The sequence below is a fragment of the Bufo bufo genome, chromosome 1 (genome assembly GCF_905171765.1).
Source record: "Bufo bufo chromosome 1, aBufBuf1.1, whole genome shotgun sequence".
NCBI lineage: Eukaryota > Metazoa > Chordata > Amphibia > Anura > Bufonidae > Bufo > Bufo bufo.
Genome location: NC_053389.1, coordinates 526,588,208 through 526,660,296, shown reverse-complemented (window position 1 = coordinate 526,660,296; position 72,089 = coordinate 526,588,208). Strand labels below are relative to the sequence as shown.

Here is a 72,089-nt window from a genome sequence, read left to right as displayed (position 1 = left end):
GGATGTCCCACATTATAGTCAATGGTAAAAAGTGGACCCAGGGAGGAGGATGGGGGAAGAGAGAATGACCATCCACCCTGTCCTCCTGGACACAGCTCCACAGACAAGAGTCTTAAGGCTGATAAGTAATCATACCCTACACTGTCCTATAGACCCCCTCTCTTTATCTTGTCTTATCATTCTCTCCTAATCTACCTTATCCTTGATTCCCCTTTAGGAAGAAGGACAGTTAAGAGTGCTTGGTGGGAAGCAATAGCTGTGTATATGAGTGTGTATTGTATTGTGCGTAGGTAGGTAAAAGGATTTTACTAGACACATATATCTTTTGGGTGTAAAGAATATTGTGTAAAATAAGTGTATATTGTACATATGTATATATATATACAGTACAGACCAAAAGTTTGGACACACCTTCTCATTCGAAGAGTTTTCTTTATTTTCATGACTATGAAAATATTAGATTCACACTGAAGGCATCAAAACTATGAATTAACACATGTGGAATTATATACATAACAAACAAGTGTGAAACAACTGAAAATATGTCATATTCTAGGTTCTTCAAAGTAGCCACCTTTTGCTTTGATTACTGCTTTGCACACTCTTGGCATTCTCTTGATGAGCTTCAAGAGGTAGTCCCCTGAAATAGTTTTCACTTCACCGGTGTGCCCTGTCAGGTTTAATAGTGGGATTTCTTGCCTTATAAATGGGGTTGGGACCATCAGTGGCGTTGAGGAGAAGTCAGGTGGATACACAGCTGATAGTCCTACTGAATAGACTGTTAGAATTTGTATTATGGCAAGAAAAAAGCAGCTAAGTAAAGAAAAACAAGTGGCCATCATTACTTTAAGAAATGAGGTCAGTCAGTCAGCCGAGAAATTTGGAAAACTTTGAAAGTAAGGGCTATTTGACCATGAATGAGAGTGATGGGGTGCTGCGCCAGATGACCTGGCCTCCACAGTCACCGGACCTGAACCCAATCGAGATGGTTTGGGGTGAGCTGGACCGCAGAGTGAAGGCAAAAGGGCCAACAAGTGCTAAGCATCTCTGGGAACTCCTTCAAGACTGTTGGAAGACCATTTCAGGGGACTACCTCTTGAAGCTCATCAAGAGAATGCCAAGAGTGTGCAAAGCAGTAATCAAAGCAAAAGGTGGCTACTTTGAAGAACCTAGAATATGACATATTTTCAGTTGTTTCACACTTGTTTGTTATGTATATAATTCCACATGTGTTAATTCATAGTTTTGATGCCTTCATAGTCATGAAAATAAAGAAAACTCTTTGAATGAGAAGGTGTGTCCAAACTTTTGGTCTCTACTGCATATATATATATATATATATATACCTCAAGAGTATACAGGTCATCACTGCTGAAATCAGTGCTTGGCTGCAGCGGTAATGTGGTGTGTACAGGAGTTCATCACTGCAGCTGGCGGGGAGGACCTGAGCGGATGCTGGAAGCTAAATGAATGCCAAGGACCATACTTATCCTAGTCAGTCTACATGGTCTGTCTGGCTCTGGTGTATATGTATCTGCAGATGCTCTGGCACTCCTGTTGTCTTCTGTGTTTAAATGCTCTGTCATCTGAACCTGCTCTGATAGGACAAATAAGTAGAGATCGCCCTAAAAAGCAGCCGCTATAGGGCTGGAATCACAATTTCTGTTTTCAGTGTGGTTTTTAAGCCAAAGCCAGGAGTGGATCCAAAATAAAGCAAAATTATATAGGAAAGACTGATACCTCTCCCCTGTTTTGTGTGCACTCCCGTCTGTGAGTGATTCCACCCTAAGTGGATCACATATACTTTTCTTTCTGAATTGATTGTGGATTGGACATGAGAAAGTACGATGGGTTTGTGTGAACATGGGAGTATGGCTACAGGAATAGCATTTCTTCTGTAGTTGTGTTACATTCTTGTAATTTCTTCTTTCCTGTCTTCTGATGACTTATAAATTATGCAACACATTTTATTGCACATTCATGTTGTTGGTTTTATGTTGTTTTTCTTTTGTTGATGACCATAAGGTTAGACTGGAATTGATGGCCTTACGTCATGCCTTACTACACCCACTTCTCTCATACTGCAGCTATGTTATGGTCCTAGTATTGCTGGGCACCTCCCCCATGCAAACATTTGGAGTCTTCATCATCTATTCCATCAAATCTGATGTAAAATATTGCTGCATACATCACTATTTTTCCCAGTGGGATCTGTGGATACTACCATATGATGTATCCTGCAGTATGATGGATACAACCAACAGACCATACTGACTTATAATAGGGTCAGTTTTATGGTATCCATTGTATAACGTATCTGGCAGTATGATGGATACCACCAAATGGACCACTTTGAATTATAATGGGACCATTTGATGGTGTCTTATATGATGTATCAGGCAGTATGATGGATACCATTTAATAGATCACACTCACTTATAATGGGTTCTGTTTTGTAATATCCATTGTAAGATCTGGCAGTACGATGGATAGACCGCATTGACTTATAGTGGGTCCAGTTGGTGGTATCCATTATATGACATATGTTATGCAAGCGGGTGTGGACCCACTGCACCACTGACTAGCTATACCCTGGAGGGGCGTGATTTAGTAACTACCTGGTCTTCACTAGAGCCTCTGATGGTAAGGATAGGCTTGGGCCGTTAGGGTAGTTGCCAGGTGCCTCTCCAGAGCAGTCCCCGAGTCAGTGGCAGCTGACCAGGGGGTTAGAGATACCAGTGCAAGCACCGAGGGGAAGGACGTGGTCAGGAAGTCCGAAGTCAGGGCAGGCAGCTATCAAGCAAAGTCCGTAAACGAAGTCCAAGTTCAGAGGCAGGCAGCAAACAAGCAAAATCCATTAAATCTAAAAGCAGGGTCCGGTACACAGAAAAGCAGAAACTTCAAAAAACACCTTCACACTAGGAACTAGACAAGCTAGTGACCAAGATTGCTCAGGCGCCTTCCTGGGGCAGGAAGCACCTTTAAATACTTCCTGCAATCCAGTCATAGGCTGGGGAGATAGAGGGTGTGTACGTGCTGCCTCACAAGGGAGGAGAGACACATCCATGCAAGCCCTAACAAACAGTACAGGTCTCCAGCAGGAAGTAAACTCTGGCATGGAGCAGAGATATAACAGTTAAAGGGAACCTGTCATGTGGATATTTGATTATAATCTAACTAATTATATACAATCATTAACTACTAAAAAGTACCTTAGATGTATTCACTTACTGGTGTGACAGATGGTTATCTCATAATATACACACAAAGATGCCACATGCCGCATGCTAATGAGCTGATTTGAGTCCAGCGTGATGTCATTGAGTCCAGCGTTTATTTAATTAACAGCTATAGCCACTCCCCTGCCCACCTGCTGCTGATTCATATGGAAAATAACTGTCATTCAGCAGCAGGTGGGCGGGGAGAGTCAGGAGCTCATAAATATTCATGACTCATCATTATCAGCTGGAGCTTTTCAATACAAGATGTTGGCAGATTGACTGGGTCAATTAAAGAAAGTGACCCAGCATTTTGCTAAGAGAATCAGTCACTTATGTATGTTGCCCTTAGTTAGGACACCATAAAACTGGTGACAGGTTCCCTTTAAGCTACCTGCTGCCCGTGCTTGTCAACACAGTGAATAGCAGCAGGAGGGAAAGAAGAATCCTGGCGCCCGTGCCCGCGGGTATGGGCAGCAGCGTTGGCACGGACCACGGGGCTAACAACGTATCCAGCAGTATGATCAACTGTACACACTTATATAATGTGGTCTATTTTGTGGTATCCATCCTATAATGTATCAGGCAGTATGACTGATATTACCCAACAGACTGCACTCTTATAATGGTGTCCGTTTTGTGGTATCCATCATATTATGTATTCAGAAGTATGATGGATACCACCCAATGAATCACACTGACTTACAATTGGGTCTGTTTTGTGGTATCCCTTGTATTAGGTATCCGGAGGTATGATGGATACCACCCAATGGACCACACTGACTTATAATGGGGTCCATTTGGTGGTATCTATCATATGATGTTTCCAGCAGTACGATGGATACCACCCAATGAATCACACTGACTTACAATGGAGTCTCTTTTGTGGTATCTATTGTATTAGGTATCTGGCAGTATGATAGATATCACCCAATGGATCACACTAAGTGACAATGGGGTCCGTTTTGTGGTATCCATCATATGATATATCTGGCAGTATGATAGATATCACCCAATGGATCACACTATAAGTGACAATGGGGTCCGTTTTGTGGTATCCATCATATGATATATCTGGCAGTATGATAGATATCACCCAATGGATCACACACTAAGTGACAATGGGGTCCTTTTGTGGTATCCATCATATGATATATCTGGCAGTATGATAGATATCACCCAATAGATCACACACTAAGTGACAATGGGTCCTTTTGTGGTATCCATCATATGATATATCTGGCAGTATGATAGATATCACCCAATAGATCACACACTAAGTGACAATGGGGTCCTTTTGTGGTATCCATCATATGATATATCTGGCAGTATGATAGATATCACCCAATGGATCACACTATAAGTGACAATGGGGTCCTTTTGTGGTATCCATCATATGATATATCTGGCAGTATGATAGATATCACCCAATGGATCACACACTAAGTGACAATGGGGTCCTTTTGTGGTATCCATCATATGATATATCTGGCAGTATGATAGATATCACCCAATAGATCACACACTAAGTGACAATGGGTCCTTTTGTGGTATCCATCATATGATATATCTGGCAGTATGATAGATATCACCCAATAGATCACACACTAAGTGACAATGGGGTCCTTTTGTGGTATCCATCATATGATATATCTGGCAGTATGATAGATATCACCCAATGGATCACACTATAAGTGACAATGGGGTCCTTTTGTGGTATCCATCATATGATATATCTGGCAGTATGATAGATATCACCCAATGGATCACACTATAAGTGACAATGGGTCCTTTTGTGGTATCCATCATATGATATATCTGGCAGTATGATAGATATCACCCAATAGATCACACACTAAGTGACAATGGGGTCCTTTTGTGGTATCCATCATATGATATCTGGCAGTATGATAGATATCACCCAATAGATCACACACTAAGTGACAATGGGGTCCTTTTGTGGTATCCATCATATGATATATCTGGCAGTATGATAGATATCACCCAATAGATCACACACTAAGTGACAATGGGGTCCTTTTGTGGTATCCATCATATGATATATCTGGCAGTGCACTTTGTTTCCTATTCTAAACAAAAAAACACCATTGTAAACAGAGCCTAACACATCACATGTATAACTTGTTCTTTATTACCTCTTCTCCTCCAGACTTTACCAGTCTGTTTTCTGTTCGTGATCCTCTCCTTTGGTACAACCACTGAAAGGTGCTAGGATAATAGAAAGAAAAATAGCTTTGCAGTTGTGAATTTCTCCGGGTTAGAAAACACAACAACTTTACAAAATTAGCGACAACCAACCCTGGTTGCAGCAGCTTTCACATACAGTGCCTTGAAAAAGTATTCATACCCCTTGAACTTTTCCACATTTTTTCACGTTATGCCCACAAAAGTATTTTATTGGGATTTTATGTGATAGACCAACACAAAGTAGTAAATATGTGTGAAGTGAACATTTTTAGTAAATAAAAATCTGGAAAGTGTGGCATGTATTTGTATTAAGACCCCTCTGTCAATACTTTGTAGGACCACCTTTCTCTGCAATTACAGCTGCAAGTCTTTTGGGGTATGTCTCTACCAGCTTTGCACATTTAGAGGCTGACATTTTTGCCAATTCTTCTTAGAAAAATAGTTCACGCTTAATCAGATTGGATTGAAATCGTCTGTGAACAGCAGTTCTCAAGTCTTGCCACAGATTCTCTGGGATTTGAGTCTGAACTTTGACTGGGCCATTCTAACACATGACTATGCTTTGATCTAATCCATTCCATTGTAGCTCTGGCTGTATGTTTAGAATCATTGTCCTACTGGAAGATGAACCTCCGCCCAGTATCGAGTCTTTTGCAGCCTCTACCAGGTTTTCCTCCAGGTTTGCCCTGTATTTAGGGTACTTTCACACTAGCGTTAGAAGAATCCGGCAGGCAGTTCCGGTAATCCGTATGCAAACGGATACTATTTGTTTCCGGATGCGGATCTGTCTGACAAATGCATTGAAATACCGGATCTGTCTCTCCGGTGTCATCCGGAAAAATGGATCTGGTATTTATATTTTTCACATTTTTAAAGGTCTGCGCAGACTGGGAAAACGAATCCTTCAATGCGGCAATTTTCTGAACACTTGCTGCGGTATTTTCTCCGGTCAAATACCGTAAAAGGGACCAAAGGGAAGACATCCTGATGCATACTGAATGGAATGCTTTCCATTCAGAATGCGTTAGGATAAAACTGATGCGTTTTTTTTCAGTATTGAGCCCCTAGGACAGAACTCAATACCGGAAAACTTTAATGCTAGTGTGTGGGTATGATTTGTTCATGGTGATGTGCAGTGTTAGCTTTTTTCCACACATAGTTCACCTCTGGTCTGATCTGAGCATAGCACTTTCTTCCACAGGTTTGCTGGGTCCCTTACTTGGCTTGTGGCAAACTGCAAACAGGACTTCTTATGGCTTGCTTTCAAAATGGTTTTCTTCTTGCCACTTTTCCATAAAGACCAGATTTGTTGAGTACAGAACTAATAGTTGTCCTGTGGACAGATTTTCCCACCTGAGCCATGAATCTCTTTTCAGGTCCTCTAGAGTGACCATGGGCCTCCTGGCTGCTTAGTTGCCTGGGCTGTCAGTTTAGGTGGACGGCCATGTCTTCGTAAGTTTGGAGTTGTGCCATACTCCTTCCATTTTTGGATGATGGATTTACCATGAGATGTTCAGAGCTTGGGATATTTTTTTAGAACCTAACCCTGCTTTACACTTCTCAACAACTATCCCATGTGTAAAAGTTCAAGGGGTATGAATACTTTTTCAAGACACTTTATTAGGGTGTTTGTAGACATAGCATTAGGCCTCTTTCAGACGGGCGTTGCGGGAAAAGGTGCGGGTGCGTTGCGGGAACATGCGCGATTTTTCCGCGCGAGTGCAAAACATTGTAATGCATTTTGCACTCGCGTGAGAAAAATCGCGCATGTTTGGTACCCAAACCCGAACTTCTTCACAGAAGTTCGGGCTTGGGATCGGTGTTCTGTAGATTGTATTATTTACCCTTATAACATGGTTATAAGGGAAAATAATAGCATTCTGAATACAGAATGCATAGTAAAATAGGGCTGGAGGGGTTAAAAAAATAAATAAATAATTTAACACACCTTAATCTACTTCATCGCGGAGCCGGCATCTCTTCTGACTTCTTTCTTTGCTGTGTGCAGCAACAGGACCTGTGGTGACGTCACTCCGGTCATCACATGACCCATCACCATGGTAAAAGATCATCTGATGGATCATGTGATGACCGGAGTGACGTCACCACAGGTCCTGTTGCTGCACACAGCAAAGAAATAAGTCAGAAGAGATGCCGGCTCCGCGAAGTGGATTAAGGTGAGTTAAATTTATTTTATTTTATTTTATTTTTAACCCCTCCAGCGCTATTTTACTATGCATTCTGTATTCAGAATGCTATTATTTTCCCTTATAATCATGTTATAAGGTAAATAATAATGATCGGGTCTCCATCCCGATCGTCTCCTAGCAACCGTGCGTGAAAATCGCACCGCATCCGCACTTGCTTGCGTATGCTTGTGATTTTCACTCAACCCCTTTCATTTCTATGGGGGCTGCGTTACGTGAAAAACGCACAAAATAGAACATGCTGCGATTTTCACGCAGCGCACAAGTGATGCGTGAAAATCACCGCTCGTGTGCACAGCCCCATAGAAATGAATGGGTCGGGACTCAGTGCGGGTGCAATGCGTTCACCTCACACATTGCATCCGCGCGGAATACTCGCCCGTGTGAAAGGGGCCTTAGTGTGCCATATGGAAATCTGACTGCAATGCTGCCAGTAGGGCCTAGACACTGAAACACCAGTTTTTTGCTAAGGTTGGGTTCCCATATATATCAAGCCAGCCATTGTAGTTTCCCTTTTGCACGGTACAAAAATGCAGGAGGGAAGCTGATGTCAGAACTGATACCATGGTTTTCTGTGGTTTCATTTCTGACATCAGGCGCATCACTTGTGTTATGCTGGATGTCTCCGTAAGCTGGACAGAAACACACAGCATGCATTGCAACTGATGTATGTGAAGCTGCAGCAAGCCACAGGTGCGGTGGAGAGGTTGGATGTAGTTGTGCTCACGGTGGTAGCTCTGGATCCGTTGCTTTCAGGGCCATACAGTGATGGGACGCATGTTTTCTTCCTTTTGGGGCACACCCTGGTGTTGGGGTCCTCCTGCCTGGTGGTGGTACGGGTTGCTCTTGGTGTTGATGGGTGCTGCAAGGTGCAAAAGCAGGGTCTCTTAGCATCTAATAATGATATGGCAGTGCAGTGTAGTGGTACAGGCAATAACAGCACCAGGTTAACAGCAGAATGGTTCTTTACTGAACAATTAAGTTAAGGTACATTAGTCACAGTTCTCAGCATGCATGGACTAGCAGTTCTTACACAGTTCTCACAGTTTTCATGGCTGCAGTAGTAGTTAACAGGCCACGTAGTTGTCTGTGATTTTAATATTGATATTGATATCCTTAGAAAGGAACATCACAATGCATGATTTCTAATGATTTTCCAGAATTGTTATTTCATTTGGAATAAAATAATTTACTAAAACAGGCTTGTCAGGAGAGCAAACAGGTTCTTTTTTAAATGCAATAGACAAAAGTGATACTCTAAGGCTACTTTCATCTGCATCTTCCCTTTCCACTATTGAGATCTGTCATAGGACCTCAATAGCAGAGGAAAACGCTTCCTTTTTGTCCCTATTTATTGTCAATAGGGAATGGAGTGGACCAGAATGCATTCCGTTCCATTTCATTGCATTCCCATGACGCACACAAAAGCTCTGCAAGCAGCATTTTTTAGTGTGTCCTGAAATGCGGAGCAAGACTGATCTGTCATAACTCGCAATGTAAGTCAATGGAGACGGATCCGTTTTCTCTGACACACAAGAAAACTGACCTGTCCCCCATTGACCTAGGCTACTTTCACATCTGAGCGGTCAGGAGTTCAGAGATAAGGGCTACACATAGAGCCATCAGAGCAATCTGCCAGTCTGATTCACTGTAAAACAGGAAGTATGATACACTGAAATTGAAGGCTGTAAAACAAAAACTGTTGAATGAATAAAATGCAATGATATGAAAAAACAATTGCCCCCATAGGTGTCCATGGCCTTTAAACCTTCACAAATATGTAGGAACTGGAACTTCAACTTCACTAAGGCTACTTTCACATCTGCGTTTTTGATGGATCCATCATGGATCAGCAAAAACACTTCCGTCACCATAATACAACCGTCTGCATCCATGGATCGATCTGGTTGTATTATCTCTAAAATAGCCATGACGGATCCGTCTCTAAAACCATTGTAAGTCAATGGGGGATGGATCCGTTTTCTTGTGTGTCAGAGAAAACGTATCCGTCTCCATTGACTTACATTGTGAGTCATGACCGATCCATCTTGCTCCGCATGCCAGGACGCACTAGAAAACGCTGCTTGCAGCGCTTTTGTGTGCGTCATGGGAATGCAATGAAACGGAAAGGAATGCATTCTGGTGCATTCCCTTCAGTTCAGTTTTGTTCCCATTCACAATGAATGGGGACAAAACTGAAGCGTTTTCCTCTGCTATTGAGGATTTCAATTGCGGAAAGGGAAAGCGCAGATGTGAAAGTAGCCCAATGGTTTTGGAGACCGATCTGTCATGGCTATTTTAGAGATAATACAACTGGATCCGTTCATAAAGGGTGCAGATGGTTGTATTATCATGATGGAAATGTTTTTGCTGATCCATGACGGATCCAGCAAATACGCAGATGTGAAAGTAGCCTTAGACATGTTTTGTCCAATTTCATGAAGTTCCAGTTCCTATATATTTGTGAAGGTTTAAAGGCTATGGACACCTATGGGGGCAATTGTTTTTCATACCATTGCATTTTATTCATTCAACAGTTTTTGTTTTACAGCCTTCAATTTCAGTGTATCATGCATCCTGTTTTACAGTGAATCAGACTGTCAGTTTGATCTGATGGCTCTTATCTCTGAACTCCTGACAGCTCATAAACACTTGATATTCTTATCAAACTGATAAGGGTTTAGCTATAATGATTATGAGCTGTCAGGAGTTCAGAGATAAGGGCTACAGTCTGAGCCATCACAGCAGTTCTCTGAAGGGATTCACTGTGAATGCACAGAAACTGAAAGCTGTACAGGAAAAGCTGTTGTAAATTTTTAATTTAAAGTGAACCTGTCACCAGGATTTTGTGTATAGAGCTGAGGACATGGGTTGCTAGATGGCCGCTAGCACGTCCGCAATATTCAGTTCCCATAGCTGTGTGTGCTTTTATTGTGTAAAAAACACGATTTGATACATATGCAAATTAACCTGAGATGAGTCCTGTCCCTGACTCATCTCACATACAGGACTCATCTCAGGTTAATTTGCATATGTATCAAATCGTTTTTTTTTACACAATAAAAGCACACAGAGCTATGGGGACTGGGTATTGCGGAAGTGCTAGCGGCCATCTAGCAACCCATGTCCTCAGCTCTATACACAAAATCCCAATGACAGGTTCCCTTTAAACGAATGTAAAAATTATTTTGGCTGAAAATGAGTCGATGCAATAATAAAAAAAAAATTGCCTCAAAGGTGTTCATAGCCTTTAACTAAACATTAGACAAATGTACTATAAAGTCCCATTCAGGAATATGTTAGATCCATCAATATTTCAGAGTTAAAGGGGTTCTGCAGTTTGTTTAAAAACCCGGGACCCCCGCCATTCAGCTGTTTGAGAAGGCAGCGGCGCCCCAAGAGCGCTGCGGCCTTCTCACTGATTACTGCTGGCCCATGGACGTCACGACTAGTATTAACTTGCCTGGACGGGGCTAAGCTCCGTTCACTTGAGGAGAATATATCATCCGTTTAAACAAACTGCAGAACCCCTTTAAGTAATGGTTGCATTCTTTCACAAGCAGTACAACATCTGTCCATGGGTTGTGTCTATACGGCAGCTTCCTCTACTCGGCTGGGCTGCAATGCAGCATGCAACCTGTGTTCAGGAATGGTGCTGTTCTTGAAGGAAGCAAACCATGTCACCTAATACAGGACAGCCCCGTTTATTAATAACAGGGGGTCACATACTGTATCTATTTATTGTATACTCCAGTATTGGTTATGGCTGGGTGAATGCAGTACTGCCTATCCACAGTGACCAGCAAATGCACAAACTTGTGGGCTAAGTGAGATATTACCTCCAAATAATTGAGGCCATGGGCCGCAATGGTTGGGTGGGGTTGCGGCCGCCCCATGAAACCCAACCTAAATGCATTCCTTAATTTTATTTCGTTTTTGTTTCTTCTGCTCTTTTATAGATTCATTTTATGCTGATGGATGTGTAACATATGAATAAGCATCCTAACCTACAGTATCATGAAAACATGGAATAGTAGCTTCATGTACGTTGTAGAAACACGACAGTTACACACTGAATTCCCAACTGGGCGGTACTATAATAGTGACATTTTACTGCATAAGACTTTTAACAAGACAATTACAAATTCTGTGCGCACTTAAAATGGTTATACACAAGGGTGTGCCAAAGATTCGTACGTCTAAACTGCTTAAATGACCTGTCACTTCCTAGAATAATCCTAATGAACTAGTTTATGCCTTTACTCAGTCCATTATCATACTGTGACTCATAGACGAGAATCAGGAGCAAAATAAAAATGACGATGTTTGCTATATTTGTAACATTGTGTAAGATATAAAAAAAGCTCACATGCTCAAATCAGCATTCTGCAGCAACATCCCATTTCCATTAATTCTTGTGGAACACCTAAAGGGTTAACAAAGTTTGTGAAATCAGTTTTGAATACCTTGAGGGGTGTAGTTTCTAAAATTGGGTCATTTCTGGGTGGTTTCTATTATGTAAGCCCCACAAAGTGACTTCAGACCTGAACTGGTCCTTAGTTGAAAATTAAATACATATTAGGTATCGCCACATCAGTAACAACCAGCTCTATAAAAATATCACATGACCTAACCCCTCAGTTGAACACCGTAAAAAAACAAACAAAAAAAAACTGTGTAAAAAAAAAGCCATTTTTGTCACCTTACATCACAAAAATTGCAAAAACAAGCGATCAAAAAGGCGTATGCCCCCCAAAATAGTACCAATCAAACCATCACCTCATCCCACAAAAAATGATACCCTACCTAAGACAATCGGTCAAAATATTAAAATTTTCACATTTTCAAATTTCTCTTTCTCTACTTTTATAATAGATAGTGATACCTCATATAATAGTTATTACTTTACATTCCCCATATGTCTACTTCATGTTTGGATCATTTTGAAAATGACATGACATTTTTTGGGGACGTTAGAAGGCTTAGAAGTTTAGAAGCAAATCTTGAAATTTTTCAGAACATTTCCAAAACCCACTTTTTAAGGACCAGTTCAGGTCTGAAGTCACTTTGTGGGGCTTACATAATAGAAACCACCCAGAAATGACCCAATTTTAGAAACTACACCCCTCAAGGTATTTAAAACTGATTTTTACAAACTTTGTTAACCCTTTAGGTGTTCCACAAGAATTAATGGAAAATGGAGATGAAATTTCAGAATTTCACTTTTTTTAGCAGATTTTACATTTTAATAAATTTTTCCAGTAGCAAAGCAAGGGTTAACAGCCAAACAAAACTCAATATTTATTACCCTGACAATATTTATTACCCTTTACAGAAACACCCCACATGTGGTCGTAAACTGCTGTATGGCCACACGGCAGGGCGCAGAAGGAAAGAATCGCCATATGGTTTTTGGGAGGCAGATTTAGCTGAACTTGGTTTTTAGATTCCATGTCCCATTTGAAGCCCCCCTGATGCACCCTACAGTAAAAACTCAAAAAAGTTACCACATTTTGGAAACTATGGGATAAGGTGCCAGTTTTATTGGTACTATTTTGGGGTACATATGATTTTTAATTGCTCTATATTACGTTTTTTGTGAGGCAAGGTAACCAAAAAATGGATGTTTTGGCACAGTTTTTATTTTTTATTTTTTAACAACATTCATCTGACAGGTTAGATCATGTGCTATTGTTATAGAGCAGGTTGTTACGGATGCAATGATATCAAATATGTCTACTTTCTATGTTTGTTTGTTTCAGTTTACATAATAAAGCATTTTTGAAAAAAAATATTATGTTTTTGTGTCTCCATTTTCTGAACGCCCTATTTTTTTTTTATTTTTCTGCCGATCGTCTAGTGCAGGGGCTTGTTTTTTGCAGGAAGAGTTGACGTTTTTATTGGTACCATTTTTGGGTACATATGATTTTTTGATCATTCATTATTACACTTTATGGGCCACAAAATTGGTTGTTTTGGTGCAGTTTTTATTTATTTTTACAGCGTTTACCTGAGGGATTAGGTCATGTGACTTTTTTAGAGAGTAGATTGTTACAGACGTAGCAATACCTAATATGTCTACTTTTTCTTATTTATTTAAGTTTTACGCAATAATAGCATTTTTAAAACAGAAATAATGATGTTTTAGTGTAGCCATAGTCTGAGAGCCATAGCTTTTTTATTTTTTGACCGATTGTCTTAGGTAAGGTCTCATTTTTTGCGGGATGAGGTGGCGGTTTTATTGGTACTATTTTGCGGGGTATATGCCATTTTGATCGCTTGGTGTTGCAATTTTTGTGATGTAAGGTGACAAAAATTGCTGTTTTTTATACAGTTTTTATTTTTATTTGTTTACAATGTTCACCTGAGGGGTTAGGCTACTTTCACACTTGCGGCAGAGAGATCCGGCAAGCAGTTCCGTCGCCGGAACTGCCTGCCGGATCAGGCAAAATGTAAGCTAACTGATGGCATTAGTAAGACTGATCAGGATCCTGATCAGTCTTAAAAATGCGTGATCAGTCGAAAAAATGCATTGAAATGCCGGATCCGTCTTTCCGGTGTCATCCGGCAAAAACGGATCCGGCATTTATTTTTTCACCTTTTTTTCAGTCTGCGCATGCGCATACCGGAAGGACGGATCCGGCATTCCGGTATTCTGAATGCCGGATCCGGCACTAATACATTCCTATGGGAAAAAATGCCGGATCCGGCATTCAGGCAAGTCTTCAGTTTTTTTAGCCGGAGATAAAACCGTAGCATGCTACGGTTTTCTCTTTTGCCTGATCAGTCAAAACGACTGAACTGAAGACATCCTGATGCAAACTGAACGGATTACTCTCCATTCAGAATGCATGGGGATAAAACTGATCAGTTATTTTCCGGTATAGAGCCCCTGTGACGGAACTCTATGCCGGAAAAGAAAAACACAAGTGTGAAAGTAGCCTAAGGTCATGTGATATTTTTATAGAGCTGGTTGTTACTGACGTGGCGATACCTAATATATCAACTTTTTATTTTATTTCACTTTAACACAATAATAGCAGTTTTGAAGAAGAAAAATATCATATTTTAGTGTCTGAGAGTGATACCTTTTTTTTATTTTTCGACCGATTGTCTCAGGTAGGGTATCATTTTTTTGTGGGATGAGGTGATGGTTTGATTGGTACTATTTTGCGGGGTATATGCCTTTTTGATCGCTTGGTGTTGCAATTTTTGTGATGTAAGGTGACAAAAATTGCTGTTTTTTATACAGTTTTTATTTTTATTTTTTTACAATGTTCACCTGAGGGGTTAGGTCATGTGATATTTTTATAGAGCTGGTTGTTACTGATGTGGCGATACCTAATATATCAACTTTTTTTTTAATTTCACTTTAACACAATAATAGCAGTTTTGAAGAAAAAAAAAATCATATTTTAGTGTCTGAGAGTGATACCTTTTATTAATTTTTTGACCGATTGTCTCAGGTAGGGTATCATTTTTTTGTGGGATGAGGTGATGGTTTGATTGGTACTATTTTGGGGGGCATACGCCTTTTTGATCGCTTGTTTTTGCAATTTTTGTGATGTAAGGTGACAAAAATGGCTTTTTTTTACACAGTTTTTTTTTGTTTGTTTTTTAACGGTGTTCATCTGAGGGGTTAGGTCATGTGATATTTTTATAGAGCTGGTTGTTACTGATGTGGCGATACCAAATATGTATTTAATTTTTTTGTACTTCGTTTTAGCACAATAATAGCAGTTTTGAAACAAAAAAAAATATGTTTTAGTGTCTCCATGTTCTGAGAGCTATAGTTTTTCTATTTTTTGGGCGATTGTCTTAGGTAGGGGCTAATTTTTGGCGGGATGAGGTGACGGTTTTATTGATACCATTTTGTGGGACATACGCCATTTTAATCGTTTGGTGTTGCACTTTTTGTGATGTAAGGTGACAAAAATGGCTTTTTTTTTACACTTTTTTTTATTTTTATGGTGTTTATCGGACAGGGTGGATCATGTGATATATTCATAGAGCCGGTCATTATGGATGCGGCGATACCTAATATGTGTTTTTTTATTTATTATAAAATAAGGGGAAAGTGGCGTTTTTTTCTTTTTTTTACTTAAAAACGTTATTAATTTTATTAAAAACACTTTTTTTTACTTATTTTTCTTTACTTTATTTCTGACGTTCACTTTTGGGGGTCTGATCCCCTCTGCAATGAATTACAATACATCTGAGGCTGGATCTGAGGCTGGATCTCCTGGGCTCCTGTAGAAGGCAGTTCCCGATGCCGTGCAAGGCATTGGGCAGCCTCTGCACGGCATCGGGCAGCCTCTGCACTGCATCGGGCAGCCTCTGCACGACATCGGGCTGCCTGCTGACACATCGAGTCCCCGCCACAGCACCGCGGGGACTCAATGCACTCTCTCACCCGACACAAACCCCTTCTATGTCGCGGTGAGCGCGGACCGCGACATAGAATGGATTAATCCGCCGGCATCGGCTTATACATTGATCCTGTCGGATACAGCAGGGGCCTGGCTACCAGGGACTGCCGGACCCCTGCAGTGATCGGGCGCGCACCGCTCCAGTGCTCGCCCCCAATCACCATGACGCACTATTACGTCAAATTGCGGGAACGCAGTGGCTTCCATGACGTAATAGTACGTCATGTGTCGGTAAGGGGTTAATAACTATTAGCCCCCTTAGGGGGCTAGAAGCTAGGATCTTTTGATCTCTTGTCCCCATTCAACATAATAGAGATCTTTTATGGTAAATGGCATTCTGACATGCTCCCTGCTGAGCTGTGCCTCTTGCAAAGCTTAGCAAGCAGATTACTATGGCAGGCCTGGGAACCTTCAGCAGGGCCCAGGCTGACATGGTAACCGATCAGAGCCCCACAATTCCACTGTGGTGGCGCCAGTCGGAGCCACATCCTTCTGCCTAACCTCACAGATTCTGCGATTGCTTTTGAACATGGCATCTGAGGGGTTAAATGACCGTTTTTGAGCCCAGTCATTGCGACCAAGTGTTGGCAGTATTATATAGCGTATGCAGCAGTTTCAACACAGCAGACTGCTCCATACAATTTCCAGTGCATAATGCCATACATGTACGGCATTATGCGTTAAGAAGTGATATACATCACAATAGGGGTGTATTAAAGTTGTTGATTTTGTAGCATGCCATTTTTGCAGCAAAATCTGTGACTTTATTTATTTATTTTCCGAAGTGGCGAAAAAGGGGCATGGCATGGGCGCTGGCTTAAATCTACGCCAACAAGGGGCTGGTGTACAGTTAAGTCCGTCACATGGCCTGCTGGAGGAAGCACCAAACTTATGTAGAGGCTCTCTACATAACTTTGGTGCTTCCTCCAGCAGTGCACAGGGATTTAAGACCGGTGTGGAAAATGCGGGTCTTAATAAATGTCCCCCCAAATTTCTCACTGTATTTACACCAGACAACTGGCAAAAAATACACTGATAAGTCTCGGCCATACAGATCTACAGTATGCCTCCTGCTTCCCTTCATACAGTACACAGCACAGTAAAACTGCCTGCATCCACCCAACACTAGTGGAGCTCACTATATGGGAAATTATACGGTTACCAATACCAATGAAATTAATAAAAGCTGTCAAAAATCTTTTTGCACTGAGCTACCCCTAGTGGTGGCTGCTGGAAATTGCCATAGATCCACAGGTGAAACTCGAAAAAATTTGAATATTGTGCAAAAGTTCGTTTATTTCAGTAATGCAACTTAGAAGGTGAAACTAATATATGAGATAGACTCAATACATGCAAAGCGAGATATTTCAAGCCTTTATTTGGTATAATTTGGATGATTATGGCTTACAGCTTATGAAAACCCCAAAGTCACAATTTTGAGGTACCCTTTGCTCAGGGGGTATGGAATAATTATCTGACTAGAGTGTGACACTTTGAGCCTAGAATATTGAACTTTTTCACAAAATTCAAATTTTAAGCTGCATTAATGCAATTCCTTTTAATTTGCATTACTGAAATAAATGGACTTTTGCACTATATTCAAATTTTTGCGAGTTTCACCCGTATATCAGGAACAGAATGAGTACAGCACCAACCCCCCTCCCTTCAGGCCTTATAGCAGTTGCGTGGTCTGCCTCCATGGTGAGTACACCACTGGCAGACTGGCAGTCCTCAAGGCAAAGGGTGGCTACTATAAATAATCTAAAATATGCAATACTTTTGAATTGCATTATCTTTATTTTGGTGATTGTATAGCTCCATTTTTTTATTACTTCTTCATTCTAATGAGTTTACTTTCTTCTTTGCTATCAGAGAAGTATGTCTGTGCAGCAAGATAAGGCTATCGTTGCTTGTACTGTGCTGTTTCAGCAGTATATCTACAGATGTAGCAATGGTTAACGTGACAGATATGTCCTACACCAGGCATGCTCAACCTGCGGCCCTCCAGCTGTTGCAAAACCACAACTCCCAGCTTGCCGGAACAGCCTACAGCTATCAGCTTACAGCAGGGCATTGTGGGAGTTGTAGTTTTACAACAGCTGGAGGGCCGCAGGTTGAGCATGCCTGTCCTACACTATTAACATAGTGTGCCATGGGTCACTGCACTAATAACATGGTGCACTGCTCTAATACACTCTGTATTGGAATGGCATGCCACTTTAATAGTGTAGTGAGCTGTTTGTGAGTCAAGTTAATGCCTGTACAGAGTCAAATTAACACTTTGCTGTGCTCTGTGCAAACATTTCGGACCTTCCTGATCATTATTAGAGCTTCGAACAGTTGAAATCAGAATGGTGCGCAATGGGTGAACGCACATAAGATCCGCATGAATTTCCATGTGCGTTTTTGCCGCATATCTGCACCAAAATCCGCAATTTCTAATTGCAGAGTTTGGTGAGAATTAGATGCAGTTTTGCATGAACGTGAACTCCGTTATGGACATGCTGCAAATTTAGAAATCCGCACAGCAGGTCAATGTCCGCACAGAAATAATCCGTAAAGCAGGGCCGGCGCTACCATAGAGGCAAGGGGGGCAATTGCCCCCGGGCCCCTGACTCCTTAGGGGCCCCCAGCGCCGGCCCGGCCGCAACTACTACTATATCTATAATTCTATTGTGTGCCTGTGTGGCGCCGGGTGGCCCCGGCGGTCCTGTCTGGAGACGGCGCCGCGCCGCAGTAATGTAATTAAAATTGGGCTGGAGTCTGGAGTGGAGGGGCGGCCCGCCGGGCGCCGGCGGCCGCTGTGCCTGCGCTGTGCTGCTTGTCTCTTTAAGAGATTCGAGACTGGAGCAGCGGCATGCACGGCACAGGCAAGGCAGCACGTCTAGCGTCTGGCTGACGTACGTTGCCACAGGCTCCGCGCCCAGAGCAGAGAACTTGGATTGAAGGAGCAAGCAAAGCAAGCGCCATTGGCAGCCAGCCACAGCCCAGTCTGACTCTGCCAGCAGCGCCAGGGAAGGCCCACAGTCAGAAGGCAGCCAGCCCCCAGCCAAGTTCCAAACTTCCACTGAAGTTCCAACTTCTTCCAAGAATTCAAGTCCAGTCTACAGAAGTCAGTCATCACACAGACCAGTTACAGTTACTGTCTCAGTCTGGTAGGTTTATTGGTTATATTGTTTTGTTGTTAATTAAACTGGATTGGATCCATGATCCATCCATCCATTCCCAGTTTCCCACTGACTGACTTAGTCCCATGCACCATCTCACCCGTCCGGGCCGTCCCAGTGCACTACTAGCCCGCCCTGCGGCCCTGGTTCTGTTTGTCAGTAACTGCCCCCCCCCCCAATGCACATTTCTCCAGTCCAACTGTCCAAACAGAACCAGGGCGGGCTAGTATACTGGCACTGGGACGGGTAAGATGGTGCCTGGGATGAATATGATCCAGTTTAATCAACCAACCTACCAGTAACTGGTTGGTTTATTAAACTGGATCGGGATCCATCCCAGTCTGGTAGGTTGGTTGATTAAACTGGATCGGATCCATCCCAGGCACCATCTCACCCGTGCCAGTGTACTAGCCCGCCCTGGTTCTGTTTGGAGTCAGTTGGACTGGAGAAATGTGCATTTGTTTACAATACGGGACGTTAAAGTCAGCAAGTGTCATGTGGGGGGGGGGGGGCCTTATTGTTTTCCGCCCCAGGGCCCCATTTCACCTAGAACCGGCCCTGCCGCAAAGTATACGTGAGATTTGTGTAATCTTGTACACTTTGCTGGTACTGTTCTACTTTGCAGTTTTTCCGAATGGGAATCCACGCGAAAAAAACGCATCTATTTCGCAACGTGTGCAGATGGCCTTAGGGTGCACACTGTGCTGTTTATAAACCCAGAAAAGCACGTAACTTTTTTTTTTTCTCCTGTGACGTGGATTTCAAATCTGTGCAGAAAAAAACACACCAAAAGTGCCCTAATAACAGAGTCGGCTACAGAGCCACCCACAGGGTGCTAACTGTACATAAAGACTGCAATGTCTGAAACCCACCAGCCAAGCCATCTTCTCTTTTTTTTGTATGTGCCATTGTGTTGCCTTTATGTTGAAATATTAAAAGTGAAAACACTTGTGTAATACATATTCTAAGGAATAACAGTCAAAATAATTTCCTTAATAATAATTAATTTTGAAATATTTATTAGTAATATTGTTGTCTACATCAACTGTGATGGAATGTTTTTCAAATCTGACACTAGGTGGGGCTAAAGAGTTTATTATACTGCACGTCATTTATTCTGCCTAATAAATTGTGCTTACATCATACATCGTTTTTAGGGGAACTTCAGATTTGCTGCATATATATTCCTATAGTTCCTGCAAAATGTTCATTTATCGGGTGTAGTGATTTTCATGCAGCACATTAAATCATCATTTCTGGGAAGTACTGTGTGACCAATGATCTGCTGTCCAAAAACAATGAATATGTATGAGGACAAGCGATGGCAGTAGCGATTGTTCACCCCCATACAATGGAGGAGATCGCTGCATGTAAATACAGCTGTTCCCCTCCACTGACAAGAAGGCAGTTATCAGGAAGGAACAGTTTTTCGGGAAACATGGCCGCTCTGCCTGGATTGCCCCCTTTAGGGTCCATTCACACGTCCGTGGTGTGTTGCGGACCTGCAAATTGCGGATCCGCTATACACCCGGCCGACACCCCCTATAGAAATGCCTATTCTTGTCCGCAGCTGCGGACAAGAATAGGACATGTTCTATCTTTTGCAGAGCTGCGGACCGGAAGTTCGGGGCCGCGCTCCGCTTCACGTCCGGGCCCATAGAGAATAAATGGGGCCTTATACTGGAGAGTAGGTAAGTATGTACTGTAACTTTTGCTAAGCAAGGCCTTAATTTATTAGCAACAGGTTCTGCAGAAAGTAAATATCAATAGTAATTCTCCGTAATGCAGCTGCTGGTAATACACAATGATAAGGCGCTGGACTTAGAACCTGCGGAAACCAGAAATGTACAGTCTAAAGCCTCATTCACACGTCCGTGTCCGTGCTCAAATCCGTGAGCAGGTGGCCAGTGATGCATTTGTGAAGCTGTCCATGAATAAGCTGTGTAGGGTCCATGTGTCAGTTTTTTGCTGTCCGTGTTTATAAAAAACATCTTGGTCCCTCTCAACCCAGAAATGTGACCACTCAGACAAACACCACTGCCGCTAGTGGTTGGGTGAGCCGATTCTTACATGTTTAGAGGGACCAGGAAGTGGTAAGGTGAGTACGACTTGTTTTATTATTGTACCCTGTCCTAAGACATTTAAAAAAAATAATAATTGGCCAGACACCCCTTTACTGGCATCATTTGACAGAAACATATGACACCTTTACTCTTGCCCTTGGTGCACAATTATGATTTTAAAGGGCTTGTCCCACACAAAATATTTTACATTTTTCAAACCAGCACCTAGATCTGAATAATTTTGTAATTGTAGATAATTAAAAATGTTGTATATCCACTGAGTTATTCAATAAAATGTATCTGTATAGCGCCATCTGCTGTTTGTTCTTTTTATTTCTCTGTCCACCTTGAGGTGGCCACACATGCTCAGTACCACCCTTCAACTTCAATCAGCTGTATCTTCTGTTAGAAGCTGTGACAATTACAGGGAAAGAGCTGCAGCATAAATAGACACACTGCTTGAACGGTGATAGTGAGAGATGCAACCAAAAGGACACACCCCCTGAGCTGTGATAAGGAGAGAGCAGCAGCAGAAACAATACACTCCTTGAGCTCTGATAGGGAGAACGCAGCCAGAAGAAAGGACACGCTCCCTGAGCTGTGATAAGGAGAGAGCAGCAGCAGAAACAATACACTCCTTGAGCTCTGATAGGGAGAACGCAGCCAGAAGAAAGGACACGCTCCCTGAGCTGTGGTAGGGAAAGAGCAGCAGCAGAAACAATACACTCCTTGAGCTGTGATAGGGAGAACGCAGCCAGAAGAAAGGACACGCTCCCTGAGCTGTGGTAGGGAGAGAGCAGCAGCAGAAACAATACACTCCTTGAGCTCTGATAGGGAGAACGCAGTCAGAAGAAAGGACACGCTCCCTGAGCTGTGATAAGGAGAGAGCAGCAGCAGAAACAATACACTCCTTGAGCTCTGATAGGGAGAACGCAGCCAGAAGAAAGGACACGCTCCCTGAGCTGTGGTAGGGAAAGAGCAGCAGCAGAAACAATACACTCCTTGAGCTGTGATAGGGAGAACGCAGCCAGAAGAAAGGACACACCCCCTGAGCTGTGATAAGGAGAGAGCAGCAGCAGAAACAATACACTCCTTGAGCTCTGATAGGGAGAACGCAGCCAGAAGAAAGGACACGCTCCCTGAGCTGTGATAAGGAGAGAGCAGCAGCAGAAACAATACACTCCTTGAGCTCTGATAGGGAGAACGCAGCCAGAAGAAAGGACACGCTCCCTGAGCTGTGGTAGGGAAAGAGCAGCAGCAGAAACAATACACTCCTTGAGCTGTGATAGGGAGAACGCAGCCAGAAGAAAGGACACGCTCCCTGAGCTGTGGTAGGGAGAGAGCAGCAGCAGAAACAATACACTCCTTGAGCTCTGATAGGGAGAACGCAGTCAGAAGAAAGGACACGCTCCCTGAGCTGTGATAAGGAGAGAGCAGCAGCAGAAACAATACACTCCTTGAGCTCTGATAGGGAGAACGCAGCCAGAAGAAAGGACACGCTCCCTGAGCTGTGGTAGGGAAAGAGCAGCAGCAGAAACAATACACTCCTTGAGCTGTGATAGGGAGAACGCAGCCAGAAGAAAGGACACACCCCCTGAGCTGTGATAAGGAGAGAGCAGCAGCAGAAACAATACACTCCTTGAGCTCTGATAGGGAGAACGCAGCCAGAAGAAAGGACACGCTCCCTGAGCTGTGGTAGGGAAAGAGCAGCAGCAGAAACAATACACTCCTTGAGCTGTGATAGGGAGAACGCAGCCAGAAGAAAGGACACGCTCCCTGAGCTCTGGTAGGGAAAGAGCAGCAGCAGAAACAATACACTCCTTGAGCTCTGATAGGGAGAACGCAGTCAGAAGAAAGGACACGCTCCCTGAGCTGTGGTAGGGAAAGAGCAGCAGCAGAAACAATACACTTCTTGACCTGTGATAGGGAGAACGCAGTCAGAAGAAAGGACACGCTCCCTGAGCTGTGGTAGGGAGAGAGCTGTGAGGTACAGGGCTGGGTCTAGATTTATTAGAAAGATTGTCATGTGCTATATGATGTCTGATTTTATTTTATTTATTTTTACATAAGTCATGGGATAGCTCCTTTAATGTTTTGAAATATAAAAACATAACAATGGTATTTTGCAGTTTAACAGAAAAGTTTGCTGATAATGTATACACTTTTATAAAAGTATACGGATACAGCTAGCAATGAAGTAGGCCTAAAATTATTAATGCATGTGAATACACGTACTAGTAATGTTCTCTGTACAAAATAACTCATACATGTGTTCCTTTGAACATTTAATAATACCTACAAAGGAGTGTACATTTTCCATTCTAGAAATGTGACTTTTCTTGTGTAACATAATAATTACAGTATATATTGGCTTAGAAACATGTACATACAAGTATAGACATATATTGTACTTACTCATACTGCAGTGTAAACTAACCCTAGTCTAAACGACAGCCATTCATAACCCCACATTCTGAGCTGTCTGTGGATGCTGCTGCTAATTACCTAAGTATCTCTGCTGGACACATGTTTTCATGTCCTAAGGCACAAAACATCTAACTTCACCTTACCACCATGTCTCACTGTATGTATGAAGGTATATAACAGGTTTTATGCTACACATAATAGGGCGTGTGTTACCCCCGAGTAGCAATGGCTTATCTCCCATGAGAATGAAGGTGCAGGCATTTTGACATAACATGCTCAGTCCTTCTTTCCCCGGACATCTTTCATCAGGGGAAAGTGCGGACATCCCCCATACACACAGGAGGGTTGGCTAGTTCCAGCAAAACGGTAGTTTCAGCCGACAGTCATCTAATGTACTAATATTTTCTGAACTGATATCTTACATGACTTTTTGTCTCCACATGGCTTGAAACGAGTAGGGCAGGGGTCAGCAACCTTCAGTACTTCAGCTGCTGTGAAACTGCAACTCCCACTATCCACACTTGCTGACCTGTTCTTGTAACTCCCATAGAAGTGAATGGAGAATTCTGGGAGTTGCAGTATGAGAACACCTAGAGTTCTTGAAGTTGCTGTTCCCTGAAGTAGGTTTTTTTTTGCAAAAAGACACTGCGTGTTTGCTGAAAGCCAATGGTGAAATAATAAAAAAAAAAATGCATTACAAATGGTGCGTTTTGGTGCATTTTTGGAGTCCTTAGAGTCCATAGAATTCTCTACAAACGGGAAAAACACCCAACAAACAAAAAACACATTTAAATAGCCGTATTGCAGCCCGCAAACAGCAGGTCCACAATATACAGGCACGGGCCATGTGAGCACCGTATTATGGATAAGGACCCATTCAGTTGAATGGTCTGCATTCCGGAAGATATGGAGCAGATGACCATGGAAGGACTATGGAGCGCTTTCCGTGGCATTTCGGTCCGTGCCACCACACTGCAAAAAAAATAGAACACAATTTTTTTGCAGTGTGGATGGATTGCGGACCCATTCAAGTTGAATGGGTCTGCATCTATCAGCTCAGCCCACATGCCCGTGCATTGGGGGACCACATTTTTACGTTCACACATTCATGTGCATGAGCCCTTTAAGCAACTTTGAATTTTGAGCTACACATGAGCTTTGTATTTCCACAGGTTACCTACCTACTATAAGTTTTTCGTGATTTTTTGCTTACTAGTATTAAAGAGGACCTTTCACCAGTCCTGACATTCCCATATCAATTTCTGATTACTGGGATGGAGCTGCCAGGAGTAGAATGGAGTGTGCGAAGAGCTTATGTCACTGTGGATGCAGAGGTATACATTTTATAGACCTCAGGTGCTTAGGCACTTATTGTATGTACTTTTTTGCTGAATTGTTACATGCTTTTATTATGTGACACTATTGTACAGCCACTACCATGTGAAAACTTTTGCTGGGACAGTTTACTTTGTACTTTTACCTTATATTGCAATTACAATTCAAATTTCAAAACTCAGCAGTCATTTTTGGGACTGTTTGTCTAGCATTTTGTCTGCCAAAATGTAAAACTGTTAAATAAAAAAAATAAAAAAGCTCTAGCAGCAGAGAAATTTTTTTATAATTTTTTTGTTATAGAGATCAGGGACGGACTGAAAACAAAAAATTAAAAATAAAAAGTGGCTCAGTGCGATATGTAGATCCAAATTGACAGAAGGCAGGGCCAATATAAGAAGGTATCCCGCCCAACAGACATCTCTGTTCTATCACTTTCCCTAGACACCACCATTTATAGGTCATCAGTATAAAACACTTAGAAAACCCCCTTTATAATAAAAACACTGTGGTTACTGTACTAACTGTGGCTACCTCCGATTTACCAATACAGTTGCAAGAAAAAGTATGTGAACCCTTTGGAATGATATGGATTTCTGCACAAATTGGTCATAAAATGTGATCTGATCTTCATCTAAGTCACAACAATAGACAATCACAGTCTGCTTAAACTAACAACACACAAAGAATTAAATGTTACCATGTTTTTATTGAACACACCATGTAAACATTAACAGTGCAGGTGGAAAAAGTATGTGGACCCCTAGACTAATGACATCTCCAAGAGCTAATTGGAGTGAGGTGTCAGCCAACTGGAGTCCAATCAATGAGATAAGATTGGAGGTGTTGGTTACAGCAGCCCTGCCCTATAAAAAACACACACCAGTTCTGGGTTTGCTTTTCACAAGAAGCATTGCCTGATGTGAATGATGCCTCACACAAAAGAGCTCTCAGAATACCTACGATTAAGAATTTTTGACTTGCATAAAGCTGAAAAGGGTTAGAAAATGATCTCCAAAAGCCTTGCTGTTCATCAGTCCACAGTATAACAAATTGTCTATAAATGGAGAAAGTTCAGCACTGCTGCTACTATCCCTAAGAGTGGCCGTCCTGTAAAGATGACTGCAAGAGCACAGCGCAAACTGCTCAATGAGGTGAAGAAGAATCATAGAGTGTCAGCTAAAGACTTACAAAAGTCTCTGGCATATGTTAACATCCCTGTTAGCGAATCTACGATACGTAAAACACTAAACAAGAATGGATTTCATGGGAGGATACCATAGAGGAAGCCACTGCTGTCCAAAAAAAATATTGCTGCGCGTTTACAGTTTGCACAAGAGCACCTGGATGTTCCACAGCAGTACTGGCAAAATATTCTGTGGACAGATGAAACCAAAGTTGAGTTGCTTGGAAAAAACACACAACATTATGTGTGGAGAAAAAGAGGCACAGCACACCAACATCAAAACCTCATCCCAACTGTGAAGTATGGTGGTGGGGGCATCATGCTTTGGGGCTGCTTTGCTGCGTCAGGGCCTGGATGGATTGCTATCATCGAAGGAAAAATGAATTCCCAAGTTTATCAAGACATTTTGCAGGAGAACTTAATGCCATCTGTCCACCAGCTAAAGCTCAACAGAAGATGGGTGTTGCAACAGGACAATTAACCAAAGCATAGAAGTAAATCAACAACAGATTGGCTTAAACAGAAGAAAATACGCCTTCTGGAGTGGCCCAGTCAGAGTCCTGACCTCAACCCGATTGAGATGCTATGGCATGACCTCAAGAAAGAGATTCACACCAGACATCCAAAGAATATTGCTGAACTGAAACAATTCTGTAAAGAGGAATGGTCAAGAATTACTCCTGACGGTTGTGCACGTCTGATCTGCAACTACAGGAAACGTTTGGTTGAAGTTATTGCTGCCAAAGGAGGTTCAACCAGTTATTAAATCCAAGGGTTCACATACTTTTTCCACCTGCACTGTGAATGTTTACATGGTATGTTCAATAAAAACATGGTAACATTTAATTCTTTGTGTGTTATTAGTTTAATCAGACTGTAATTGTCTATTGTTGTGACTTAGATGAAGATCAGATCACATTTTATGACCAATTTGTGCAGAAATCCATATCATTCCAAAGGGTTCACATACTTTTTCTTGCAACTGTATATGGTATTTTTTTCATTGTGGATGATGATTCTCTTTTAAAAACGGTTTACTTGCCCCAGTTTCTCGACATACACACAGTCCTGTAGGATACTATCAGGACATTGCATTTTATGTGAATGTTAGAGCATTCAATAAATTAATTGTAAAAATTGAGGAAAATAATAATTTGGAGAAGAGTATAGAACAAATAGCTGAAAGAATGAAACAATAAGTCTGATCCATCATAGGAGATTTCAGTTTTCCAATGTAGATCCTCAAGTTGTGGGAATTCACAAAACATTCCTGTCCAGCCTTCAAAGCACTGGCACGCAAACTTCTGCTTCATGTAGTGGACATCTTCCTTCCCGTGGTAGCCGCTCACATTATGCCCTTTACCAGACAAATGGGGCTCGATCTTAAAATTCTTTGGATTCAAGTGCAAGTAAGCTGCCGAGTCTTGATGCTTCCTTAGACATCTTCCATTATTGTTACACAAGACTTTGCTGCAAAGCTTAGCAGCCTTAGTGACATTAACTATGTAATGTCCAAGTTTTCCATCAATAAATTTCTTCACTAAATTGCAGCTGTCCTGGAAAACCAAAGAAGATAGCACATATTGTAAAATTAGAAACTCTCTTTGGTGAATTTTTATGATTTTGTTTTCTGATTAATAATCTTACCGGTGTACTGGAATAGTCGCTGCCTCCCCACAGTACAACTCCTGCTGCACCCATTGCAGCACTTTCTCCAATTGTATGTACTAGGTCAATCTAAAATGACCAAAATGTGACATTTTAAAAATGACAGATTTTTATTATGATCTAAAAGGGGTATTCCCATCTTAGACAATGGGGGCATATTGCTAGGTGGGACCCGCACCTATATCGAGAACGGAGTGGGGAGCGCTGTGGCTGGAGGACCCCAGATTTCCTGGGGTCTGTCCACCACCAAGCGCTAATCCCCGCCTCTCCCATATTAGTGAATGGGAGCGTACAGCGCATGCACGGCCCATGCTCCCATTAATTTCTATGGGGCAGGCGGCAATAGCCGAGCCAGTGCTCGGCTATTTTCGGCGGCCCCATAGAAATGAATGGAGGGCGGCTGCGCATGCGCTGTCCGCTCTCCTTCACTTTCGGGGCTCCATTCTTTATATAGGTGTGAGTCCCAGCGGTGAGACCCGCACCTATAAAACAATGGTGGCATATCCTAGCGATAGGCCCCCATTGTCTGAGAGGAGAAAACCCCTTTAAGGACTGATTCAATGAAATATGTGCACATTGTAATGCATATGTTACTGTATATAAATGTATAACAGAACAGTATCAAATTGGCTGCTGAGGAGGTTATGTTTCCAGTTTCAATTATTCTAATCTAGAAGAGAAATCATTTAAAAGGGAACCTGTCACCATGAAAATGCAGTGTAATCTGCAGGCAGCTTGTTATAGAGCGGAGGAGCTGAGCAGATTAATATATAGTTTTATGGGAAAAGATTTGTTATAACTTTTTAAGTTACTTAAATTCCTGCTCCTTGGACCTTAACCGCTTGCCATCACACTAACGCCAAAAGGAGTCATCTCGTGAGACCCGAGATTTCGCGTGAACGCGCGTTCACAGCAATTCGCAGCTGAGAAGTTGATCTACAGCCTGCCAGCAGCGATCATTCGCTGGCAGGCTGTAGATGCGATTTTTTTAACCCCAAAAAGGTATATTAGACGCTGTTTTGTTAACAGCGTCTGATATACCTGCTACCTGGTCCTCTGGTGGTCCCTTTTGCTTGGATCGACCACCAGAGGACACAGGCAGCTCTGTAAGTAGCACCAATCACCACACTACACCCCCCCGTCACTTATTAACTCCTTATTATCCCCTGATCACCCCATATAGACTCCCTGATCACCCCCCTGTCATTGATCGCCCCCCTGTAAGGCTCCATTCAGACGGCCGTATGTGTTTTGCGGATCAACGCAAAACCAAAACACGGACACCGGCAATGTGCTTTCCGCATTTTGCGGACCCGCACATTGCCAGAACTATATAGAAAATGCCCTTTCTTGTCCGCAATTGCAGACAAGAATAGGACATGTTCTATAGGCTCTACAAAAAACGCAGTGTTCGCCCGATCAGGCCTGATCTTGTGCGCACACTTGCGTTCAGTCCGCCCCACCGCAGTGACAGAATTATTTTTTTTCTGATCACTGCAAAAACACCGTAAAATCGCTGCGGCGCTATAAAGATCACTTTTGAGGGGCATGGCGAGTTCATAGAAGATTTTTTTTTTTGGCACAAGTTAGCGGAAATAGTTTTTTTTTTTGTTTTTTAGTTTTTTCTTACAAAGTCCCATTTTCCACTAACTTGTGACAAAAAATAAAATCTTACATAAACTCACCATACCCCTCACGGAATCCAAATGCGTAAAAATGCCCTGTGAAATCCTAAAGGTACTCATTGAAATTTGGGCCCCTTTGCGCATCTTGGCTGCAAAAAAGTGTCACACATGTGGTATCGCCGTACTCAGAAGAAGTATGGCAATGTGTTTTGGGGTGTATTTTTACATATACCCATGCTGGGTGAGAGAAATATCTCAGTAAATTGACAACTTTGTATTAAAAAAAAAAATGGAAAAAGTTGTCATTTACAGAGATATTTCTCACACCCAGCATGGGTATATGTAAAAATACACCCCAAAACACATTGCCCTACTTCTCCTGAGTACGGCGATACCACATGTGTGACACTTTTTTGCAGCCAAGATTCGCAAAGGGGCCCAAATTCCAATGGGTACCTTTAGGATTTCACAGGGCATTTTTACGCATTTGGATTCCAAACTACTTCTCACGCTTTAGGGTCCCTAAAGAAAACAGTCTCAGAATGGCTGGGATAAGTAAAAGCATTTTAAAAAGTTATCGCCACATAAAGAGACATGTCAGATTTGCAAAAAATGGCCTGGTCCTTAAGGTGAAAAATGGCAGGGTCCTGAAGGTGTTAAGGCCCACAAGGAGTAAGAACTTTATAAAATGCAATTTATATAAAATATTTTCCCACAAAACTATATATTAAAATCGGCTCCACTCTTCCTGCCTGCAGATCGGACACCATTTTCAATGTGACAGGTTCCCTTTAAAGGGAACCTGTCACCGGGATTTTGTGTATACAGCTGAGGACATGGGTTGCTAGATGGCCGCTAGCACATCCGCAATACCCAGTCCCCCTAGCTATGTGTGCTTTTATTGTGTAAAAAAAACGATTTGATACACATGCAAATTAACCTGAGATGAGTCCTGTCCCTGACTCCTCTCACGTACAGGATTCATCTCAGGTTAATTTGCATATGTATCAAATTGCTTTTTTTTTACACAATAAAAGCACACAGAGCTATGGGGACTGGGTATTGCGAATGTGCTAGCGGCCATCTAGCAACCCATGTCCTCAGCTGTATACACAAAATCCCGGTGACAGGTTCCCTTTAAGCTTTAGGTAGGATTCACACGTCATTTTGATGCATTTTCTGTTGTGTAAACATTGTTACAGCTTTTTCAGCAAAGCCAGGAGATGATGCAGAAACAGAAAAAAAAACTAGAAAGACTGGCACTTCTTATGTGATATAATGTAATACCGTTTGAACATGTTGGTTTGTATTATTTTTTCTTAATAAATTGTCAAGGTGATGCAGGTGTAGACTGGCCATAGACCTTACAGGGAAACTTCCCAGGGGGCCGCCTGAGCCCTCCTCATGGCCGCCAGCTGTGACAAGTAGTGTTGAGCAAATCGAAGTTCACAAAGTGGACTTCGATCCGAATTTCAGGGAAAATTCAATTCACCGCAAAGCCAGATTTCCTCATGCTTTGTGGCAACAAATCAATTTTTCCTAGAATGGTAGTAAAAAATAAAAATTAATACTCCTCTGATCCATTTGGGTGCGAAGAGTCCACTGCGGCCATCTTGATTTAAGTTCTTCTCAAAATATTGTGTACTGTGACGTATGACGTCACCACGCCTGCCAGCATGATGACATAATCATGCTCTGCCCGAGATTTCATGCTGCATTTTGAATCAAGATGGCCACGCCTGACTCTTCGCAAACAAATGGATAAGGATCAGCTATGAACGCGGCATCTGAGGGGTTCAATGACAGGGGGTGGCACCAACACCATTCCCTGTCATTCTGCCCGCTACTCACAAGAAATGCAATTCTTTGATGAAATTCGACAAAACAGCCGAATCTAAGTTTTGAGAACTTCGCTTATCTCTAATGGCAAGTAATGATCTGATACTCCCCACCTGACTCCTGAATTCAACTGTATTGCCATCGTGAGGCAACTGAAGTAGGAGGACAAAACATGGCAGCTGGGGTTGGTCATCACAGAAGGACAGTTTTTGGGGAGGTATTTTGTGCTGCTGGGGCAGTATTTTATGATGCGCTGTAGTAGTTGGCTATGCTGGGGTGATATAATGTGCCACAATATGGTATTGTTGGCCCCCTCTACTTGTGTTGGACCTCCTTTAGTCAATTTGGACCCAATTGCAAAATGGGTCCACTTTTATTTTTTTTTCCAGGGCCACTTCATGTTCCCAATCCACCCCTGAGGTAATGTGTGAAAATGTTGTCACTAAGGTAAAATGGAAAACTAAATATAGAATACAAAATTAGAACATATCTGCCTTAATATCATCCACTTTTATCCTATTTGTTTCATATTTTGTCATATGCTATTTGTAATCCCAAAACACATATACACATCAGATTCCAGATTCCACCTTTATTTTTCAGAGCTCCTTTGGAAAATAAAAAGTTGCTATGGGCATCTAAGCCACTTTTCCCTTGTACCTTTTTTTGGGAAATCTCCCCAATAATTTCTATTCACAGACCAGGGGTGGACATATAGCCTGTATGCAGCTGCACAGAGGTCCAGAAGAGAGAGGGTGGCCTTCCCGTCTGTAATATTTGTTAGAAGTAAAACACACCTGAGAATTTAGAAGAGCTCCCTTATAACTATTACAGCTTGAGTGAAATAACGAGCACAAATGGTTATGACCTCGGAGCTCCCCATTTGAAAATAGTCAGTACATGTATCAGACATTGGGCGACCTCACCCTTCAGATGATACGTCAGTCCCAGAAATTCACACTCTGCTTGCTCGTCTTGGTACTTGTGGCTTCAGTGCTTGTTCTGACACAGAGCACCTCTGGAGTCCCTGTTCAGCCGCTTCTGTGGCTGGACGATTCAACGCTTGCTTCCTTGCTCTCTTCACTATGGATGCTGCACAGGATCAGTCCTCTGGTTCAAATCCACCAGTGTGTTCACTCACTGCGCTCCTCGTGAATTGTGAAGGATAATGCGAAAAGAGGAAGGACAACGAAAAAAAAAAGCAAAGACTGGGTAGATTCTGATGTAAAAAGTGGCTTTCCCGCTTCCTTTATTTTATTTACAGGATGCTTCTCTTCGACAGTAAAACCATGTATAAAACTGTCCATACCCAGCCGGTTTCGCCACAATAGAGCTTCATCAAGAGTATACCAGCATAAGGTTTATAATGTATTAATCAGTGAAGATCTCACCGTTTTCAAGTAGGTAACTCCAAGCTCATTACCATTTGTGCTTCTTATGGTTAGAAGTAATAGAATGAAGGAGGGATGTGACCAGTGGACAAGGTTGCACTAGGTCCCTGAGGAACATACAGCTTTACCTGGATAAGTTTTGGGCTTAGCGTTGTAACTGGGTGGAACTTAATCAGCATGGTTCAGGGCTATAAATCTGTGGGAGTCACCATGTTGGAAGTCAATACTGGGATGGGAGTAGTAGTCATAGCAAGGTGACCTAATGATATGTTTACAGTGGTGATGTGTGTGTACGTGCAGGGTCTGTCTGATGTGTGTTCTGCACTTGTTCAAAGTGCCATGTGCCAAGTCTGATTTGTGTCGTGTATGTATCCAGTGTGTGTCTGACCTGTGTGCTGCACATGTACGCTGTTTGTGGTGTGCTGCGCTTGCCTCACTACAGCAGGAGCCATTTCCCACTACTCTGCTGTAGAAAAATCTGAAAAGATAACCCCCATACATAAGTTAACGAGGTTGTGCAGACAGTATATATTGATGACCTATCCTCAGGATAGGTCATTAATATCTGATCGGCGGGGGTCCGACGCCCAGCACCCCTACGATCAGCTGTTTGAAGAGGAGGTGGCGCTCTATGCGGATGCTACTTCCTCTTCATTACAATACATGTCATCTTCCCTGTATCGGTAGTGTAGTGTAATTACAAGTACTGGCTCCATTCAAGTGAATGAAGCAAACACTTGTAATTATACTGCCCTCCTGAGATGACAGGCAGTGTAATGAAAAGGAAGTAATGCGCTCCCTCTTCAAACAGCTGATCAGCGGGGGTGCTGGGTGTCAGACCACTGCCGATCAGATATTGATGACATATCCTGAGGTCATCAATATATACCGACTGCACAACCCCTTTAAGTGCTGCAGACGGACAAACAGTGGGTACAATATTATCCCCAGTTCACCTTTATAAATTACGTTTGAGTTTTGGGCTCACAGCTATCACACATGATCTCCTCATACACATGACTGTTTAGCTTGGCCAAGCAAGCAATCATCTCTGGCAGTGGCTGATCTCTCCCAAGAACGTAATGATTGGACAGTTACCAAATCTTATCTTCCAACGAAGGAGACTTGGGAGACCCACATACATGTTAGATGGTCCCGAATCAGCAGGGTTAGCCAACTTACATCTCTTGTGTATGGCAAGCTTTCTAGCAGACATATACACAGAGAGCTTTGAATACTGTTCATTATCCATCCTCTCAGATCCTTACAGTGAACCTCCAGCAATGATAGGAGGTTGGTAATTTTGATGTGCCTTTTCCACCAAGGTAACAAGAACTACCTACTTACCTGAGATAAAGTATAAAGTGTTAATGAGTAAAAAGGCCTTGCATAGGCATAAATAGGCAGTTCATATGATCTTTTTGACATGGAAGCAACTCGTGCTGCTTCTTTAAGCCTATGATGAACAAATTTTTGGGCATTTGAGCTGGACTGAAGAACATAGTCTAAATAGATGGAAGGGAATAGTGCATTGCTATATTCCCACATCCAGTACAGGTAGTCATTACGCTTTATTTCAATAGTTGGACATTGTCCTGTGTATGAATGAGGATTCTGCTTATAATCATAATTGTAGCAATCAGGAAAGAGGTAGTAGCCCCAATGGCCTTCTGGTCTAATCTTCCGAGCTAGGAGGACAGAGTCTCCCATAAAACTCCGTGCAGCAGAGTCAAATTCTTCCTTGGCCTGTTTTCTGAGCAAGTGCATAGGCCAGTCTGGATGGCGATCCTTTACCAACTTTATAGATTTTTCCCTGTAGAGGTCTTTGCTTCCCCAGTTTCTGTCCCACTGTGGTCTCCAGTTCTCCCAGTCAATAACTCCAAGGCCTTGGAAATCTTTATCTGGTATACGGTTAATAATATCTTGTGCAGCCTTACTAATGTGTTCCTCTAAGCTTCTATTTTGTGGCACACCACCATGTACAGACTCCCCATTGTCAGTAACATAGGGGTAATATCCTAGGTGGGTGTGATAAAATATTGTTACGTTTTGCCCACTCAAGGTTTCATTACGGTTTGCAACTATATCGAAGACACTGAGATCCAAGTCAATTTCATACCGGCGTCTACATTGCTGTGTAGGGGCGTTCCAAATTGCAATAAAAGGTCTGTTCTCCAAAAGAGGCGATTTTGCTTGCCTATTCCTCTCGCCATTGATAATGTTCAAATGGATTGCTGCAGAAAACCATATTAGGCACAGGAGGCTTCTGGACTTCAACATTATCAAACACTTGGATGTCACTTGTAATATTACCTTAAAATAGAAGGAAACACAAGGAAATTATTTTAATTAATCTGAAGACATTGAAAGGGTATTACATGTGTAGAGTAGCTGGGTACACTGGCGTAACTATAGAGGTCGCAGTTACGACGGGACACCTAAGCCAGGGGGGCCCAGAGGTACTGGAAGCACTCACTAGTCTGCAGGAGGAGGGGGAGAGAAGCCTGAACCTGCAGGAGGTCAGGTGAATGCAGCGGGGGCCCCGAGAAGAGAAAAAATAAAAATAAAAAAACAGGACAGGGAGAATGGCGGCAGGAGAGGTAAGTAAAAGTTACTTTATTATTTTACGGTCTGATCTGGAGGTCTGATTGGGGGTCTGGAGGTCTGATATGCGGGTCCTGAGGTCTGATATTGGGTAAGGGTCTTACATGGAGGCCTAATAGGGGTCTGATCTAAGGTCTAAAATTGGGGTCTTCTATGGGGTCTGACAAAGGTCTAAAGGGGGTTTGGTCTGAGATGGGAGGATCTCATTTAGGGTTTTATATGGGAGTCTGATATGAAAGGAAGGGGGGGATTTTTCGTACTAGCGCACAATATAAAAGGGATTTTTTTTGTACTGATGCATTATCTGTGTGGTACCAGTATTTTCAGGGGGACTGTTTCTGCAGGAAAGTATTGGGGAACACAGTGGACACAGTATTGGGGGTTGCAGGATGGGGTGTTGAGAAGGTGAAAGGATGATGGAAAAGTAGGAAAATAAGATGTCTGTTTGTTAAAATCTGCAGAGACGAGGCTTGGCTGAAAGAAGTCACCATGGTGGTCTGGTCTAACAGGAGAAGAAAAGGAAAGAGAATATCTACATCAGAGAAGAGAAGTCACTGGATGCAAGAGGTATGTGGTGCTGTATTAACCTGTGTGTCTTTAAAAAGGTGTGTTTTTTTTTTTGTACGAGCGCTGCCTTCTCTGCTCCGTTTACCTGCTCATCACTGCAAATTCTACGGCGAGCAGGTGAACAGAACAGAGAAAGCAGCTCTCATACGAGCGATGCCCTCTCTTCAAACAGCTGATCGTTGGGGGATGCCGGAAGACCCCGGCCGATCTGATATTGATGACCTATTCTGAGGATAGGTCATCAGTAGTAAAAAGAGCACAACCCCTTTAACAGTAGGACTGGAGGGAAGGGGTTAGGTTGAAATTTTGGCATGGGGGGGGGCATTTCAATATTTGCCTCGGGCAGCGGAAAAGCTAGGTGCACCAATGCAGAGTGAAGGGGGAGCCCCCAAGCTGAACTCTTTCACCAGAGCCAATGAGCCTTTAGCTATGCCCCTGGCTGGGTACATATTGTTAAGTGTAAGTGCAGATAGGGTCAGGACATGGGGAAAATGGAGGATAAGGATTATATTTTATGGATTTGAGAAATCTCCATTCTGTATCGTGTGGTGGTAATGGCGCATTAGACAATGGCATTCTGGTTAGGGCATCCGCTTTATGAAAGATGCATGATAAATATGTGCCTACACTTGGAGAAGTAAGCTCTGATTTTTTGTTATTTCTTATATTTTATTACTTTTCTTTGTATAGGAAGAAGTAAAGTGTTTCCTTCTGAATCCAGGAAGCTGATGCTTACATGCAACACCATTTTAATGATAAAGCCATCATTATTTAAAGGGTTGTCTTAAATCAGTAAATGGCATTTATTATGTAGGGAAAGTTAATACAAGGCACTCACTAATGTATTGTGATTGTCCATATTGCTTCCTTTGCTGGCTTGATTCATTTTTTTTAAAATCGCATTATATCGCCTGAGTATGGCAAAATTGTTGTTTATACTGTGGCCACTGCGTCCGGGGCACTGGGCAAAATATCCTGTGCCCAAGATCCAGATGTTTTGGCCTAACAATGCCCCTGGAGTGGTCCACTCTGGCACCAGCCCATCCGGCATTTGCCAGATGGCCAGTCCAGCCCTGTCTACAGTTATTGCATATAATATCATAATGATTAAATGGTTAGGGCACCAGCAGTGACACCTTATATGTGATGTGCTGTTCCAAATGTTTTCTCCTGTAAATAAAGTAAAATCACGGGATTACTGTAGGTCTTTTATACAGTGTCCCAGATTTACTGATCCTATAGATTGTGTAATCTTAGACCAGCTGTCCGGCTGCATCAGATTTATCACAGTGGCTTAGGCTCAGTGGCGTAATTAGAAATGACCGGGCCCCACAGCAAATTTTTGAAAGGGCCCCCCACCACCAGTAACTTCTTTGCAACTCCTAACTCCTGTGCAACCCCGCTCCTGTGGCTAGTCAAGATCACACTTTCAGACGAGGCCCAGCAGACGCTCTGTCCGTCTTCTACAGTGTCACTGTATAATACTGTAGAGGGGGCCCTTACAATAAAATCTTTGTCCTCCTCCTAAGTGGGCCCCTTCTGAGTTTGGGCCCCAAAGCAGCCGCTTCCCCTGCTTCTCTTATAGCTACACCCCTGCTTAGGCTGGAATCGCTGGATGATAGATCTAGTGCAGGGATAGACACTTTTCTCTGACCCTATACCAACTACTGGTCGGCTTCCTTTCGGACAAAAAAATTTTGTGTCAGAATTCTGGCACAATTTAAGGAGCAAAACGGTACATCTTAGGCCCTGCCCGTTTCTAATAAACTCCAACCCCTTTCGATCAAGACAGAAAAACATGTAGAAACCCTAGTTTCCCAAAATTGCATCAATTTGTGCCACTTTTTAGACAGATTTTAGGCACAGACACATTCCATTAGTAAATCTGGGCCAAGGTTGCTTGTCTCCACGATTCCTGGTATACAGCAGGTGCTGCCACGGGTAGTAACTTTATGTCTCATGATCTATTCTTAGATATTGTGTAAGGTGTGGAGCAGTTGATACTGTTAGTGTTAATACCATCGTGCCAAAATGGAATGAAAGGCTGAAAAAAAAATCATGGATTTCTCCCAGGTTACTGCACCCGTGAACTGCAACATTTTCTTTGTGTATTTAGGATTTTTGCATGTTTTTAGATGAGTTTGATATTTATCCTTTTGGCATACGTCTGGTGGTACTGCAAGGTGTACTGTACTGAACGCATAATATACTACGCATTTCATTACCAAGGGAACCTGGAACAAAAACATATCAGTGAATATGCCAAACAGTATAAAAACTAAGTGTGAACAGAGCCTTATATGACTGACCATGGTAAAATGGTAAAGAAAAGGTAAAACCTAGAAATAAAAATAAATAAAAAAGCCAGCCATACACAGAGCAAAAGTTTTCTCAGGAGGCCATAAGAGAGAATGTACTATATTTTAGACAGGTTGTAGAAACCAGCCCCACAAATCTTGCACATAAGAGATGGAACTAGTCATGTGATTCCCCCTCTGCCAGGTGACCCTAGAGAGCTGGAAGGGCTTCTAAAAGAGGTTTTCCAGGCTCCTGATATTGATGACCTATCCTCAGTCTACGTCATTAATATCCGATCAATGAGGACCTGACACCTCGCATCCCTACTGATCAGCTTTTCCCTGTGGTCTCCAATGCAGGAACTAGCTCTTGAATGGAGCAAGAAGCATAGCTCTGTTCAAAGTATAGTGGCCAAGTTGGGTTACTGCAAGTTAAAGGAGTTGTGTCACTTCAGCAAATGGCATCTATCATGTAGACAAAGTTAATACAAGGCACTTGCTAGTGTATTGCGATTGTCCATATTGCTTCCTTTGCTGGCTGGAATCATTTTTCCATCGCATTATACCCCGCTCGTTTCCATGGTTACGACCACCTTGCAATCTGTCAGTGGTGGCCATGCTTGCACACTATGGTCACTGGGCTTAGAGTGTCATCAGTAGGTTGATACAGAGAGACTGGAAGAGTCACAGAGAAACATAGAAATGGACGTCCTTTAGCCACATCCCACACTGATGACCGCTTCATTGTGAACAATGCCCTGCAGAACCAGATAAGGAATGCCACACAACTCCATGCACATTTAAGGGAGGGGAGAGGCACCCAAGTGTCACATCAGACCATTCAAAACCATTTACATCAGAGTGGTCTGCATGCTATATAACCTGCAAGGGTACCTGACCACACCACCAGGTAGAGGCATCATCGTCTTGCACGGGCCACGAGCACCCACACTAGACAAGGGACCAGTGGGCCTCAGTGCACCCACACTGGACAAGGGACCAGTGGGCCTCAGTCGATTCACGCTGAACAGAAATGATGGCCACCAACAATGTTGGAGACGTCAAGGAGAGCGATATGCATCCACCACTTGTCACCAGATGAGCCTTTGGTGGTGGTGGTGTTACAGTGTGGCCAGGTGTGTCTAGTCAATACAGAACTGCCCTACACTTTGTGACAAGCCCATACTACTTGAATAACTTCATTAATCCAGTCATTGTGCCTCTGCATGAACAACACAGGCCTAATTTTATCTTCATGGACGACAATGCGCCAGCTCATCAAGGTTGCATCATTAGGGAACGGCTGCTGGAGACTGGGGTACCTCAAATTGAGGGGCCTGCACTTTCTCCAGACATGAATCCCATTGAAAACCTATGGGCTCAGCTGAGTCGCTGTGTAGAGACTCGTAACTCTGTATCCCAGAACCTCAATGACCTGAGCGCCACCCTTCAAGAAGAGTGGGATGCCATGCCTCAGCAGACAATAAGTCAGCTTGTGGACAGCATGAGACGTCGTTGTCAAGCTGTAATTAATGTTCATGGCCACATGACAAGTTTTTGAGACATTGACATTTTTTATGGGAGTATACCCACCACTGGTGTTGGCTTTTGTTTCAATAAATTGTTTGATATGAGGAAATCACCATTGCATGCTTCTACTTAAATGCCTGATTTTCATGATATAATATCACTGTAGCAGGAACTTTTTACGTTTTCCATAAGGCCCCTTGCAGACGAGCGAGTGTCATGCTGCGAGTCCACAGTGCAGCTCCCGGCCTGACCTCCCAGCACTGACGGGGTCACATATCATAAATCAATATAATGCTGCTATGTAACCCTTAGGCCTCTTTCACACGGGCGTGTCCGGATTAGGTCCGGATGCGTCCCGCTGCATTGCGGCAAACCCACGCAAGTAGGAACGCAATTGCAGTCAGTTTTGACTGCGATTGCGTTCCGATGTTCAGTTTTTATCGTGTGGGTGCAATGTGTTTTGCACGCGCGTGATAAAAAGCCGACTGTGGTACCCAGACCCAAACTTCTTCACAGAAGTTCAGGTTTGGGTTAGTTGTAGTGTAGATTGTATTATTTCCCCTTATAACATGGTTATAAGGGAAAAATAATAGCATTCTGAATACAGAATGTATAGTACAATAGGGCTGGAGGGCTATTATAATTTAACTCACCTTAATCCACTTGTTCGCGCAGCCGGCATCTCTTCTGTCTTCATCTGTGAGCAATAGGACCTTTGATGACGTCACTGCGTTCATCACATGGTCCATCACATGATCCATCACCATGGTGATGGATCATGTGATGAGCGTAGTGATGTCATCAAAGGTCCTATTGCTCACAGATGAAGACAGAAGAGATGCCGGCTGCGTGAACAAGTGGATTAAGGCGAGTTAAATTTAAATTGAATTTTTTTTTAACCCATCCAGCCATATTTTACTATGCATTCTGTATTCAGAATGCTATTATTTTCCCTTATAACCATGTTATAAGGGGAAATCATAATGATCGGGTCCCGATCGCCACCTAGCAACCGTGCATGAAAAAAAAAAAATAAAAAAAAATCGCACCGCATCCGCACTTGCTTGCGGATGCTTGCGATTTTCACGCAACCCCATTTATTTCTATGGGGCTTGCGTTATGTGAAAAACACACAAAGAGGAGCATGCTGCAATTTTCACGCAACGCACAGGTATGCGTGAAAATCACCGCTCGTGTGCACAGCCCCATAGAAATGAATGGGTCAGGATTCAGTGCGGGTGCAATGCGTTCACCTCACGCATTGCACCCGCGCGGAATACTCGCCCGTGTGAAAGGGGCCTTACAGTTCTGGAATGTATTGGATCACACTGACAGCATTATGTCAGTGTTATCCAATACATTCCAGAACTGTAAGGGTTACATAGCATCATAAATCAGTATAATGCTATGTGACCCCGGCAGTGCTGGGAGTTCAGGTCGGGAGCTGCGCTGTGGACTCGCAGCTTAACAAACACTCGTCTGCAAGGGGGCCTCAATTTCACCCAGAAGCCAAATCCCAAACTTTTTGTGAGTAGTGGTACAGTCAGGTCCATAAATATTGGGACATTGACACAATTCTAACATTTTTGGCTCTATACACCACCACAATGGATTTGAAATAAAATGGACAAGATGTGCTTTAACTGCAGATTGTCAGCTTTAATTTGAGGGTATTTACATCCAAATCAGGTGACCGGTGTAGGAATTACAACAGTTTGCATATGTGCCTCCCACTTGTTAAGGGACCAAAAGTAATAGGACAATTGGCTTCTCGGCTGTTCCATGGCCAGGTGTGTGTTATTCCCTCATTATCCCAATTACAATGAGCGGATAAAAGGTCCAGAGTTCATTTCAAATGTGCTATTTGCATTTGGAATCTGTTGCTGTCAACTCTCAAGATGAGATCCAAAGAGCTGTCACTATCAGTGAAGCAAGCCATCATTAGGCTGAAAAAAATAAACAAACCCATTAGAGAGATAGCAAAAACATTAGGCGTGGCCAAAACAACTGTTTGGAACATTCTTAAAAAGAAAGAACACACCAATGAGCTCAGCAACACCAATGGACCCGGAAGACCACGGAAAACAACTGTGGTGGATGACCGAAGAATTCTTTCCCTGGTGAAGAAAACACCCTTCACAACAGTTGGCCAGATCAAGAACACTCTCCAGGAGGTAGGTGTATGTGTGTCAAAGTCAACAATCAAGAGAAGACTTCACCAGAGTGAATACAGAGGGTTCACCACAAGATGTAGACCATTGCTGAGCCTCAAAAACAGGAAGGCCAGATTAGAGTTTGCCAAACGACAACTAAAAAAGCATTCACAGTTCTGGAACAACATCCTATGGACAGATGAGACCAAGATCAACTTGTACCAGAGTGATGGGAAGAGAAGTGTATGGAGAATGAAAGGAACTGCTCATGATCCTAAGCGTACCACCTCATTAGTGAAGCATGGTGGTGGTAGTGTCATGGCGTGGGCATGTATGGCTGCCAATGGAACTGGTTCTCTTGTATTTATTGATGATGTGACTGCTGACAAAAGCAGCAGGATGAATTCTGAAGTGTTTTGGGCAATATTATCTGCTCATATTCAGCCAAATGCTTCAGAACTCATTGGACGGCGCTTCACAGTGCAGATGGACAATGACCCAAAGCATACTGCAAAACCAACCAAAGAGTTTTTTAAGGGAAAGAAGTGGAATATTATACAATGGCCAAGTCAATCACCTGAGCTGAATCCGATTGAGCATGCATTTCACTTGCTGAAGACAAAACTGAAGGGAAAATGCCCCAAGAACAAGCAGGAACTGAAGACCGTTGCAGTAAAGGCCTGGCAGAGCATCACCAGGGATGAAACCCAGCTTCTGGTGATGTCTATGCGTTCCAGACTTCAGGCTGTAATTGACTGTAAAGGATTTGCAGCCAAGTATTAAAAAGTGAAAGTTTGATTTATGATTATTATGTCCCATTACTTTTGGTCCCTTAACAAGTGGGAGGCACATATCCAAAATGTTGTAATTCCTACACTGTTCACCTGATTTGGATGTAAATACCCTCAAATTAAAGCTGGCAGTCTGCGGTTAAAGCTCATCTTGTTCGTTTCATTTCAAATCCATTGTGATGGTGTATAGAGCCAAAAATGTTAGAATTGTGTCGATGTCCCAATATTTATGGACCTGACTGTATGTCTAGAGGAAGGCTTCAGTCTAGATTCAATTGTGTCCTAATGTACATATATTTCAACAGGAAGAAAACAAACATTACCAAATACAGTTGCTCAACATATGGAATTTAACAGCTAAGAGGGGGTAATAACGTCCAAGAATTTATACGACCTTCTGGATTTAGCCATACTGAACTCATTAGTAATGGTACAGAAGAAACATGAAAATCCATGCATTGAAAAAAAAAACAAAAAAAAAACAAAAAACTGGAATATATATATATATATATATATACATACATACATTTGTGTATGTCACAGTATACACATACAGTAAATACGCTGTTTATTGCTATGCTGTGTGTGCTTGTATACTGCATATTGAGGGTCATTTACTAAGACCAGCTTTTTGCTCCGGTCTCACGAGCAAGTTTTCATTTTTTTTCGCGTGGGTGTTTTGATGCATTTTTCACGCGTGTGATAAAAAAATTTAAGGTTTACAAACATCTCTTGGGCCTCTTTCACACGAGTTTTCCGCACGGGTTCAACGTGTGACGTGAACGCATAGCACCCGCACTGAATCCTGACCTATTCCTTTCAATGGGTCTGTGTACATGAGAATTTTTTTTTCACGCATCAGTTCTGCGGTGCATGAAAAACGCAGCATGTTCTATATTCTGCGTTTTTCACGCAACGCTGGCCCCATAGAAGTGAATGGGGCTGCGTGAAAATCACATTGCATCTGGAGCCAATCCGTCACGCTCATGTGAAAGAGGCCTTAGCAACCATCAGGGAAAAAACGCATTGCATCCGCACTTGCTTGTGGATGCAATGCGTTTTTCACTGAAGCCCCATTCACTTCTATGGGGCCAGGGCTGCGTGAAAAACACAGAATATAGAACATGCTGCGTTTTTCACGCAACGCACAACTGATGTGTAAAAAAAATAATAAACGCTCATCTACACAGACCCATTGAAATGAACGAGTCAGGATTCAGTGCGGGTGCTATGCGTTCACGTCACGCATTGCATCCACACTGAAAACTCATGTGAAAGGGACCTTAGAGTTCCCCCTGCGCTGCTGTAAGATTTGGCTAATTTATGGTGAGGCAGACATCTACGGGGCAGCCATGCGTCTGGAGAGAAAAAGCACTCCGTTCTCTGAGTGGACTCGTTTTTTGACAACATTTATTCCTGGAAAAAGATATAAATGTTAGTAAATTTGCCAGGATCAAGGTCCCAGCCCTGGTCTCTGCCACTTCTAAGTAGCAAACATGGTGCTGAAACACCCATGTGACAAAATACTGTTGCATGGCTAATAATAAACATCACAAAAAGGGGTTTGCAACTTTTTAACGTTTTTTGGTAAATTACCTCCTGTGTGCCTACCTGTATATTACACGGTGTCTGTGCCTGTATGCTAAATGTTCTGTGTGCCTGTACATCGCACGGCGTGTGCGTGCCTGTATATCGCATGTTGTGTGTAAGATTGTATTTTGTAACATCCATTCCTCTAAAGAAATGAACGTGCATAGAACTTACCTTCCCTGTCAGTGATGGAGAAGTTGCCCTCTGTAGTAACGCTGGGCTTCTGGTCGGCCTCTTTTTCTCATAAAGGGTGTGTTTAGTTAATGAAATCCAACTGGGGAGGGAAACCAGATGTTTGAAGATCAGGTTTCAAGCATCCTCACACCATAAGTACTTCCTTTGCTGGAAGTGGACTTTGATCTTTGAATCAGTAATTTGATAATGGACCCCACCTACGTTCAAAAACAAGAATGCCCATACACAATGCAGCCTTGGGCTGAAGCATGCCAAGAGCTATGTGGTAAGAATGTGCTTGGTTTTACCACAAAACACGGCTTGTACAGGTGAAACTCACCGGGGGAGATTTATCAAACTGGTGTAAAGTAGAACTGGCTTAGTTGCCCATAGCAACCAATGAGATTCCACCTTTCATTTTTCAGAGCTCTTTTAAAAAATGAAATGAGGAATCTGATTGGTTGCTATGGGACACTAAGCCAGACACTAAGCCAGTTTGATAAATCTCCCCCACTGACATTATGGGGGACATTTATCAAGACTGGTGTTTTACACGCAAATATAAATCTCTTCGGTTCGGACTGGTACCTCGGAACCAAAGCTGAGTTCGGTTTCAAGTTTTAAAGTGGTTTTCCACTTTAAAAATCAATGACTGAAGCTATTCAACAAAGTCAAGCGTGACTTTGCAAATAATTAACTTTGGCTCATTGGCGCCCATATATTCTAATACTGTACGGAGACAGATCTCCATACAATATTAATGCAAAGTTTTGAACATAACATCTGAAGTTCGCTTTGCTCATCACTAATTATAACCATAGCTTCATATCATCTGGGTGTATATTTAGTGTCCAGGAAATGCACTTTTAGGCCTCCTGCACACAAACGTGTGCTTCCCGTTGCCGTATTGCGGACCACGTTTGCGCCACTTCAATGGGTCCGCAAATCCAGAGATGCGTAATGGTGCGGAACGGAAGCACAGAACTGAACCCTAAGGGAGCACTACAGAGTGCCTCCGTGGGGTTTCGTCCTGTACTTCCGTTCCGCAAAATGATAGAACATGTCCTATCTTTTTTTGCGGAACGGCCGGATCGTGGACCCATTAAAGTAAATGGGTCCGCGATCCGCTGCGGTTGCCCCACGGAGGGTGTTCGTGCATTGTGGCCCTCATTTTGCGGACCGCAGCACAACCACAGGGCGCACACGTTCGTGTGCAGGAGGCCTTAGGCTAGGTCTACACAACGACATTTGTCGCACAATTTTTTTAATAATGGTAGTCTATGTTGTCGCACTGCGACATGCAAGATGCTGCGACACAACAGTCGCAAAAAACACATTCAGGATGGATTTTTCTGCGACAGTCGCAGCATGTCGCATGCCACAGTGCGACACCATAGACTACCATTATAAAAATAGTTGTACGACATGTTGCAGTGTAGTTGTGCCCTATGTGTCGCGCGACTTATTGTTGTCGTGTAGACCTAGCCTTAGGCTGGGGCTACACAACGACATTTTGTCGCACCAATGTCGTGCGACAATTTTTATAATGATAGTCTATGGTGTCGCACTGCGACATGCTGCGACGCGACAGTCGCAAAAAATCCATTCGAAATAGATTTTTCTGTCATGTGCAGCATGTCGCAGTGCGAACACCATAGATTATCATTCTAAAAATTGTCGCACGACAAATGTTGCAGTTTAGTTGCGACTTATTGTCGCGCAGCCCTAGCCTTATTCCTATGGAGAACGTCTGGCTTTCCCTATCAAAGTACCCAAGCCCGCCAGCCTTCCCTCCCCTAACCTCCCAAGGCTTCCTACCCTCTCCCTGATGCAGGGGACAGGGGTTGCCAAACCATGATGATAATGTTATCGGGGCATCTGTGTCTGTCACTGTTATGAGATTTTGAGGCTGGTACTGGTATGAGAAAGCGTGGGAACTGAGGGGGGCTCTATTATGATGGCAATATTATGGGGATTCTCAGGATGACTTTGTTATGAGGGGTCTGAGGAACCCCCCCACCTTTAAAAAAAAAAAAAGTCCCTTCTCCTTCATTTGTAAATGTCCTGGTATAGATAAACTTTTTTGTATCAAACTTACATATCGATTTATTGATATATTCACAGGCTCCATTACTTTTTGATCGTTAGATCATGTGCCCCCCGATGAGACTCATTGGATCCCCCAGCATTTGTCATGTGGACGGGAAGGCAGTTTCTATATTTATTCCTATTAGACCACACTAAGGTCCCTTTCACACGAGCGAGTTTTCCACGAGGGTGCAATGCGTGACGTGAACGCATAGCACCCGCACTGAATCCTGACCCATTCATTTCAATGGTTCTGTGTACATGAGCGTTTTTTTTTTCACGCATCAGTTCTGCGTTGCGTGAAAAACGCAGCATGTTCTATAGTCTGAGTTTTTCACTCAGCCCTGACCCCATAGAAGTGAATGGGTCTTCAGTGAAAAAACGCATTGCATCCGGAAGCAAGTGTGGATGCAATACGTTTTTCACTGATGGTTGCTAGGAGATGTTGTTTGTAAACCTTCAGTTTTTTTATCACGCGCTTGAAAAACACATCAAAACGCATTGCACCCACGCGGAAAGAACTGAACAACTGAACGCAATCGCAGACAAAACGGACAACTTACTTGCAAAATGGTGCGAGTTTCCCTGAACGCATCCGGACCTAATCCGTCACGCTCGTGTGAAAGGGGCCTAAGGGCAGCAGCGTGATTGACAGCCAAGCCCCGCACTGAACAGCAGAGACAAGGTACAATAACATGACTAATAATGCTCCGTGCCTCTCGGTGACCTTCTTACTACAAAATGACAGTGAGATAAAGTTGTCACCCTGATTTCGTAGTAAAAAGGTCAGAGAGAGGCACGGAGCATTATCAGTCATGTTATTGTACCTTGTCTCTGCTGTTCAGTGCGGGGCTTGGCTGCCATTCACGCTGCAGGTGACACGCACGGCATCCGCTCGTGTGAAACAGCCCTAAGGCTTTTCTAGGAATAAGGCTACGTCTACACGACGACATTTGTCGCGCGACAGATAGGGCACAGCTACACTGCAACATTTGTAGCGCAACATTTTGTTGCACTAATATCGCGCGACACCTTTTATAATGGCAGTCTATGGTGTTGCACTGCAACATGAAGCGACTGCGACGCAACAGTCGCAGAAAAATCCATCTCGAATGGATTTTCCGGCGACTGTTGCGTCGCAGTCGCAGCATGTTGCATGTTGCAGTGCAACACCATAGACTGCCATTATAAAAATTGTCGCGTGACATTAGTGCAACAAAATGTCGCGCGACAAATGTCGTCGTGTAGACGTAGCCTTAATAGAGAAACAGATTTTTCTGTCCACATGGCAGACGTTTTGGGATCCAGTGAGTGTGATCGTGATAGTGGTTGGGGTCACATGATCTACCATAAATACATAATAAAGGCTGAAAATACACGAATGAATCTAGGGGACAAAAAGATTGCTGTGGGAGTGCCTTTTTAATATGAAGCTGCAGCTCACCTTCATTCTAGTTTTTTAGGCCTCACGGAAACGGCCATGTGGATATTTTGATCCGCATAGGCACATTTAGGACCCTTTCAAACGAGCGAGTATTCGGCGCGGGTGCAATGCGTGATGCGAATGCATTGCGCCCGCACTGAATCCGGACCCATTCATTTCAATCGGTCTGTGTACATGAGCGTTGTTTTTCATGCATCATTTGTGCGCTGCATGAAAATCGCAGCATGTTCTATATTCTGCGTTTTTACGCAACCCTGGCTCCATAGAAGAGAATTGGGCTGCGTGAAAATTGCATCGCATCCGCAAGCAAGTGCGGGTGCGATGCGTTTTTCACGGATAGTTGCTAAGAGATGTTGTTTGTAAACCTTCAGTTTTTTATCACACGCGTGAAAAACGCATCAATGTGCATTTTACCCGTGCGATAAAAACAACGCAATCGCAGGCAAAACTGAATGAACTTGCTTGCAAAATCACGCATTTTTAACTGAATGTATCCGGACCTAATCCGTATCTCTTGTCTGCAAGGGGCCTAAGGCACCCATGTGCCTGGCAGAAGAACTACACCAGCATGTACGCCTGTTTCCAACCGACACGCTCCCGCTCCCGCTCCACCCAGCTGTCGAAAACTTGACACTGGCTGGACAAAAAGGGGACTTGGATCTATTTTTATGACTAAAATAGTAAAAAGTCCCTTGATAAATAACCCCTAATTTCTAAGTACTGTCACACTGTGTATGGGAAAGCACTAGAGGGGGTGACTGCTGAGATGCATGAGGTAAAAAAAAAAAATCCAGAAAGCAGGTTTAGGCCTATTGCACACGGACGTTTTTTTTTCCCGTTTACTGGCCGTTTTTTGCGTTCCGTATACGGTCCGTATACGGAACCATTCATTTCAATGGTTCCGCAAAAAACGGAATGTACTCCGTATGCATTCCGTTTCCGTATTTCCGTTTTTCCGTTCCGTTTTAACATAGAACATGTCCTATTATTGACCGCAAATCACAGTCCGTGGCTCCATTCAAGTCAATGGGTCCGCAAAAAAACGGAACACATACGGAAATGCATCCGTATGTCTTCCGTTTCCGTTCCGTTTTTTGCTGAACCATCTATTGAAAATGTTATGCCCAGCCCAATTTTATCTATGTAATTACTGTATACTGTATATGCCATACGGAAAAACGGAACGGAAAAACGGAACAGAAACGGAAACACAACGGAAACAAAAAACGGAACAACGGATCCGTGAAAAACAGATTGCAAAACACTGAAAAAGCCATACGGTCGTGTGCAATAGGCCTTACTTTAACAATGGTAGATTGCTGAGGCTGTCTTTTTGAAAGTCATGTTTGGTCTGGATTTTTTCAGAATGGTGGGCAGGTTGGTATGTGGACCTGCCATTCCACCTAACTCCAGTACTACTTTCTCCCCTTGCCCAAGGGAATCCCAGGTGAGCTACTGGGTTCATTACTGGGGAATAAATACAAGCAAAAATGCTTCTAAAGCCTCGACCGTTGTTGTGTTCCGTTCCGCAAAATGGGGTTCCGTTGTTCCGTTTCCGTTTTTTTTTCCGTGTGTCTTCCTTTATTTTTGGAGGATCACCAGACATGAAGGAAAGTAAAAAAAAATCTAAGACCGGTTTGCCATGCAAATGATAGGAAAAAAACGGACGCGGATGACAATCTTGTGTGCCTCCGTGTTTTTTAGCGGTCCCATTGACTTGAATGGGTCCGCGAACCGTTTTCCGCGAAAATAATAGGACAGGTTATATTTTTTTGACGGACTGGAACCACGGATCACGGACGCGGATGACAAACGGTGCATTAGCCGAGTTTTCAACGGACCCACTGAAAGTCAATGGGTCCGCAGAAAATCACGAAAAACGGCACAACGGACACGGAATAAAACAACGGTCGTGTGCATGAGGCCCCGAGTCAGAGAGCATGGGAAGCTAGATGTCCTGATGGCTGTGTGAGCCTGATCTCCTTTTATCCAATGCTGAGTAAAGCCTCATTCACACATCAGTGTTTTGGTCAGTGATTTCCATCAGTGACTGTGAGCCAAAATCAGCAGTGGAGCCTCCACAGACATAAGGTATAAGGGAAATATCTGTACCTGTTCTATGTTTAGAGGCGCACCTGGTTTTGGCATACAATCACTGATGGAAATCACTGACCAAACACTGACGTGTGAATGAGGCATAAGGTGATGAAAACCTTGTTAAGGCTTAAAACGGATGTGTGATTGATGGACGTTTTTTAATGGCCATCACACCTCTGTTTCAAGCACAATAGTAGTCTATGGGGTTATTCACAAGGCGTTTTTTTTACAGCGAATGAATAAAAGATGTGAAAAAATAGACCATGTTCTATCTGTTCCATTTTTAATGACTAACAGCCCCCACACAATTGAAGGGGGACATTTTTATCGTTCCTTTCTCAGAAAGGCATCATTGATAAAAACATCCATTAAAAATGTACAGGTTATCCATTTGTTTAACAAAAGTGTTGTGTTGTGAATTTTTGCCATTTTGTGTAAATTTTTATGTGGATCCATACAAATAACGGTTTAATATGTGTAGATGGAAAACGCTATTTTGGACTTTTTAACTTGCGGTCTTCAGTGAAGTCTGTCATTGCTGACCCCATCACATATACATGGGTGTGATACCACTGTGCCACGTGACCAACCTTTTCTAAGGGCGTTGTCTAAGTGAACCCCTCGTTCTTCACAGTACCCCTGATGGTGGAGATAGAATTTCCTGGGGGGACATCAGGTCGCTACCTCTTGAGGAGGACTGGCATACGAAGCAGCTGGTCCAGACAGACCAGGAGGTACCGGAGGTACAGACGTAGTGAGCAGACCAAGTCGTAACCAGGAGCGAAGTCAAACAAACAATGGGTGAGGGCAGTTGGCAAAGGTACAGGTCAGGCAATCCAGGTCATGAACAGGAGACTCGAGATGGCGCAGGTAAGGATCAAACAGGTAGCGGAGTCCAGAAACACAAGCAGGGGTCAAGTATACAAGAACACCAGCACAGACAACAGCAACCTTTGCAGGACACAAGGATCTCTGATGCTCAGGTACCTGGGAATACTGCTGGACCACTTATATATGTGCAAGAGGGCTAGGATTGGTAATCAGTCAATCCATAAATCACAGGAAGTGACGCGCATTGTCCCTTAGGCCTCTTGCACACGAATGTGTGCTGCGGACCGTAAATTGCGGTCCGCAATGCACGGGCACCAACCATGGGCCAGCCACATGCGGATCGCAGACCCATTTACTTGAATGGGGTCCGCGAACCGTCCGTTCCGCAAAAAGATAGGACAAGGTCTATCTTTTTGCGGAACGGAAGCACGAAAGCACTCCGTAGTCCTCCCGTTCTGCACCGCATCTCCAGATTTGCGGTCCCATTTAAGTGCCCCTGCCTTCCCTATTGCTTTATACCCACTGCTGAACTAGTGCTGTGTATCAGATCAGATCTCTCCCTTGCTCCTCACTGTGCCACTGCCACTAATGAGAAGAGAGGGGAGGAGGAGGGGAGGGACTGTGGCCACTGCGCCACCAATGACGATAATTGGCTCCTGTGCAGTAATCCCGCGCGCTGTGTTTATTTACATCACATGAAACATGGTGTCAGAAGTATCTGGATCTGCGCTGCTTCTGCACATTTGCCGCTGAGAGCCTGCCAGCCTTGCAGCGTGATGGTGTCTCCTGTCTCCTGTCCGTGGATTTGAGCATTTGACGCAAGCAATAGCAGCATCATGGCGGCTAACGGCATTCCGCTGCCTGAGCCAATGAGGGTAAGCGGCAACGTTTGTTATAACTGGGACACCTTCAAAACTGAGTTTGATGACTATTGCCTCGCCACAGGGTTAAAGGCAGCCACTCTGAGGAGGGTGATGGGCAGAGAATGCCTCCATGTTTACTCGCATAATCTAAACCTTACAGAGGAGCAAAAGAATGACACCAAAGCCATCCTGGATGCATTAGAAACATTCTCCAGGACTTCTAAAAATGTCATATATGAAAGATATATATTTGGCTGCTGCAAGCAAGAAGACGGTGAATCGATAGACAAGTTTGTCACACGGCTAAGAGAAAAATCTGCAAGCTGTGAGTATGGCTTTTTGAAAGATGAACTTACTCGTGATAAACAGGTTCTGGGTATCATCAATGAAAACACGCCGCCACTTGTAACTTGAAACGCAATTTAGATTTGCAAACAGCGCTTGAGATATGTCACACCGCAGAACGTACTGACAAGCATATGAAAGCTATGGAGCAGGATAAGACGACTGACAATATCAATATAGCCTCTTCACAGCAGCACAAGTTTCAACACAAGAGTCGCTCACACAACTCACCTGAGCAGCAGCCTGTATCATGCACGTATTGTGGCAGTCTGCATTTCCGTGTGAAAGACAAGTGCCCTGCGTATGGGAAATTCTGTACTGCATGCGGTAAGCCAAATCACTTTGCAAGGGTGTGTCTCTCCCGTGACATGAAAGTAAGGAAGCTACCCACAATTCAGTAATCCCTGATTCTAAGGATGCACAACTGTTTAGCACTGATATGCTTTACTCCTCAGAATGCAGGGCCGGTGCAAGGATTTTTGTCAACACAAGCGAATCTACATTTTGCCCCCCCCCCCCCCCCCATCATTTCACATTTCTGCCCCTCATGATTCATATCCATTTCTTGCCCCCCATCATTTCACATTTCTGCCCCTCATGATTAATATCCATTTCTTGCCCCCCATCATTTCACATTTCTGCCCCTCATGATTCATATCCATTTCTTGCCCCCCCATCATTTCACATTTCTGCCCCTCATGATTCATGTCCATTTCTTGCCCCCCCATCATTTCACATTTCTGCCCCTCATTATTCATGTCCATTTCTTGCCACCCCCCATCATTTCACATTTCTGCCCCTCATGATTCATGTCCATTTCTTGCCCCCCCCCATCATTTCACATTTCTGCCCCTCATGATTCATGTCCATTTCTTGCCCCCCCCCCATCATTTCACATTTCTGCCCCTCATGATTCATGTCCATTTCTTGCCCCCCCTTCCCATCATTTCACATTTCTGCCCCTCATGATTCATGTCCATTTCTTTCCCCCCTGGGGTCACCACTTTTCCCTCTCCCTTGGACAGAGCCTTCCCATTTCCCTCCCTTTGCGTGACGCCGGTCATTACAGTATGACTGTATCCATGTATGTGGAGAGTGCGTGTATGACTTGCATCCATGTATGTGGAGAGTGCGTGTATGACTTGCATCCATGTATGTGGAGAGTGCGTGTATCACTGCATCCATGTATGTGGAGAGTGCATCCATGTATGTGGAGAGTGTGTGTATGACTGCATCCATATATGTGGAGAGTGCGTGTATGACTGCATCCATGTATGTGGAGAGTGCATCCATGTATGTGGAGAGTGCATCCATGTACAGGGAGTGCAGAATTATTAGGCAAATGAGTATTTTGACCACATCATCCTCTTTATGCCTGTTGTCTTACTCCAAGCTGTATAGGCTCGAAAGCCTACTACCAATTAAGCATATTAGGTGATGTGCATCTCTGTAATGAGAAGGGGTGTGGTCTAATGACATCAACACCCTATATTAGGTGTGCATAATTATTAGGCAAAATGGGTCAAAAGAAGGACTTGACAGGCTCAGAAAAGTCAAAAATAGTGAGATATCTTGCAGAGGGATGCAGCACTCTTAAAATTGCAAAGCTTCTGAAGCGGGATCATCGAACAATCAAGCGTTTCATTCAAAATAGTCAACAGGGTCGCAAGAAGCGTGTGGAAAAACCAAGGCGCAAAATAACTGCCCATGAACTGAGAAAAGTCAAGCGTGCAGCTGCCAAGATGCCACTTGCCACCAGTTTGGCCATATTTCAGAGCTGCAACATCACTGGAGTGCCCAAAAGCACAAGGTGTGCAATACTCAGAGACATGGCCAAGGTAAGAAAGGCTGAAAGACGACCACCACTGAACAAGACAGACAAGCTGAAACGTCAAGACTGGGCCAAGAAATATCTCAAGACTGATTTTTCTAAGGTTTTATGGACTGATGAAATGAGAGTGAGTCTTGATGGGCCAGATGGATGGGCCCGTGGCTGGATTGGTAAAGGGCAGAGAGCTCCAGTCCGACTCAGACGCCAGCAAGGTGGAGGTGGAGTACTGGTTTAGGCTGGTATCATCAAAGATGAGCTTGTGGGGCCTTTTCGGGTTGAGGATGGAGTCAAGCTCAACTCCCAGTCCTACTGCCAGTTTCTGGAAGACACCTTCTTCAAGCAGTGGTACAGGAAGAAGTCTGCATCCTTCAAGAAAAACATGATTTTCATGCAGAACAATGCTCCATCACACGCGTCCAAGTACTCCACAGCGTGGCTGGCAAGAAAGGGTATAAAAGAAGAAAATCTAATGACATGGCCTCCTTGTTCACCTGATCTGAACCCCATTGAGAACCTGTGGTCCATCATCAAATGTGAGATTTACAAGGAGGGAAAACAGTACACCTCTCTGAACAGTGTCTGGGAGGCTGTGGTTGCTGCTGCACGCAATGTTGATGGTGAACAGATCAAAACACTGACAGAATCCATGGATGGCAGGCTTTTGAGTGTCTATATTGGTCACTGATTTGTTTTTGTTTTGTTTTTGAATGTCAGAAATGTATATTTGTGAATGTTGAGATGTTATATTGGTTTCACTAGTAAAAATAAATAATTGAAATGGGTATATATTTGTTTTTTGTTAAGTTGCCTAATAATTATGCACAGTAATAGTCACCTGCACACACAGATATCCCCCTAAAATAGCTAAAACTAAAAACAAACTAAAAACTACTTCCAAAAATATTCAGCTTTGATATTAATGAGTTTTTTGGGTTCATTGAGAACATGGTTGTTGTTCAATAATAAAATTAATCCTCAAAAATACAACTTGCCTAATAATTCTGCACTCCCTGTATGTGGAGAGTGCATGTATGACTGCATCCATGTATGTGGAGAGTGTGTATGACTGCATCCATGTATGTGGAGAGTGCATCCATGTATGTGGAGAGTGCGTGTATGACTGCGTCCATGTATGTGGAGAGTGCGTGCATGACTGCGTCCATGTATGTGGAGAGTGCATGCATGACTGCGTCCATGTATGTGGAGAGTGCGTGCATGACTGCGTCCATGTATGTGGAGAGTGCGTGCATGACTGCGTCCATGTATGTGGAGAGTGCGTGCATGACTGCGTCCATGTATGTGAAGAGTGCGTGCATGACTGCTTCCATGTATGTGGAGAGTGCGTGCATGACTGCTTCCATGTATGTGGAGAGTGCGTGCATGACTGCTTCCATGTATGTGGAGAGTGCGTGCATGACTGCTTCCATGTATGTGGAGAGTGCGTGCATGACTGCGTCCATGTATGTGGAGAGTGCGTGCATGACTGCGTCCATGTATGTGGAGAGTGCGTGCATGACTGCGTCCATGTATGTGGAGTGTGTGTGTATGACTGCGTCCATGTATGTGGAGTGTGTGTGTATGACTGCGTCCATGTATGTGGAGTGTGTGTGTATGACTGCGTCCATGTATGTGGAGTGTGTGTGCATGACTGCGTATATGTATGTGGAGAGTGCGTGCATGACTGCGTCCATGTATGTGGAGTGTGCGTGCATGACTGCGTATATGTATGTGGAGAGTGCGTGCATGACTGCGTCCATGTATGTGGAGTGTGCGTGCATGACTGCGTATATGTATGTGGAGTGTGCGTGCATGACTGCGTATATGTATGTGGAGTGTGCGTGCATGACTGCGTATATGTATGTGGAGAGTGCGTGCATGACTGCGTATATGTATGGGGAGAGTGCGTGCATGACTGCGTCCATGTATGTGGTGTGTGTGTATGACTGCGTCCATGTACGTGGAGAGTGTGTGTATGACTGCATCCATGTATGTGGAGAGTGCGTGTATGACTGCGTCCATGTATGTGGAGAGTGCGTGCATGACTGCGTATATGTATGTGGAGAGTGCGTGCATGACTGCGTATATGTATGTGGAGAGTGCGTGCATGACTGCGTCCATGTACGTGGAGAGTGCGTGTATGACTGCGTCCATGTACGTGGAGAGTGCGTGTATGACTGCGTCCATGTATGTGGAGAGTGTGTGTATGAGTGCGTCCATGGCTGCAGTATAAAAAGGTAAAAATACTTGTGGATATGTAGAGGTAAATCAGACATGTCTATTACAATTGCAGCGCAGGTTTTAAAGGGGTTGAGTTGACTATAAACTCCCTCAGCAACTGTAAATGTTAAAAAACAAAGTCGTGCTAAAAATGACAGTAAATACAGTAAATAAAAAGTCACAAAATAGCCATATAAGAGGGGTTTGCACAGGAGGAGGCGGTTTGTGAAGAAGTGTGTAAGGCTAAGTTCACACGAACGTGTGTGATCCGTGGCCGTATTGCGGCCCGCAAATCGCGGGCCGCAATACACGGCCACAGTTCCGTGTGAATTCTGCATCACGGATGCGGACCCATTCACTTCAATGGGTCCGCAAATCCGGAATCGTGGAACGGCCGCACGGGACGGGACCCCTCGGAAGCACTACGGAGTGCCTCCGTGGGGTTACGTCCCGTACTTCCATTCCGCAAAAAGATAGAACAAGTCCTATCTTTTAGCGGAACGGCCGGATCGCGGACCCATTAAAGTGAATGGGTCCGAGATCCGATGCGGCAGACCTACGGCCGGCGATCGTGCATTGCGGCCCGCTATTTGCGGGCCGCAGCACAGGCACGGGTCACACACGTTCGTGTGAACTCGGCCTAAGTGTGTGTGGGGGGCCCCGTACAAAAATTTGCTGTGGGGCCCAGTCAGTTCTAGTTACGCCTCTGCCTACACCCATCATTCACATTTCTGCCCCTCATGAATCATGTCCATTTCTTGCCCCCACCCCATCATTTCACATTTCTGCCCCTCATGATTCATGTCCATTTCTTGCCCCCCCATCATTTCACATTTCTGCCCCTCATGATTCATGTCCATTTCTTGCCCCCCCATCATTTCACATTTCTGCCCCTCATGATTCATGTCCATTTCTTGCCCCCCCATCATTTCACATTTCTGCCCCTCATGATTCATGTCCATTTCCTGCCCCCCCCCCCATCATTTCACATTTCTGCCCCTCATGATTCATGTCCATTTCTTGCCCCCCCATCATTTCACATTTCTGCCCCTTATGATTCCTATCCATTTCTTTCCCCCCTATCATTTCACATTTCTGCCCCTCATTATTCATGTCCATTTCTTGCCACCCCCCATCATTTCACATTTCTGCCCCTCATGAATCATGTCCATTTCTTGCCCCCACCCCATCATTTCACATTTCTGCCCCTCATGATTCATGTCCATTTCTTGCCCCCCCATCATTTCACATTTCTGCCCCTCATGATTCATATCCATTTCTTGCTCCCCCCATCATTTCACATTTCTGCCCCTCATTATTCATGTCCATTTCTTGCCACCCCCCATCATTTCACATTTCTGCCCCTCATGATTCATGTCCATTTCTTGCCCCCCCTCCATGTGCTAATATCATAGTGCCATCCTCTCCCCCTGCCCACTAATGTGCCAGTATCAAGTGCCTCTCTCCTCCCCCCTCCATGTGCCAGTATCATGGCGCCAATAGCCCCCCCCCCGGCAATAAAGTAACAGTCCGGTATTTAAAAAAAATAAAAAAATTATACTTACCTCCATGTCAGCGATGTGATGCAGCCTCTTCCGGCCTGTGTTCCCACCAGCCTCTAGTGTTGAAGATTTGGTGCTCGTGTTCTTATTTAGCCTGTCTTTTAGAAAAGTTTCTGGGGGGGGGGGGCCGGGCTGCGGGGCAAGTGTAAGTTAGCAAGTTAATTGTTTGCTGCCCCCCCTTCTCTGGGCCCTCAAGCAGCCGCTTGGGCTGCCTTATGATAGAGCCGGCCCTGTCAGAATGCATTGGTGCTGTTAACACAAAAGGCAAGAAATGGTTTGTAAACCTCAATTTAAATAATATAATCCAACCTTGTCAGTTGGATTCAGGTGCAATATGTGATGTAATGAGTTTAAAGGACAAAAATAAACTGGCGCCCAAAACACCCCTTCAGCCTAGCAGCACTATATTAAAGCTGCATTCAGGGGAAATATTGGAATCATTGGGACTTTTCCAAACAAAATGCAGCATACGAGATTGTGTGCACAAATTGCACTTTGAGATTGTGGAAGCTGATCAGAAACCGCTATTATCTGGTTCAACATGTGAGCGCCTGGGACTGCTGCAGTTCACTATTCCTGCTGAGCTGCACTATGTTGATAATCAGCCAGCGAAATCTCTGACGAGGCCGCTGACAAAACAGAAAATTCTTCATGTATTTGAGGGCCCGGTAGTATCTGTTCTAGGGGAGGTGCACTTTGAACTTGACCCTGCTATTCAACCAGTTCAAGTGCCCCACGGAATGTACCAATAGCTATTAAACCACAGGTCAAAGCACAACTGGACAAGTATGAAGCTGAGGGACATCTAACCTCAGTATCAGAACCCACGGATTGGATAAGCAACATGGTGGTTATCAGAAATCCTGAAAAGATCAGAATCTGTATCGATCCCAAGTTCCTGAAGCGGTCACACTACCTAATGCCTACGCTCAATGACATTCTGTACAAACTTCCAAAAGCGCGTATTTTCACACTAGTCGATGCAAGAGATACCTTTTTACAGTGCAAACTAGATTAAAAAAGCAGTTACATGACCACTTTCTGGACTCCTTGGGGCAGAAAGAGATGGCTTAAACTTCCATTTGGGGTTTCCGTGGCACCAGAGGTCTACCAGCGTAAACAACATGAGTGGGCTTTGGGGAATTGAGCCAATAGCTGATCACATTCTTATAGTTGGTTGTGGTAACACTGATGAAGAAGCTGAGCGGGACCATGACGAAAAGTCAATAGCGCTACTAGATCGTTGCAGACAGGTGATGCTGAGGCTTAGTGTGAAGAAAATGCAGTTCAAGGTGCAAGAAGTCCATTTCCATGGGCATATTCTGTCTTCACAAGGCTTAAAAGCTGACCCGGACAAGATTAAAGCCATTGTGGACATGCCACAGCCTGCTGATGCCAAAGCAGTACAGAGATTTATTGGCTTGGTCACATATCTCGCAAAATTCCTGCCACATTTATCTGAGGTGTGTGAGCCGTTAAGACGACTTGTGGACAGAGATGCGGTTTGGCACTGGCTTCCCAAACATGACCAGGCAGTAGAGGATATCAAACGCTTGGTCACTTCTGCACTAGTGTTGAAATACTATGATGTCACTAAGCCTGTTGCCATACAAAGTGACTCTAGCAAAAATGGCCGGGTTGTTGTCTTTTGCAGAAAGGTCAACCGGTTGAATATGCGTCCAGAGCTCTTTCACCAGCTGAGCGAAACTATGCTCAGATTGAGAAGGAATGTTTAAGTTTTGTATTTGCATGCCAACGCTTCAATCATGGTGCCATATTCGACAATTTACCTTATAATATAATAAATAATACAAGACTACCATTGTGGATAAAAAATGGCCGCGGTCTTTATTAACTGCTGGGGGAAGGTGGGTAACCATAACTAATAAAATACCATAAATTATTAAGCCATTAAACTTTTCCAATATTAAATCGAGTCCATTAGTGCACTACTCATCCAGAGTCCACCCAGTAAGGCTGAGCGACTAACCCCCCCCCACCCTTTTACACTCCCCCTTTTTCAAAGACCGCGACTAAAGAAACATTGGGAGGGCGGGCGGGACACGCTCCTTCCTCTTCTTTTCACCAGCGCTGACAGAGCTCCCACAGGTGAGTGTCCTCCATAAATACACCTTCTTTTTCCTGCTGAAACTTGACTCAGCCAATCCATAACTTCAGCTAAAATTAGCCCTTTGCCCAGCAACCGATCAGCAACCATTCCTGGCCAATCTCCTTTGGTTGTCGGCTGACCTCTGATTCACCTGTGGAAAATAATGGCGGGCAAGGAGGGAAAGCAGGGGAATAGGGGGAGAGAGGCAAATCCAACAAGACAACCTACTATACATAAGTCTCAATTGCCACCATGAGGGGCAAATGCCTATATCGGCACAGCCCCTTTCATGGTGCCATATTCGACAATTTACCTTATAATATAATAAATAATACACGACTACCATTGTGGATAAAAAATGGTGCGGTCTTTATTAACTGGGGGGGGGAAAGGTGGGTAACCATAACTAATAAAATACCATAAATTATTAAGCCATTAAACGAGTCCATTAGTGCACTACTCATCCAGAGTCCACCCAGTAAGGCTGAGCAACTAACCCCCCCACCCGCCAAGAACAGCATTAGCCGTTCTTGGCCCCCCCCCAACAAAACCGCGGCTTCTTCAATAATTGTATGCAATCCCAAATTGAAAATATCTAGTCCAATGTCTGATAAATGGACCAAATCATCACGATACAATCCCCTTATTGACCCATCTAATTCAAAATGCCTAAAAGACCAACCTTTTAAAACTGCCAAAAATTTCTCCAATCCCCTATTTATTCTCTTCCGGATTTTTTCCATAAAACGCAGCTGCGGATTATTCCACACGAACCGTGGAATAATTTCTGAAAAAACTATTACAACCTCGGGTAATAATTCTTTAATATAAGCTAAATCCCTCTTCTTCTCGGCTAATAACTCAACAGTTTTCTTCTTACCTAAATCGTTACCTCCTGCATGAATAATAATAACCTGAGGAGGAGGCCGAGCGTATAACTCGCCTTTTAATAATCGGGATAATTTGACTCCACTTTAACCCTCTAAAGCCTAACCAATAAATATAAACTAACGGTATATCAAAAAACAATTGCTGACCATAGTTACGATTCGAAGCCCTCTTCTCTGCCCAAAAAATAAAGGAATGACCGAAAATCCAAACATTGATCTGTTCGGAACCTGCAAGAAATTTAAATTACAATAACACCAAATTAGGCCTGATATATGATTTATAACGCTCAGAATCCCATCTTCCGATTCTTTTAATTAAAGCATTATCCAAACCCATTCTAGACGCTTCTGTTGCTGCGCCAATCCGAAAAGAATGGGATGAATAATGCTCCCCATCTAGACCTACTAACGATAAACATTTTTTAAAAACAGCATTAAATTGAAACTTAGAAAGCGCCCCACCATTACAATGTATCAAAAATGAATCAGGAACTAACGGCCTTATTTCTAAAAACTCTTTAACTGCTAACACTGGACAAATTGGGGAGTCAACAAACTTATTCAAACACAATACTATCCCTTTTCCTAACTGGTCCGTTTTTGACTTTCTAATAGACACCATAACACAATCTGACAATAATTGAACATCAGAACATAACAACGTAGAACGAGAATGAACGTTTTTTGACGCAAACTCACTAATTCTCATAGCTCCAAAAAACGCTATCACGAACGCAGCCCTAAACAATTTAAACTCATATAAGGAAAAACAACACTGTTCTAATACAGAAACCAACCTTATTAATAACTCCACTGTGACCGGTCTACGATGATCCATACTCACATTCTGCCTTGCTAGCCCCTTCAGACCTTGCCTTACTGCAAATTAGCTATTCATCGGCTCTAAACCTGCTAATTTAAAAAAGAAAGATACGCCCGCTACCGTCTTCTTCACTGCTGCAGCACTTAGTCCTTGCTTAACCAAACTTCTAATAAACTCCAAAATTACACCTACCTTACTCTCAAAAACATTTATATTATTGTTTTCACAAAATACTGACCATTTCTTCCAAGCCTGCTCATACCCTTTCCATGTGTTAGGCTCCAGCGAGTTCCGAATCTGCATAAACATCAATGCCAAATTAGACTCCACAGGTGAACTGGACACGGAATCCCCTCCTTCTCTGCCTCCGGAACCAATGCGTAAAATTTTCCCACTGTGCGCGAGAAAGGGCATCCGCTATTACATTCAACTTACCAGTAATATATTTAGCTTTCAACCATATATTCTTATTCATACAACAACGTACTATAAAATGGAGTAACTTTACTACATGCTCATTATTTGAGGACAGAAAGTTAATCGCAAACAACACCCCTTTATTATCTGTATGTACTAAAACTCTCCTATTTGCTAAAACATGACCCCAAATTACCAAGGAAACCACTAACGGAAATAGCTCTAATAACACCATATTCTTTATGACTACTCTATCCTTCCAAGACTCATGCCACGGTTCAGCTGACCATTGACCGTTAAAATAAGCTCCGTATCCCCAAGAACCTGATGCATCTGTAACCAAGCCTAACGCTTCTGCTTCTTCAAATTCTTTCTGCCAAATACTGGCACCATTAAAGTGAATTAAAAATTCTTCCCAAATCCTTAAATCATCTTTCAAAGCTTTATTCACCCTTATATGCGCAAAAGGAGACTTAACGCCCCTAGTTGCCATATATAACCTTCTAGAAAATATCCTACCAATAGGAATTACTTTAGAGGCAAAAACAAACAATCCTAATAAACTCTGCAACTCCCGCAACGTAGTTTTCTTGACTGCTAACATACGCTTAAATAAGCTCCAACATTTTTGGGACTTTCTCTACTGGTAATCTAAATTCCATTGTCACCGTATCAATAGTAATTCCCAAAAATTCAATTATTTTACAAGGGAAAACTGTTTTCTCCTCTGCTAAAGGGATGCCAAAACACCTACAAACTTCCATAAAACTATTCAATAATAACAAACAATTATCTGATTCGGCCCTACCTATAAACAAAAAATCATCTAAATAATGTAATAAACCAGCACCACTAACTGAACACATAGTAACCCAATGCACAAACGAGGAAAAAGACTCAAAATATGAACAAGCTAACGAAAATCCCATCGGTAAACACTTATCAAAATAGTAACACCCTTCAAATTGAAACTCCAATGAATTAAATCCTTCTGGACAAACTGGTAACAATCTAAACGCTGATTTAGTATCCGCTTTTGCTACTAGACAATTACTCCCAAAACCATTCAACAACCTAACAGCCTCATCAAATGAACTATATGAAACTGAACATAATTCCCTGTTTAACTCATCATTCAAAGAATACTTCTCTGGAAATGATAAATGATTAATTAAACGGAATTCATTGGCTGCTTTCTTAGGGATCAAACCTAAAGGAGATATCCTAAAATCCTCAAATGGCGGCTGCACAAATGGACCTGCGACCCTACCTACCGCCACTTCCTTCTCAATCTTAGCCCGCACTATCTCCTTATTCATATTAACTGAACTTAAATTTTCTATCCACATACAACCAGTACCTCTAAAATTTGGAACAAAAAAAACACTTTCAAAACCCTTACGAATTAACTCCGCCTTCTTATGATTTGGGTACATGTCTAGCCATGGGACCATGTTTTCCAAAATCACTGGCGTCGCTGCTTTTTTGAAATTCACGGGTACTTACGCTCTGCTGGGGCCCTGACATCCTTTTGAAACAACGAAACATAGGATGAGGCCCCGAACAGACCGAGCACTCGTGTTTATATTTACATGTATTTAACCATTTACATGCCGACTCATTGAATGCGAAACACAAACCTTTTTTAAAAGCATTCTGAGACGGATTCATCCCTTGCCTAAACCCTCCACCTGTTTTCTGCGGCAGCATTAAACTTAACCACAGACCTACATCTTTTACACCCCATTTTAAAGAAGGATGGACCGCTAACTTCTGCATAAATGTTTCGTCATATTGAAACCATGACATTCCGCCAAAGTTGCGGTATGCCTCCAATATAGTATCAATATGCTGGAACAACCCAGAACAATATTGTGGATGTTTAGATCCCAAAATAGATGCATATATGCAAAAGGCTTGCAGCCAATTGTTAAAAGTTCTAGGAGCACTCCTCTTTCTATCATCCTCGGACTTCTCATCAATTTTTCTATCAACTTTAAAAACTTCTTTTGGAGAAGGGAGCAATGACAAAATATCAATATACTCCAAACGCCAAATTTTTTCCTTAACCGAATTGGACAGATGAAACCCTAACGGTGACATCTCACAGGCTAAAACCTCTTTAAAGCAGGTTTCCGCCACCCCCTCAGCACTGGCTAGGACCGGCCCGTCCCCAGCAGGCGCAACAACTGTCGCAGCTGAAGGCCGGTCAGTCCACACCACCACTGGCGATGCAGCAGCTAAACCCACACTTTCATTAGCACTACTAGCCAAGTCAGTAAAGACCTTGGCTAAACCCTGCAAAAAGGAAGCACCTTCATTAGATTTAAACAAGTTACTAGTAGGCAGCACTGCCTGCCCACTAGAGCTCTCACCCATCTCTTGCCTTTCCGAATTTTCAGCAGGCAGCCTAGCTATCTCCACACCCTCAGGCTGCGATACCGCCTGCCTGGGTGGAGACCGCTGGCACCCGCTTCCACTTTGCCTTCTTGCCGGGGAGTATCGATTCCTGGGCCTCTTCTGTCTTCTTGCCATCCTGGACGTCGCCGTCTGATGACGTATGTCCGGTCGCCGCTCCACTTCCTGGTTCGCGCTGGATGCGCATGCGCTGTCCATTTCAGCCCTCCGCAGACTCCGGCGCCGCTCCTCAGTTTGACTCTCGACGCCGACTTCCACAGCATTCTCTTGCGAAGGACCGGGGTCAGGGAGCGCAGGTACCGCACCAGCCAGACATCTCTGAAGCCACTCCTCGCCACCACAGGTTTTAGCTCTTTCAAGGAGCTGGCTGAGAAGCGCTTCCATGACTCCCAGTCCTTCGTTCACCGCTGGGCTTTCTTCTTTTTCCACCGGGGCCTCTCCACTTCTTTCTACACCGGCGATAAATTCTTCTTCCCGGCTTCTACTTCAGCTTCTCCTCTTCCTCCGCTTCTTCTTGCCGATTCTTCCGCTGCTGAAGCCGCCGCTGATACGCCGCTTGTCCTGAAGAATGACACGCTCCCTCCTCTTCTTTTCACCAGTGCTGACAGAGCTCCCACCGGTGAGTGTCCTCCATAAATACACCTTCTTTTTCCTGCTGAAACTTGACTCAGCCAATCCATAACTTCAGCTAAAATTAGCCCTTTGCCCAGCAACCGATCAGCAACCATTCCTGGCCAATCTCCTTTGGTTGCCGGCTGACCTCTGATTCACCTGTGGGAAATAATGGCGGGCAAGGAGGGAAAGCAGGGGAATAGGGGGAGAGAGGCAAATCCAACAAGACAACATACTATACATAAGTCTCAATTGCCACCATGAGGGGCAAATGCCTATATCGGCACAGCCCCTTTCATTATCTCTATGGGCGGGACTCCATTACAGCTGAGACTAACCACAAACCTCTGATAGCCATATTCAAGAAGCCCCTTTTGTGTGCTCCCAAGCGTTTGCAGAACATGATGTTACATTGCAGCATTACAACCTCAATGTTGTCTATAAGCCAGGAAGTGAAATGTATATCAGCGATGCTTTGAGCAGAGCTACGTTGGATAATGTGGCACCTGCAACAGGAACAAATTTTCTTTGCTGACATCAATCAAGCGGACTATCTGAATGTCACTGCTCAGCGTCTGCAGCAACTCATACAATACACTGACGGTGATACAACGTTACAAGCTCTGAAATCTGTTGTCTTGAGTGTATGGCCAGATGATAAAGTAGCAATTCCTGCAACTCTACGGGAATATTGATCCTTCAGAGATGAGATCAGCGTACAAAAAGGTATCTTGTACAAAGGCCCAAGGGTCATAGTGCCTAAATCGCTAGGAGCGGAGATGTTATCACAAATACACTGTAGCCACATTGAAGGTGAAGCATGCTACAGACAAGCTCGTGATACTCTTTACTGGCCTAACATGCAAGGTGAAATCAAAGATTTTGTCAGTAATTGTCACATCTGCAATGAATATGCCCATTTCCAACAAGAGGAAACTATGATGTCGCACGAGATACCGACACGTCTATGGCAGAGCATCAGTATGGAATTATTCAACTACGCAGGCAAATAATACCTGATATTAGTTGACCACTATTCTGAAATCAATCAGCAGGCACCCTGGGTCAATGCCGAGGGGGGTCCTGTGACCCCCCCCCCTTATCGGCGATCACTGCGGATTAACCCCTTCTATGCCGCTACCATGGCATAGAAGGGGTTTGTGTTTGAGGGAGCCCATCTAGTCCCCGCGCTGCTGTGGCCTTGCACGGCATCGGGAACTGCCTTCTACGGGAGCCGAGGAGATCCAGCCTCAGACTGGGTCTCCTAGGCAACCTGTTTGTGTACTACTCACTGTAGTACAAGAACAGGCAATTCATTACAATACAGATGTATTGTAATGCATTGCAGAGGGGATCAGACCCCCAGAAGTGAACATCAGAAATAAAGTAAAGAAAAAAAAAAGTTTACAAAAAATGTTTTTAATAAAATTAATAAAGTTATAAAATTAATAAAGTAAAAAAAGAAAAAAAAATGCCCCTTCCCCTTATTTTATAATAAAAAAAACTGAAAAGAAAAACCCCCCACACATATTAGGTATCGCCGCGTCCACATGATTTACCCTGTCCGATAAATATCATAATTTTTTTTTTAAACGGTGTAAAAAAAGCCATTTTTGTCACCTTACATCACAAAAAGTGCAACACCAAGTGATCAAAAATGCGTATTCCCCCCAAAATAGTACCAATCTAACCGTCACCTCATCCCGCAAAAAATGAATCCCTACCTAAGACAATAATAAAAAAACTATGGCTCTCAGACTATGGAGACACTAAAACATGATTTTTTTTGTTTAAAAAATGAAATCATTGTGTAAAACTTACATAAATAAAAAATATATATAAATATTAGGTATTGCCACGTCTGTAATAACCTGCTCTATAAAAATATCACATGACCTAACCCCTCAGATGAATACCGTAAAAAAATTAAAATAAAAATGGTGTAAAAAAAAGCCATTTTTTGTCACCTTACATCACAAAAAGTATAATAGCAAGCGATCAAAAAGTCATACGTACCACAAAATAGTTCCAATCAAACTGTCATCTCATCTCGCAAAAATCATACCCTACCCAAGTTAATTGCCCAAAAACTAAAAAAACTATGGCTCTCAGACTACGGAGACACTAAAGTAAGATTTTTTTTTGTTTCAAAAATGAAATAATTGTGTAAAACTTACATAAATTTAAAAAAAGTAGACATATTATGTATAGCCGCGTCTGTAATAACCTGCTCTATAAAAATACCACATGACCTAACCCCTCAGGTGAATACCGTGAAAAAATAAAAAATAAAGTTCTAAAAAAAAGGCATTTTTTGTCACCTTACATCACAAAAAGTGTAATAGCAGGCGATCAAAAAGTCACACGCACCCCAAAATAGTGCCAATCAAACCGTCATCTCATCTCGAAAAAAATTAGCCCCTACACAAGACAGTCGCCCAAAAATAAAACTTAAACAAATAACCAAAAAAAGTAGTCCTATTTGGTATTGTTGCGTCTGTGACAACCTGCTCTATAAAAGTACCACATGATCTAACCTGTCAGATGAATGATGTAAATAACAAAAAATAAAAACTGTGCCAAAACAGCTATTTCTTGTTACCTTGCCTCACAAAAAGTGTAATATAGAGCAACCAAAAATCATATGTACCCTAAAATAGTACCAACAAAACTCCCACCCTATCCCATAATTTCCAAAATGGGGTCACTTTTTTGGAGTTTCTACTCTAGGGGTGCATCAGGGGGGCTTCAAATGGGACATGGTAGCTTAAAATTATCCCAGTGAAATCTGCTTTAAAAAAAAACATATGGCGTTCCTTTCCTTCTGCGCAATGCCGTGTGCCCGTACAGCAGTTTACGACCACATATGGGGTGTTTCTGTAAACTACAGAATCAGGGCCATAAATATTGAGTTTTGTTTAGCTGTTAACCCTTGCTTTGTAACTGGAAAAAATTATTAAAATGGAAAATCTGCCAAAAAAGTGAAATTCTGATATTTCATCTCTATTTTCCATTAATTCTTGTTGAACACCTAAAGGGTTAACAAAGTTTGTAAAATCAGTTTTGAATACCTTGAGGGGTGTAGTTTCTAAAATGGGGTCACTTTTTTGGAGTTTCTACTCTAGGGGTGCATCAGGGGGGCTTCAAATGGGACATGGCAGCTTAAAATTATCCCAGTGAAATCTGTTTTCCAACAAACCATATGGCGTTCCTTTCCTTCTGCACAATGCCGTGTGCCCGTACAACAGTTTGCGACCACATATGGGGTGTTTCTGTAAACTACAGAATCAGGGCCATAAATATTGAGTTTTGTTTGGCTGTTAACCCTTGCTTTGTAACTGGAAAAAATGGATTCAAATGGAAAACCTGCCAAAAAAGTAGAATTTTGAAATTTTATCTCTATTTTCCATTAATTCTTGTGGAACACCTAAAGGGTTAACAAAGTTTGTAAAATCAGTTTTGAATACCTTGAGGGGTGTAGTTTGTAAAATGGGGTCATTTTGGGGTGGTTTCTGTGGCAAACCTAGCCACTTTAGTATATCAAAGACTGGATTCATGTGTCAATTTTCACACTGTACAAGACTGAGGGCATTCCTATGCTAGTTTCAGGAACAGATGTGTATGCCACACATCCCCCCCCTCCCCCCTTGCATGTGGAAACTCCTGGAATGCCAATATGGAAACCTTGTGCATGGGGACTTGTATATAAACGTTTACATTTCAATAAAAGGGTTGTTGACTCCCAGACTGTGTGTCGGACAGTTCTTGGGACAAAGCGATTATACTTACGCTACCTGTATCTTGTATGCTGGATAGGACTATCAGCGGAGGCACCGTGGATTGTACTATTACTCTGCTACAATTGGTGGCAAGCAACGGGATTCAAACCTCACAGCAAAACAGCGGTTCGTTGAAACAGCCATTCGTATATAAACTGGAGTTCGGGAATATGTTCGGCTATACGAACGGACGGTGAGTGGAGACGAACTATGCCGCACTGAAACGAGCTACACTAAAAGAACTGTTGGAAGCAAGTGGTAAAATAGCCAGCAACAAAATGAAAGCTACCCTTATTGACAAACTCATGGAGAGAGACCGAGCACCTCCACCACAGAGGGAAGAAACAAAGTTCCAAAAAGAACTCAGATCCAGATTAGAGTTTTACCCAGAAACACCACCCACGGAGACATTGGAAAGATTAATGGCAGATGTACAGGAGTATATCATGGCCAGGCAGCTACAAACAGGCCGGCGATCCAGAGAGGCGTCACCAGCACCATCCAGCATCACCCAGGGAAAAATGAAGATTCCCTATCAAGCATTTAAAAATTATGTTGATACAGAGGACGACATTGACGGATATTTACAGGACTTTGAAAGATTGTGCCAGCTGCATGATATCAGCCCCGCAGACCAGGTACCCCTGCTTGCCGGTAGATTATCTGGCCGCGCAGCAGAGGCGTACCGCGCAGTTCCGAATGAGGACAGCAGAGACTACCAGAAGGTGAAACAGGCCATTATAGCACATTATGCCATTACCCCCGAGGCATGGAGAGGTAAATTCCGGGAACTTAAAAAGCAGGAAAAGGATTCTCATGCAGAATGGGCTCACCGCTTACACCGAGCTGCCATGGGGTGGATACAAGAGACCCAAGCCACTAGCTTGGAGGACCTACTACAACTGCTCCTCCTAGAACAATTCTTCAAGGAGCTGGCACCAGAGGTACAAGACTGGGTAAGGGATCAAAAGTCCCGTACCCTACACGACGCAGCCAAGCTAGCGGACGAGCACCAAGATGCCAGGCGATACCAACGTCCATCCCCCGCTTATTTTCCAGACCTGCAACCCCTCTTCCAGCTCCTGCGACTTCGACTCTGTCATGACCAGGGGTAGCCCCTAACCTATACCCACCGAGATACCCACCCCGGCCTAGTATACGATGCCACACCTGCAACCAGTTGGGCCATGTGCAATGGGAATGCCCACAAAACCGGAACCGCCATACCTTGTCCAATCAGGGCCAACCTCCAGGGGCTCGTGCGACGGTACATTGCTACCAGGGTGAAGCTAACACCCCACACACTTCAGCCGCCTCTGTAGAAGAACAACTGGGGGTACTACATGAGGCCAACCCCATCCAAGCAGCTTCTGACAATAGACAAGGTCATCGCCAGGGTGTATACCTAGTGGGGAAACATGTGCAAGGACTACGGGACTCTGGGGCCACTTTGACCTTGGTCCGGAACCACCTCACCCCCAAGGAGGCCCGCACCGGAAAGTGTGTAGCCGTGCGAGTGGCAGGGGGAACCATCTACAAAGTACCTACTTCCAAGGTGCATTTGAATTGGGGAGTAGGATCAGGAGATGTGGAAGTGGGGCTCATGCAAGACTTGCCGGCAGATGTTATTTTGGGCAACAACTTGGGGGAGCTCACATCAGCTTTTGTTCCCCAACCCACGGCACAAGAGGCCTACCCAGTTGTCACCAGACAGCAGGCCCGCACCACGGCACCATCCACACACTCTGAGGCTCAGGTAAGCGAACCACCCCCTTCTCCCGACACCCTCCCCTGGGATGCCCCGTTAGCATTTGGCAGTAAGGTAGCCTTAGGTGTATAAAGACAGGATAGCCAACAGCCAGGCCGGGTTAGACGGAGAGAGATATGCCTGGGAAAAGGGCCTATTATATCGTTACGCTGAAAAAATGGTAGCTTGGTCTATCCCGGTGCACACAAAACAGCTGATAGTCCCCCAAAAATATAGGCAGGATTTACTGTGCATTGCCCACGACATACCCCTGTCAGGACATCTAGGGGTCAGCCGAACTAAACATCGGCTGACCCAGAACTTTTTCTGGCCAGGTATCTCAAAGGATATCAGGCAATTTTGCCAAACCTGCGATACCTGCCAGAGAGTAGGGAAGCAAGGATATCGCTATAAAGCCTAGCTCCAACCCCTTCCAATCATTGAGGAACGATTTAGTCGAGTGGCCGTAGACCTCATAGGCACCCTAGCTAAACCCAGTCCCTCCGGCAAGAAGTACATCTTGACCGTAGTGGACTATGCCACCAGGTATCCAGAGGCGGTGGCGCTGACCAATGTTCATGCAGAGACCATAGCGGATGCCCTGATGCGAATCTCCTTCCGCATGGGATTTCTCCGGGAGATTATTTCGGATAGGGCACCCAATTCACTGCAGAGGTTACCCACCAACTCTGGAAGGTATGCGGTATTAAACCCATCTTAAATTCAGCTTATCACCCCTAGTCCAACAGTCTCTGCGAACATTTCAACGTTGAAGCAGATGATCCGTACGTTTGTAGACACCAGAAAGGACTGGGAAAGGTACTTACCTCATTTGCTCTTTGCATATAGGGAGATTCCCCAAGAGTCCACCGGGTTCTCCCCCTTTGAACTACTGTTCGGGAGAAGGGTGAGGGGTCCCTTAGATCTCATCCGAGAACATTGGGAAGGGGAGGTGAACACTAGGGGTACCCCTATCATCCCATACGTGCTAGAGTTTCGTGAGCGCCTGGAGGAATTGACTCAGACAGTGCAGATGGTATGACCAGGGGGCCAGAGACCGCAGCTTTCAAATGGGGCAGAAGGTGCTAATCCTGAGGCCAGTCCACAATGACAAGCTGCAGGCCTCCTAGCAGTGCCCATACAAGGTGGTAGAACAGATCTGTGATACCACCTATGTGATCGGCCCCTGCGCTGGGGCAGGTGGCAGACGCATGCTCCACGTAAATATGCTGAAGCCCTACTACGAGCGCGTGGAAAATGTAGCCGCCGTCTGTGCCTCTGCCGCAGAGGACTTTGATAACTTACCCCTCCCAGACCTCCTAGAGAGAGGAGACCAGAACGAGGGCGAACGAGGGCCTGGGAGAAGTACGTTTGGGGGAGCGCCTGAGCCCCCAGGAATGAGCACAAGCACAAAGGTTAATTCAGGATAAAGGGGCCACGTTCTCTGATCGCCCCGGGTACACACCCCTAGCTACCCATAGGGTAGAGACCCCCGGACAAACCCCTCTACGACAACCCCTGTACCGCATACCTGAGTCCGTAAAGGAGA

The 72,089-nt window shown here is 43.6% G+C and overlaps 1 protein-coding gene across 2 annotated transcripts; it reads right to left on the bottom strand.

The window, feature by feature from the left end:
- Positions 1 to 27,182: 27,182 nt before the first annotated feature.
- Positions 27,183 to 52,465, bottom strand: HYAL4 (hyaluronidase 4). 2 transcript variants are annotated; one of them, XM_040411851.1, is made up of 5 exons: positions 52,366 to 52,465; positions 44,467 to 44,566; positions 34,108 to 35,073; positions 27,885 to 27,974; positions 27,183 to 27,793 (listed from the first exon to the last, which is right to left on the bottom strand). In XM_040411851.1, the coding sequence occupies exons 3-5, from the start codon at positions 35,038 to 35,040 to the stop codon at positions 27,362 to 27,364; spliced, it is 1,455 nt and encodes a 484-aa protein (XP_040267785.1). In that variant the 5' UTR covers positions 35,041 to 35,073; positions 44,467 to 44,566; positions 52,366 to 52,465; the 3' UTR covers positions 27,183 to 27,361. The 2 variants fall into 2 exon arrangements, with proteins under 2 accessions (XP_040267785.1, XP_040267778.1); XM_040411844.1 differs by lacking the exon at positions 44,467 to 44,566.
- Positions 52,466 to 72,089: the final 19,624 nt, after the last annotated feature.

Bases quoted from the DNA above. Each gene is read 5' to 3' on its own strand.
- HYAL4 (XM_040411844.1), bottom strand. From the start codon at position 52,458: ATGCAGTACAGAATTTCCCATACGCAGGGCACTTGTCTTTCACACGGA. The intron at 27,975-34,107 runs GTAAGTAGGTAG...TGGTCATTTTAG, and splicing joins CACTTTATACTTTATCTCAG to ATTGACCTAGTACATACAAT. The intron at 27,794-27,884 runs GTAAGATTATTA...TTGGTTTTCCAG, and splicing joins GCGACTATTCCAGTACACCG to GACAGCTGCAATTTAGTGAA.